The following is a 66762-nucleotide window of genomic DNA, read 5'->3' as shown; positions in this document are numbered from 1 at the left end:
AATTGTCAATTTGTCATCATTAGGAAAAGCTCTTCAGTTTCTTTGTTTTTGAATTTGACTCTGCTGCAATTAATCTCTCCCGTCTAGTGTGACAAAGTTGAGTGATCAGCTATGACAACTCAAATCCCAACTAGATTTTTATAGAGAGAGGGAAATCGAACCTAGTACCTCAAATATTGGGGTAAATGCTCATAAATCACTTGAGCTATAAGTCCACCAAATTCCAACAGATTACTAAGGGCCTATTTGGTATCCTACTTGGATCCAATTTTATAAACTCAAAAACAGATTTGTCCCAAAAACCTGTTTAGTATGCCCATTTTTAAAAACCCAAACCCAAAAAAAATTCAAAAACACCCCTATTATTATTATTATTTTTATAAAAAAAAAGTGAGGTTTTACATCTCTCTCTCCACCAAAATTGATAGGGTTTATGCCTCATATCTTTTTCCTTTTCTTTTGTTAATTTCAATTTGGGGATTAGGATTTTTGATTTTCTGATTTTAGTTTCAATTTTTTTTAGATCTTAAAAATAGTTTAGAGTTCAATACCAAACAAGTTTTTAGATCTTAAAATTACTATTTGAAAACTCATGTTTTTAAAAAGAATCATAGTTTTTTTAGTTTACTTTTTTTATTAGGATACCAAACATGGCCTAAAGGGTTATATAGGATTTTACCTTGCTAATTAAGCTAATTTACTCTACTTTCCATTGTTTTCATGCACAATTAGAGTTGGGTTGTTAAGAAAACAAATGACAAACTACTATATGGTGATTTTAATATGTTACTATCTGTCTGCATGCCCTTTGTGGTATGTAATTCATCAGTCCAAACTATTTTTCTTTTTATTCTTCTTCTAGCTTGGAAATTTCTAGCACTACCAAATATGGTTGGTTACCCTAAATTTGTTGTGCTTCTATCTGTAAATTAAATTAGAGTTACTTATCAAGCGTTACTTCCTTTTAATCTTATTTGGGTTGTGCTTTCCATATCTGTATTTTGCCATCTTTATTTGAACATACATCAATTTTCTACAAATTTGAACCTTTGGAAATGTATACACACAGCCCATATCGATCATATTTAGAACCTTATGAAGTATATATCAACTAACTCTTACTTTAGGGTTTTTTCTCCTCGTAAAATTAAAAGATGTTTCAAGCTCGAAGCTTCTCTCCTCGCTCGCTGATTGTTGAAAGAAAAAGTTTAGGGAATATATGCACATTTTGGTGCAAATTTCAAAAATATTTCTCATTTATTTCAAGCATGTGTGCCTACCTGGCCCAAGAAAACATGAAGAGATACTTGATAGCCTTATATGGTGAATGGGCCCAATTGATGAAACGCACCGTATTGGGGCGACGGCGTCTAAACTCGTAATCCAACAAAGACATATCTCATCGTCATCAAGAAATCACAAACACCGTCTTCAATTCAGCGATTGCGTAGTCGAAACGCTGCGTTTCATCTTTCCCAATTAGAGAGAGAGGGAGAGAGAGAGAGAGAGCGCGAAAGAGAAAGAGAGGGACTTGAGGTTGAGCTCTGATGGCGGAAAAACCCCAACCGGTTCGCGTACTGTATTGTGCGGTGTGCAGTTACTATTCTGTAGGAGAGGCAAGAGGTTACTAATGAAGTAATAAATAGAGTAAAAAAATTGGAGAAACATAGTATAGCCGAGCGGCTATACTATTTCGCTGAAAAAAATTGGGGGACAAAAAAATTGGGGGAACCTTGTATAGCCGACCGGCTATACTATTTCTTGAAAAAAATTTGGGAAACCGGGTATAGCCTATTTCTCTAAACAAAATTGGACACAGCCGCACGGCTATACTATATCTTTTTAAAAAATTGGGGACAACCGGGTATAGCCGATCGGCTATACTCTATAAATAGAATATTTTACATAAGGTATGCAAATGATTGGCTATTCCTGGGTCTCTATTCTCATTTTTGGTAATCATACTTTTTCTCTTACTACTTTAGCTTGATCTCAAATTCACACATTTGTTTTTGTAATGTGTAAGAGTTATGACTCGAATAGGTTTGGATACTCACGTAACTCCACCTAGGGTTTTACGATTAGGGTTTCAATCCCAATATATGGTTAGTACGACATAATTGGACCTAACCCTATACTTGAGTGTGCCTTGAGGTAGATTTTAACAAGTGGTCATATAGTTGCGCGGCTATATTCTATAAATAAAATATTTTAAACGTATAGCCGCGCGGCTAGACGCTTTAAATAGCATAATCTAGATTTCTCTTTTTTAATTACTTTAATTAGTTCTTATGTTTTAATTATTATTTACTTAGTGAAGAATTAGTATATAATTATTTTATTAAAGAATAAATATTATATTAATTACTATTTATCAAGTAATATAATTTATGAAGTTAATTAAAATATTTAATACTCATTATTCACTAAATAAATAATAATTAAAATATAATTACTAATGAAAGTAATTAAATAAGGCTAAAATATTATTTAAATACTAAAAATAAAATTTATTGACTTAAAGATACTAGGTTTAAATTTATTTTTTTAAAAAACTCTCCTGACGAAATTCAGTGGGCACAAATCTATCATGGGAAAACTTGGCCGGATTAGACCTTCAAGTAATTGGTGAAGTCCTAAGTTCAATTTATTGACTATAATAATCTATGTTTATATCTGCAAGAGAGGGAAATTGAACTTAGGACTTCAAGTATATATTATAAATGCTCTTAATCACTTTAGCTACAAACCCCTTGCACTACAACAATTTTTTAGATAAACAATATACGTCCTTAATTTCTTTTTTTCTTTTTTACAAACCATAGAATATTTACAAGGATATTTTAACAACGAATTAATGCACAAACAACAAAGTTGTGCTTGCCATGATTAGATATGGATATGTTATCCTTGCACTCATGTGATTCGAATTTAAGATCTCTTCAATAAAGCGAAAACAATAATCACTTGACCAAACGCTAATCTGTTTTTTTTTTTTTGGTTTGTTTGTTCCTTCCTTTCACTAGAAGGGAACTTTTTGATTTTGCAAGTTTGAGAGACTAGATGAAAGTAAATCAATAATATTTGTAACCTTAGTCTCCATTTGGATGGAGGGATTCCACATCCATATGACCCCATTTGGTTCATGGAATGGATTTGAGAAGAAATCACTTCCCATGTCATTTCCCAAAGGATGAGAAATAGAAGATTCATTTTCCACATTCGGTAATGTCATGAGAGTAATAAGGAGATTTCACTTTATTTCATTTCCCATGTTTGTTTTGAGTAGGAATGGAAAACAAAATTTGTATAATTTTCCAATTATACCCATATTAAATCAAATAAAAAAAAGAATGTATTTAATGATATATTGTAATTCTAAATTGTTTTGAGAAATAGAATTCATTCATAGAACCAAAGAAGTACAAAGAACGACATGATATAGTGGTCTCGTTAAAACCTTCCTAGGACAACCTCATGGGACAAACCTTAGGGGAGAAAAGAGTACCACACATGTCATGGACTAACAAGAGAATCTAATTCAAGTCACTTTGAACCATTACAATAAAAGAACAAATCAAAAATGAAAACTAACACATAGACCTCTAGCTGTCAAAAGAAGCCTTCTATGAGCAAAATCATAGTCCTTTAGCACCCACACAAATTGCAAGGCATACCATAGAAGAGACCAGGAGAGAACACGCAGGAGGAACACATAAACAACAGTAAAAGGACCCTTGAGAAGCACTCCACTTCAACTTAGAACCGAACAAAGAAAACCTCTTATGATCAAGCATAGTTCTTTGGTCGGTGTAGAGTAGAGAAGAACACCACATCCCAACAACTACCACCAACGTCGATGTTGCCACCGCCGTTGAAACAGAGATAAAACATTAGCCACCAAGTATCACAATTCTCCCAAGGAGAGACACAATCCAGCATCACCACATAAATAATGGTAAAAGGACCCCTGAGAAGCACTTCACTTCAACTCAGAACCAAACAAAGAAAACCTCTTAAAACCAAGCATAGTTCTTTGCTCGCCGCAAAGTAGAGAAGAGCACTACATCCCAACAACTACCACCAACGTCTCTGCTGCCATTGCTATTGAAACAGAGACAAAACATTAGCCACCAGGTATCACAACTCTCCCGAGAAGAGACATAATCCAATGTCACTACTATCACCATTGTCTAGACAAAGACAACACCATCTACCTAGAACACTGCAAAAACAATCAAACAAAACAAACAGACCTAGATCCAAACAGATCTAGACTATGTGGGTTGGGAAATGGGAGGAGAAGATGGGATAAGAGGAAGGGAAAATATGGGAGAAAAAGAATGAGAGATGAGGAGAGAAAAGGGAAGATGGGCTGAGGGGAGGAGGAGCAGTGGCCACCTCCTCCCTTAGCTTCCCTTCGGTTGGTTGTCGGCAAGGAGAAAGGGGACCAGAGTGCGGCTAGGGTTTCGTTTTTTAATAGGACTTTGTTTGTAATTCTAAATTGTTAATGAGAACAAAATGGTTATTAAAAATGTACCTTAATTTTGGTTCATTTTCCCAAACTTTCACATGATGAGGGAAAACAAAACCCAAGTTGGGAGGAAGGCTTCATTTTCCCCCTTACTTTCCTATGTGCCCGGCAACCATTTCTCATGCCTAGACTTATCAAACATGGAAAAGCAATTAATTTCTCATCCCCAAGCCTTATTTCTCATGAATCAAACGGGGCCTATATGGATTTAGATGACATTATAAGGTAAAATCGCTTATTTAGGCTATTACAATCCACCTATGCCAAGATGTGGACAAGGAAAAAATGAAGAAAAAATAAATGGATTTCAAATGATTCTTTGCATATAGTCATTTCAATAATCTAATATGGTTATTGTTTTTATAAGCAAACTTAATCTTGTTGTCAAATCCAAATCATTTATTTCAAATTCATCCATCCAAATAAAAACCTTAAGGTGTGTTCGAGTGAAATACTACATAATTGCATTTTCGAAATATTATATTTCTTCTTTTATCCAAACATAATTGCATTTCCAAATAATTCTATTTCTTCATTTATCCATATATATCATTGCATTTCTAGAGGTATTCTATTTCTTTTATCCTTGTAGTGATACATTTAAAGTTTCACATTTGGAATGACAGAAATCTTTCATATATAAACTCTTTTAAGATGACAGAAATCTTGTCACATCAAACATTCATACAAAGGTGTTTGATAGAAGCAAAATGGAGGCAAAGAGAGTTAGGGCTATAGTGATAGTTTCCTTGGTGCTTGGATTGCTCATGGGACAGTCCACAGCTTCTAAATTCAAAGACTGCTATGAAGTATGCTTTGCTACATGTTTCCCTGAGAAAAAAGACCCTATCTATTGTGGTGGCCATTGCTTGAGAAAATGCATTTGCCATCCTTCTTCTTTGGACACCCAAACATACCCCAAACACTTCTGCAAGCTTGGTTGTGCTACTTCTTAGTAAGTGAATATTTATATAGATTTGTGTATATGTGCAAGATTGTGCTTTCATGTTGGTTTATGTGCTAATTATTTTTTATTTTTTGTCAGATGGAGGAAAAGTAGAGACTTGTGTGGATTCTTGCTCAAGGACTTGCACTGCTACTTACAATGCAGGAAAGCATTAATGTGACTAAAGTGGTTTAAATTTTAGACATGTAATAAAATTTCAGACAAAAAATAAGAACTTGTTCATTATTGTCTCATAAATAATTAGATTTATGCCAAATAATTAGTTGTTTAATATATAAAAAAAAAGTTCCAAATATCAATGTGGTGGTTGATCTTGAACCCTTTCTACCATCCGTCAAATAAAAATGAAACTTACAGTATGTTTATTAACTTGCAATCGGAGTTATAATGAATCACCTCAAACATACCCATTGAAGTGTTTATTAACTATCTCAAAAAGTATGACTGACGGTATAACTTGAAAATTGAGAAAATGAATGCCAAATATCTCTTACCATAAGGCCATCTTCAGCAATGGACCATATCCCAAATATAGCCCTAAAATAATGCAAAACCCATCTCCAACCATGAGCTAAACAAAATTTTAGCTAAATTTGGAGGGCCACATTTGGCCCTTTAGTCCTCCAACCAGGCCACATTTAGACTTTGGCCTAGTCCTAGGCCAAATTTTTGTGGGCTCCGTGTATGTGCTTTACATTGATGATGTTAGCTGGATATATATATAAGCCTTTTTAAATGTTTTCAATTCGTAAAAAAATTATAAAAAATTATTAGTCATGACCGTTGGATGTCAAACCATTGAAACCCATCCTTAAAAAAAAAAAATGTAGTCACCTTTTCAAATATTTTCAAGTGTTGTTTTAAAAAAATTATAAAAAATTGTTGGTCATGGAATATTGTCTCTAAATAGTAGTGTAATTAAACTAAACAATACATTGTTGTGGAATGGATGTGTTGTACCATAGTTTTTCTCAAAATAATAAAATATGAAGGACTTTAAAATATAGCCCTGCATGGCTGAAGATGGAAAAATTTAACTCTATACTATTCTTTAAAAAATTAATATTTTGAAGGGCAAAATTTTTAGTCATGAACTATATTTAGCCCTATGATTGGAGATGACCTACGAGTCGAAAAAATACTATTATGTTTGTTAAGTATTCATATGTGGCCAATAAATACCAAAAAATGAAGCATATTCCAAAGGCCTTTTTAAGAATAATTACATGAATAAATTGATGATTAATAGTTTCAGGAAATAAATTACAAAAAGGTTGATCTTGGTGTCTATAATTATATTGCTTGAAAATGAGTGCTATTTTCGCCAAAATAGATTATTCGCATGCATTTTCCTAAAAGAATTAAAAAAAGTGGGGGCCCAGACGCAAATACTCCAAAGTATTGGGGTCGTAGCACAAAACCACAAAACACAGTACAGCAACAAATACAAAGCAGCTGAGGAAAATCCAAAGCAAAACCCCAATTTCTTAATGGACTTGGTTCGAACCATTCCAGTGCCCTCCAGGTGAAAGAGAAGCTAACAGTAAGTAATTTCAGTCTGTAATTACTTTCTTCCTGCTATTAGGGTTGACCTTTTTTTCCCCAAACGCAACGGTAAAACTCAAGAACGCCCATTTCGTTCATCAAGTTTTCTTTTCTTCTCCTATAATTCATCGGTGATGCAAGAATTTTCCTTTCTCTGTAATTATCTACATTCCGCTCTCTGTGTTGTGAATTGAAAATTTTAATTGATTTCATGCCGTCTCATACTACATGAACTGCCAAGCCTCAAGATTGTTTAACTTTCTTTGGCTTGTTTGATATGCTTAGAATTTGTAACAATTTGTGAGTAATTCAGTAATGTTATCGTTTGTAGGCATATGTCATGGTGGAGCTTGTGGAAACCGTGATGATTTTTACTGCTAGCCTATCTGGGTACCTGTCCATTGTGCATAGCTTTTGATTAGAATCTGGGGCATTTGAGTGGTCATGTCTCATTCGAAAACAAGCCAGGGTGATGGTTCCAATAATGCTGGGAAGCGAAACCTTCCTTCATGGATGAGTTCAAGAGACAATGAGAGTGAGTCTGTTGGAAAGAAACCAACTCGGGCTGGTGAATGTGAGGAGAGTAACGAGGGTGCAAAGCCCAGGCTAGCCAAAGGGCGTGGAGGTGCATCCAGTTCGGGAACCACACAATTTTCCAAACTTATGGTACTGGATAGTATGGAATAAGATTCACCAAGTTGCATTTTCAATATGTCACGTAACTTGACAATGTTAGGCTAATATCATAGTTGTTATCTGCCCAGGAAGGAGTAGTGTTTGTACTGTCTGGGTTTGTTAATCCTGAGCGCAGCATTCTGCGGTCACAGGCCTTGGAAATGGGAGCAGAATATCAGCCTGACTGGAACTCAGATTGCACTCTCTTGGTTTGTGCATTTCCAAACACCCCAAAGTTTCGACAAGTTGAGGCAGATTGTGGAACTATAGTTTCAAAGGTTCTTATTTTTGTTTCAAATATATACAATTGTCTTGTGTATGATATTTAATTTTGCTTCCATATAGAAACATTGTTTTTAGTCAACACTGATGGTTCATAACTTAAGGCAGGCTACAACCAATTAAGTGACAATTTCATGGCCTTTTGACTTTTTTATACAAGTACTTGTTGGTAACTTATGCCCCGTAAAGACAATTTTTAAGGAAAATTAGCTTGAAGCTAAAGTAAAACTTCTACGGTATATGCTTTGAACTGTGGCATGCACTCATTACATATTCTGTAGTATTATTATCTTGTCTCAAAAGATAATTTATCTTCAGATATTGACTTGTATTGTTAGTTGTTGCGGTAAGTTTCACTTAAGTTACTATGTTCTCAGTTCTGATATTATGGTTTGTTTAGCTTAACATATGCTGTCTTATACAAGTCCAATCTCATGAAAAAAGGGCAATTAGTTTTCTCTAATAAACGCAACACTGATGCTTCAGCAATTATTTTAGGAATGGTAATTTAATCTTTGTAATTATCTAATGGTATCTTGTTTGCTCATATTAGGATTGGATATCAGAGTGTTACACACAGAAGAAGCTTGTTGATATTGAAAGTTACCTTATGAATGCTGGAAAACCCTGGCGTAAAAGCAGTGTTTCCCATGACAACAGCCAAGGTAAAGGAATTGTGCTTGTGTGTTGGCATTTAACGTTTTTAGCAAGGGTATCTGTTATATGCGACAATTCTGTACAACAAAATGCATTCTTGTATTCATTTTTCATTTGTTTTAAATTATTTTCATTGTTTATGTTATTGAAGTTTTTAATGCCTCATGTTAAGTTTAACTCCTCAAATCTCATTTAGGATGTCTTGGTTGGTCACCATGTGGTCTTAATTTTTATTGTTGTTGTACGTACGGTTAATCCATGCTTAAGTGACTGTCTGCAGACAAAAAGGCATCCCAACCTAGAAAATCGAAGAAGCAAGATGGAGATTCACCATCAAAACCAACTGCATCATCAAATCCAAAGGTATTTTTTGACCAGGCTAGCGTTAAAATGTCCTATAAATATATAAACAAATAATGTCAAACTGTGTTTTCAGTTTTTCCTTTGTCAACTTTTTAGATTTATGGCAGCGGCATTTCTCTATATACCAATGCAGTTATGTTTCTTGTGCATATGTTTAGCAGATTAAAGCTTCTAATTCTGTTAAGGAGTGCTTTTCTCCTTCTAAAGTGAAGAAGTGGGCAGTTGACGATTTGAATAAGACAATTTCATGGCTGGAGAGTCAAGAAGAAAAGGTTGTTGGCATTCTACTTTTGTGCGTCTGTGTTTGTGCATTTCCTGAAAATATAATTTTGTTTTTGTATTGTAGACAGTGAGTCTGCTGGTTCTCTTTTTGTTTTGTTTTGTGGTCCACACAGTCTGCTGGAGTTGAAAACGATATTTTTTAGATGCTGAAGCTTGTGTAAACACACAATTATAACTTCTAGTTGTCTTCTTCTCAACCCATTGACACTAGTGGTTGAGAGGTGTAAAATTTTGTGTTTTTTAAATTTGCCTCTTTCAACTGTATACAAGACTTGCCGTATCTCCTTAATAAAGCTTATCTTTGTTGTGCTCTACTACCACTTACAGCCAGAGCCAGATGAGATAAACCAAATAGCAGCTGAAGGGATTTTAACTTGTTTACAAGATGCAATAGATTCTCTTGAACAAAAGCAGGTATTCCTACAGAAACACAGTTTGGTCTTTTTGAAGTAATTTTAAACTTAGTTCTTGCATACTTGGGTTCCACCTCCACCCACTCATGTGAAAAAAGAAAGGGAACAGGAACTTAATTTACAGTTGGAAACATTTATCAATTGTTTCCCTTCACCATTTGAAGGGCAGCGGCATTATTCCATCACATTCTTTGAGTGAATTAGTCAATGCGGTAAACAATTTTTTTTTTCTTTCTTTTTTTTGGTGTGTGCAGGATGTCCGGCAAATAACTGAGCAGTGGAATTTCATTCCTCGCGTAGTCGAAGAGTTGGCAAAGCTCGAGGGCACGAGAAATGAGTCTGCAGCAGTATCCAAGGAAGATCTTTGCAGACAGGTAATGGAGTGTAAACGAATTTATGAGGTGGAACTTAAGAATTTAGGCGATGACCTGTCAAAGAAGAAGAAGCCAAAGACTGAAAGACAAGAGAGGGACAGTGGGAGAACTGAAGCCATATCCAGTGGTACAGCAGGATACGACAGTGATGAAACAATTGAGATGACAGAAGAGGAAATAGACCTTGCATATAAGAATGTTGTTGCTTCTAAGATCCCCTAATGCTGAGTATTTTCTCTCTGTTGAAGATAAACCGACTGTAAATTTTTTGCATAAATTTTTTATTTTTTTAAAAGAAGAGATGGATAGTTTTGCGTAAGTAGTTGTGGTTAAAGCACGAGACTGTTAGTTACATAATCATGAAAATGGAAGCTTAGAAGATCATAACACCCAATATTGCTAATCTAAAAATTCAGATCTACACCCGCTGAACAAGTTAATATATGTTGCCTCCAATTGAAGAGGTCGACCAAATTGAATTGAGCAAAGATGGATGATTGCAAGGCGTGGTTTATAGGAGAACCCTTTAACGGTAGGAAACCAAGAAACTAATGCAAATCGTTGTCCAAGCTTTTATTAGTGTCCTTTGCAGTTAGAGTTCCAATGAACAAAAATGTTGAAGTATGTATTCATTGACTCGACAAAAAATGAATCAAACAACCAAAGAAAATCAATATTTTATATTTATAGGCAAATCTATATATAAAGGAAGAAAAATCAATGGGGTCTTGTCCAGTGGAAAAGGGCATTGACTTGCAGATCAAATGTCTCAGGTTCGAATGCCCATGGCATTAATTGTGTGCATGTATATGAGAAACCTCCCTCCCTCTAGTTTAGACTATCATTTGTACTAAAAATAAAGAAAGAAAAGTCTTAACCGTTGAAATTTCAAATTTAAAAAAATAGATTAACTAAATTAATAAAAGACCACAAATTTTATTTTTCATACAAGCAATAATCTACTTTAAACGAATCTAAATTACGGAGAGGAGGATTTGAACTCGGGTGCAAGGTGGAGAGCACATAATTTCATAAGAATAAAGTGGTAAAAGACTAAAAGTGTTGTAAACTCAAAAGTTATGGATGTCCACCATAAGTCCATTGTAATTCCTATCATTATAGGGTGGTAAACTATGCACTAAAGACTATATATATCATTTGTAATTATGCTTTGCAACCCACTACTTAAGGGTTGTAAATGGTGATGTATTTCCAATGCCTATAAATAGTAGGCACTAAATATGAATAAGAAACTTTTGAGCCTTGAGCTATTGAGAACTACTCTTACCCCTCCCATACTTTCTCTATTTACTTTTACAGCACGAATCCTCTCCCAAATATCAATTGAGTTATATAGAAGAGAATAAAGGGTTCAAAAAAAGACAATCCAAATAAACACGAACCACCATTTCATTGTCTATCTCTCATGAAATCACTACACAAGGCCATACTTATACCAAAGAGAGACTCCAGGGATGGAGACTGAAGCATTGGTGGAGTTGTGGTATGCTATAGAGGGAGATGCTGATGCTGACTCAGAGGGCTACGACACAAAACAAGAAAAACGAATTCTCGGTGACTATCTAAGAGATCTAATTTGCTTATTGAAAGATGAAATATCAAATTGTTTTTTCTATAAGTGTACACTTAATGTGTTTGAGAAGCGAGACTATCTTTGATCATCTCTTTCAGAAGCGAGACTACCCCTTATCACACCTCTCGTGATCACAAGGGACTATAGGGATACAACTAGATCATCAGGGGTTCTAGTTTATTTACTAGGACAATCCGAGTTTGAAGAATTTTGAGCAAAGTTTTCTTACCCTAAGCAATACTTGTGTTATTTCATACTTTTACTTCTATTAGTATTTTGGTATTTTGCTTCTAATAGGTGAAAGCTTTGTACCTCCTCTTCAGTGATGACAAAATGGGAAGATAAGACCATTCCGGAACAATGGCATGCAAGAAATCGTTCCATAAGAACGACATGTTTTATGTACAAAAGAGTGTTCTAGAAGAATGACTTGCATTATGTACAAAATATCGTTCCAGAAGAATGACTTGGATTATATACAAAAGACCATTCTAGGTGGCTTGAATTGTTTTTAAAATTCAAAAGAACTACAAGCACCGAGTAGGGGTGAAATTCTGTTTCATGGATATTGCAATTATGCAAGCCTTATCTGCAAGAACAATAAGCTTTTAATTTAATGCCATATTTAATTTAATTATTCTATTTCTTGTGTAATTTAATTGTTTAATTAAATTATTAGAATAATATTGATTGTTGTTCCTCCAAAGGCAAACATTCCCACAAAAAAAGAAGAAGAAAAAAATTGAATTCTCAGATTGATTTACTGTGAAATTTCTCTCTTCAATATCCGCTTTGAATATGTTGAAACTAACCAATTAATATCAATAAAGTATAAACAAATGCAACAAGGAGGGTATTTTTTCAATAAAGTATAGCCGGGCGGCTATACTACCTTTTTTTATATCGTATAGCCGCGCGGTTATCTGTATGTTGCCTTTTTGACCTGGTATTTTTGAAAATAGTACCGCCGGGCGGCTATACCCGGTATTTTTATTTTTTTTAATAAAACGTATAGCCGAACGGCTTTACTGTGATAATTTTTTTTAAAAAATAAGTGTAGCCGCTCGGCTATACGGTGGGTTGCCTTCTACCTCGTATTTGAAAATAGTATCGCCGGGCAGCTATACCCGTGTATTTTTTATTTTTTTAAAAACAGTATAACCGAACGGCTTTACTGTGGTAATTTTTTTAAAAACACTATAGCCGCACGGCTATACCATGGCGTCTTCTTGAAAATAGTATAGCCGGACGGCTATACCGGGGCATTTGTTTTTTTTTTTTAGTATAGCCGACCGGCTTTACCGTGGTATTTTTGTTTAAAAAATAGTATAGCCGAGCCGCTATACCCTTTATATATATCTTCTTTTTTTTTTATATAATTTTTTTCCTCTATTTTCCCTTTTAATTTTTTTTACTTTGCCAAAGTTATTATCCATATAAAGAATTTAGCATTTTCACGTTTAATACTCGTATTATACACACATGTATGTATTTTTCAATAATACATCTTATAGACTCGGTAAAATACAAGTTTTTTATGAAGCAAAAGTACAATACTTCTATTGTACAAGTACGTACATATTTTTCATGTTTAATACACAAGTTTTTTTACAAAATTTTCAAGAATACACACAAAATTCACATATTGCACACATAATTTTCACATATTATTGAATTAAAATAATATATATTTAAAAATATAAATAAATTATATTACAAAATGCTAATAATTTTCACCTAATTTTGGTGTATATATCAAAATCTTCCTCAAAATTCACTTCAAATTTCTCTTGAGTTTTTTGTTTTGTTTTTGGTTTCTCACATTAGGAGCCATCAAAAAAGTGTTTGGGTTTATGAGCTTTGAGCTTAGTCCTCGATTTGTTTACAAGTAGGTGTCCTTGAGTTTTAATGTGGGCCTGAGCCCCTGCTATATTATATTTTGTTGTAGTTGACTTGATACAAGTCATAATGTATAACTCTTGTATCGGAGAAAAGCAACAATAATTTATAGGGTAAACTGCAGTAAACTCCTCAACCTATAGGATCATTTACGAGTTCATACCCGATTTTGGGGATATTTACGAATACATACTCAACATCACAAAAAACCTACAGATTGCCCTCCGTTAGTCAAATTAGTCAGTTCTGTTAAATCTGACTTGCCAAAAATGAGACCCTTTTTTTTATGACTTGAACTTCCACGTAGACTAAAAATTAATTAAAAAATTATTTTACTATTTAAATTATTTTTTAAATTATTTTACATTATATATATGATATATATCTCTCTCTCTCTCTCTCTCTCAATTTGAATGTCTCCATTTCTCTCGTCTCTATGTGCGATTTGCGACACAACATGGAGCCAATAGATCTAGACCCCCTCGTTCCGATGATGAGATCGGAGATGTTGACGACGAATTAATCACCGAATCGCAAAGAAACAACTCAACGATATTCGAATTTCCGCGATAATCAAACTAGATCAAACTGAGGCTCACCTTGAAATGGTCTTTTCGTTCTTCTTGAGTCCGCCCTTGTGAGCCTTCGCTCGGATCTGGTGTAGTGCCGACATGCTTCCTTTTATATGACTGTATAGTTCCACCATACTCTCAGTATCATACATTCATCCACAAATCCATGAGCAAAAGAAAAAAAAACAAAAGATGAAGAAGAAATTATAGGAAAACAAACTTGGAGAGGTAGAAATCGAGATCAAGGTGGTCCAATTTGGCGAGCTGGGGCTCGGTCATGTGCTTCTTGTTACTCACTTTGGCGGTCGACATCGTTACTAGGCTTTGGAGGTCGAGGTTTTGGTTTAGAGGTTGAAGAAGCTTTTTGAGTTGCAGAGTGAGATTCGCCAGCGCTCAAATTGGCTTTAGAGGTTGAAGAAGCTTTTAAACTTGTAAGAGAAACAACTTGTAGCGTCCATTACTTTAAAAAATACAGAGGTGTTTATGAAAAAAAAGACTTAGCCAGTGAACCTATGAAGCTCTTTAAACAGATAAACAATGGTTTCTGAATCTTACCAGACTATTTGAGGAAGCACGTATAAACAATGGTTGAAGCTCTTTTTTTTTCTTATGGGTTTTTTGTTTTTGGTTTTTGGGTATTCATGGTGAAGGGAGGGAGGAGAAGGTGGCAGACATGGGTCTACAAATTTTCCCTCCAATTCATCTTCATCATCTGAATTGGCACTGGATTTTTTGGGCGGTGGCTGGGTTGGTGGGTTTTGGGAGATGGCTGGGTGGTTCTTTGGGCGGCGACGAGAGAGTGGTTGAGAGGTGGGGTTGAGTCGGGAGGGAGAGAAGGTTGGCTAGGTTGGAGAGAAGAGATGAGATTTTTTTTGTTTCTTTTTGTATTCATTTTTTAATGATTTAAAAATTATTTTTAACATGGACATAATTTTTTATATTAGCTTTTTGTCTACATGGAAGTCCACGTCATCAAAAAAAGGGGTCTCACTTTTGACACGTCAGCATTTACATGATTTCCTGACGGTCTCGCTAACGGATGGGGCAATTTGTAGGTTTTCCGTGACGTTGAGTATGTACTCGTAAATGTCCCCAAAATCGGATATGAACTCGTAAATGACCCTATAGGTTGGGGGGTTTATTGTAGTTTACCCTAATTTATAATTCAAATATAAATGGTCAATTTCTAATTGCATCGACATATTTTGAGTTTAAACTTCATACCTTAAGGTCCATTGGGCCTATGTGATTAAGGTGAGAACAACATCGGTGCAGGCGTAGTGGGTTGTAAGTGCCGTGACATAACACCAAAACATTATCCATCAAACTTCTACTAATTTCCCTCCAACAGAATGGGATGTGCTTTGATTTGTTTTCTTTCTTCTCTCAATATTGTTATTTCTTGTGTTTGTAATCTTAGATTAGGGAGGTTGGAAAAATATACACAGTAATCCCACTGTGTATATATAAATATATACACTGTTTTCCATTATCATACAAATTTGGTTGTACATGTATATCATGGGGACCCTTACTCATCGGTGTGAGTTTTAATTGGCGCAGCACAATTACAATCGCAGCAATAGCCTGGTGGGGGAGGTGCGCAGCATACACAATCAGGACATATAGGAGTTGTATCTGAAACAAAATATAAAATCAACAATTAATCCCCTAAATACCAAAAGCTTGCAGGGTTAAAAATGGAGCAGCTGGCTACTATAGTAAAATTGGTGGTGGAATTATTTACCTGGAAAAGTGAATCGAGCTGCCTCAGGGGTCAAAATAGGAGAGAGTACCATGGCAAAGATGAAGAGGGTCACCAGAGCAGACCTCATACACTCACCTGCCATTGATATAAGCTAGAGAAAAAGAAAATAACAAAAACTTGCTTTGCTGAGCTGTGTATATATATAGGTTTCAATGGTCTGAGATCGCGTTATTTGAATTGGAGGGTTGATTTTTCTACTACTTTGACTTTGGGTTGCAATTAGACGTTGCTGCAACTTGTATTTTGACATTCTACTTTAATTTTTTTCTTTCTTCCAGAAAGAATGCCACCATTTGCGAGGGAAGACTTGAACCTTGACTTTGTTCAATTTTTTTAGATATCATAATTGACTTGTCAACTCCTTAAAAAGATGAGAGAAATTCATGGAGGCAAAAGTTGACGAAGAGATATAGAGCTTCATTATTTATGTGCTAATTAAGCCACCCAAATTGACAAAGAGTCCTACAGGCCATCTTCCTATGTCCCATGCTTATAGAAATAACGTTTCACTTGTGTCAGCTACAAGTCTAGTACTTTGACTTTGCCACCCATGAAAATGTGACCAATTTTTGTGCAAATATCGGAATCTACCTTTATTTTTTATTTTTTGTCCTTCTCTAGAGAAGGGGAGGAGGAGTATAATATTAGGCTATCTCAATGCCTAGGTGCTAGGTGGGCCTTTTTTATGTATTTATAAATAGTATAGCCGTAGGCTATACTATATATATATATATAAGTAGGGCTCGTCAACTAGCCCCGCCCAAATTTTATGGGCTTGGGCCGGGCTTTAAAGAGAGAGAGAAAATATCGGGCTGGATTTTTTAGAAAATTCAAAGTCCAAGCCCGACACATGAGCCGGGCTTGAGAAAGCCCATCGGGCCGGGCCGAGTCGGGTTAAGCCCAGCGGGCTGGGCCGAAACAGGCCTACTTCATTTGCAAAAAATCATAAACTTAATTATAAGGGCATTTTAGTCCAAATTTGAGATTAAACTCACTTAATTCCAATATTTTCACATCAAACCAAATTCATAAAACACCCAATAAAGTCACACTTAATAAGACTTTCCACAAAAATAATAAAACCAAGTATTATTTTTGAGGTTATTACATAATTAGACTGTAATATGTTTTAAGAAATAATTTTAAAAAATAATAAGTATCAAAAAAATATTTTTTTTAAAGGATGGAATGAATAAATATGCAAATGTTTGGTGATGTGTTCAAGAAAAGCATTATTATATTTGGTGGTACGATTATGTTTCGTGATATGATTATATTTGGTGATATGATATGTTGTTCTTCTTATTTATATATATATAATTGTTGTATTAATAATTTACACAAATTAATGTGCTAATCATCCAATTATAAACTAAGAATGGGTAAATAAAAGTAAATGAAATGAAACAAATTATATATGTGATTTAAGTGATATAATCATAATCATAAACTCTTATTTATACATAATTATATATGTATACGGGCCTAACGGGCCTAACGGGCCGGGCTTTTGTGGGCGGGCGGGCCAGCTTTCTTGGGCTTAATTGGGCGGGCAGACACCCAAGCTCGGGCCATCTCAAAACCCATAACGGGCGGGCGGGCTTTTTCAATGAGCCGGAAGGGCCCCATCGCCCATGAGCCCGCAGGCCAAATGATGAGGCCTATATATAAGAATCCCTTTTTTTATATAATTTTTTCCCCGATTTTCTTTTATCAATAAGAGTAGTTTAGGCCATTACTCGAGCCTCTATTGTCCCCTTTGATTTGTTCACTTTGCCAAAGTTATTACCCATATAAAGAAGGCTTAATTGCTACAGTGCACCTTGAAACATTGGTCAATTCTCACTTTACCTCCTGGAAGTTAAAGTGACTCACTTTGCCCCCTTGACCAAGGTTTCATGTTCCACAGTGCCCCTACCGTCGATTCCATCCAAAAATCTGTTAAGTTTGATGACGTGGTAGGGTGTTTTAGTAATTTTGTGCACCTAAGTTTTTTATTCACAAATTTGAGTGGGTAATGTGGCAAAGTGGAGCCCACTTCGATCATGGATAAAAAAAAATTTCATTACTTTAAAAAATTGATCTTTCTTTAAAAAATTGATCTCTCTCTCTCTCTCTCTCTCCGTTGTTTTGTTGTTTTGTTTTTTGGGATGGGAGGCATGAAACTTGAAAGCTGATTAATGGGTATGGAGGTTGGGGTTCTGTGGGAGTGGGGTAGAAAAAACAGAAGGTTGTTGTTTTGATTTTTGGGATGGATGGGTTGTTTTGATTTTTGGGTTGTTGTTTTGATTTTTGCCGAGGGGTGGGTTTTTTTTTTTTTGGGTTGTTTTGATTTTTGCTAAGGTTCGCCCGGGAGAATGGGTTCTTGGGGAAGGGGGCGATGGGTTTTGAGTTATGCTTAGGAGGGTGGGTTGCAGTGGCGATTCCAGGATTCAAAAGCCGACCGGGCAAAACTTATATAACAAATTTGAAGAAACGAGTAAATTTCATTAATAAACATTAAAAAAAATTACATAGTGAGAGGAGACTAATAAGCCTTACCCTCAAATGCATTTATATCTACAAATACAAAAACTAAAATAAAAACCAAAAGAAATATTAAAAGAAAAAAATAGAAAAAAAATTTGTTTCACATTAAAAAGAGAAGATAATGTAAAGGACTACATTAATTTAAAAAAACCATATTTATTTCGAGAGAAATGGGAAGGAAGAAAATTAGCGGAACTAGGTTTTTTTTTTTAAATGAGTTGTGACCTCATTTCTCTCCTTGTTTCCTTTTATAAATGTTTATTATGACATCCACTTTTAGCTTTCCACCTCGAGCTCCATAGCCCTATCATTCATGTTTCGCAATTTCTAAAATAGTTATCTTTGTGGAAGACAAATTTTTTTAATAATCATAAGTAATGTAGGTAATATTTTTCTAACAAAAAGAGAGAAGAAAAAGGAAGAAATAAGAGAGAGAGAGAGAGAGAGAGAGAGAGAGAGAGAGAGAGAGAGAGAGAGAGAGAGAGAGAGAGAGAGAGAGAGAGAGAGAGAGAGAAGAGAAGAAAAAGAATGGAAAAAAAGAGAGGAGGGATGAGAGAAGGAGAAGAAAGGAAAAAAAAAAGGGAGAGAAGAGAGAAGGAAAACAATGGAAAAAAATAGAGATAGAGAGGAGAGAAGGAAAAAAGGAGAGAGGATAGAGGAGAGTGTGAGGAAAAGAATAAAAAAAAGAGTGGTGATTTCCCCACTACAATTTTATCAACTTACACTCCATTTTATAACTAAAAAGGAGTGTAAGTTGATAAATTGGAGTGGGAAATCATTACCCTAAAAAAAAGGAGAGGAGAGAGATGAGAGTGTATGTAATATTTTTTTTAACAAAAATTAGGGCCGGGCAAAAGAGAAGAGAGGAGGGAGAAAAGTGTGGGTAATATTTATTTAACATAAATTTGGGCCGGGCATGAACCCAGCCTACCACAGTGGAACCGCCCAGTTGCGAGGTTGGGGGAGAGGAACAGGTTAGGTTCTACGCAAAGAGGGATGGTTGGGTGGGGATGATGGCTTTCCAAGTTCTGCACATGGAGAGCGTGGGTTGTTGGGGGCTCTGGGTTTCGTGCATGGGGTGGGGGTTACAAGGGAGAGAAGGAAGGGCGTCCCTAATCTTCCCCACCCCAACAACATTGATGTTCCCCTTCCCTTAACTCTCTTCTCTACCCCTCTCTGCAAATCCACCAAAAAAAAAAAAAGGGGCATGCTTGGAACAAAATCTGATATATTTTCACTTGGGGTGCTCCTCCTGCAACTAATAACAGCTAGGCCACCAATGGGTTTGGCTCACGTTGTTAAGGAGGCCATTGAGAATGTGATTAGGGGAGAATGGATGGGTTAGTTTTTTTTTCCCTCTAAAATCTATTTTATTTTCAATTTTATGTTTATATTTTAATTTTTTTAAGTAATTAAAAAACCTAGGTGCACAAAATTACTAAAGTACCCCTGCCACGTCATCAAACTTAACGGACTTTTGGATGGAATTAACGGTAGGGGCAATGTGGAACATTAAACCTTGGTCAAGGGGGCAAAGTGGGTCACTTTAACTTTCAGGGGGTAAAGTGAGAATTGACCAATATTTCAAGGGGCATTGTAGCACTTAAGCCTACAAAGAATTTACATTTTCACGTTTAATACTTGTATTATACACGTAGGTATGTTTTTTTTTTCCAATAATACATTCGTTTTTTGTGCACATCTTGGGCTTTGTGATTTAAATTAAACCCAATTGGTTAATAATTAACTAATTATTTGAATTATTCTTATAATTCAAAAGAACTACAAGCACTAAGTATGGGGCGATGTTTGTACCATATTTGGAAAATTGACCAAATTTGGTTTATTTTTTAAATGAAGTTACATGAGGCCCAGACCAGTTTCTTTCTTTTGAAATTAACAAAAAAGGCTTTTCCGTATTTGGGCTGTAAAGTGGTGAAATCCCCTCAAAAGCCCATACCTCAAAAAGCCTTAGCCTTAACCCACATTAAAGTTAGGAAAGTAAGTAACCGTTACCCGTTGACTCACATGACTTTATGAAGACGGGTTTTTGCCATTAATAATGACTTGACCGCCATCTCTCAGAAAGAAAAAAGGCTAGCTAATTGACGCCAAAACCAAGAGGAACTGTCTTGACTGGTTTTTCAACTGTAAAAGGATGACAAATCAGAGGGATATCCCTTGAAACCGGTGTTTTTATATGAGATATCCTTTCTCCTGGCTATGGATCGACTCATGAGGACAAATTGGCAGTTGACTTTGGACTCAAGTGTTATCTTCCAGCCTTCACTGTCATTGTTAAAGAATTTCTGCCGATAAATATAGAGGCTCAACCGTAGAACTCGGGGACTCTCTCTCCAACATTAGACGCGACGTCTTGTAAACACTTGAACAAAACTTCAAGATTTTCAAATAGCCAACTTGCTGCCCGGATAACTAGTTGACAAATCCTGCGTTTATCTTTTATTGCTTTGCCACCTTCATGGTATGATTCTTGTTTAAATAGTCAGTCTAGTTTCCTTTTAAACATCTAAAACCTGTCTAGATTGGATAAGACAAATCTCCAATCTCTTCAATAACTTGTTCTTTAAAAATAGCTAAATAGAGAAATTTTTCATTCTAACTTGTTCATGCTGGAGCTGGATAGAGAAATCTCCAACTTCTAGAACTTTATTCTCTCCACAATTTACCTTAATCATACTTTGCATTCATGACATTTATCTTTTTCGTATCTTACTTTCCTACATTTTTTTATATTTGAATCTTTTGTTACAACTGTTCATTACTAGACAAGTCCAAAATGAGGGTTCTAGGTCATAATAGGGCTTCATTAGCCCCAAAACAAGGGTTTGTCAAGGCTCGAATCATACCATTGGCCTGAATTAATAAGTCCTTAACCAATTTGGGGTTATCTTGAACCCGAATTAGGTTTTTGACCCCAATCAAGGGAGCATTGACCCTAACATTGGTTTTTCTGTTTGGCTTGGTACTGTTCGCATTTGCCAAGCTATAAATGCACAATTGAAAGAATATTGAAGTCCTCTTAATAGAGGCATAGAAAAGAACTCATCTGAGTCAGTACCCCCTTTGGAACACAATGGCTTGATTAGAGGTCCAGAACAAGCGCAAATCCATCATACAAAACATTCTACATCACATATAACAGGTCTATTGGGCTGGTATCATCCCCAATAGTGGTATGCCTACGCAAACTACAATCGGGCCAAAAGAAGCAAGCCATCAGGGCCCAGCTCGTGCTCTCCCGCTTTTCTCAACTTGATCAAACTTTCAATTTTGTTTGAAATTGAACTAGTCCTCTTACGAGCCAGAGATCCAATTGGGGTATTGGTGTTGACCCAACCTCTTCCTCTCTCCAGCTCCATTCCCAAAAAGACTCGACCCAAAGGAACGAGGAAAAAAAGGACCAGCACTTGGAGAGGTCGAAATATGCCATATGACATTGGTTTCCACCATTTGTTCGACGAAATGCCTCAAAAAGGCTTTGCTACAGCAGCTGCGCATAGGACATAAAGATCCTTCGATATATCTCTCTAGAACTACTACTAGTGCCTGCATTTCCAGAAGAATGGGTAGACAAGATTCTTCTAAGGCTTGCCATTTTAATAGTCTAGGTTTTATGCTTTCCTTCTGTTCTCCTCCTAATTCAAGGTTGCTAGTCCCTGCCTAGGTCTCTTTAAAGCCTTACACCTTTCTAGCAGCGGCTAACGAGCCTATCCGACAGCTAGACAACTCGATGAATAGTGAGTAAAGGAAACTTGACAAAAAACTTCAAACTAACAACTTTTCTAGGGACTTTAGGCTCTGATACCAGGTATTGGCCTCTTAAGAGCAAATTTTTAATCGATTTTTTACTTTAATTTATGCGCAGAAGGTAGTGTAGAGATAGAGAATAAACAAGATAATTATCATAAATTCAAACATGCAAAGCCAAAACCAGGGATAAGAATATAATGAAACTAAAAACGATGTAAACGATAACATTGATATTTAGCAAGCTTACATAAAGGCAGAAGAGTAGTAGTGCTTAGCAGAAGCAGGACTTGGAAAAACACTCAGACACTTCAAGCACTCAAAACACTAAAAAGTACAAAGTTTATTTATGGAGGCGATGACTTTTTCGATGCTCTACAACTGAGGAGAGGTCCTCCTTTTAAAGCCTCGGGGCTGTTGTCGTGTCAAATAAAGACAAGAGAAATCTAGTAGAATCTTCACTTTGAGAATCTTCGCTGAATTTTCCCCAAACAGCCAATAAGGAAAAAGCACAGTTTTACAGAAGAGAAATCTGAGTTAAAGCAGGAGAATCTTGCTTTAACCGAACAAAACTACTGGAGAGCATAAAATTACAGTTTTTACAAGTTGTCTTTATATCATACAGAAATTACTGAGGCCCACCATAAAGCTTTGGATGGAAATTGTCCAGCATGTCTTCATTGGCAAAGGGGTCCACCTCATCTTCAGGTTGGGTGGCAGATGCTGAGGCTATAGATTCATCGTCCAAATCAAGAATCTCGAGGACTTTCTTTTTCAAGTCTTCTTTAGAGGATGATGATCTGGCTGATCTATCAACAGTTGTAACATTTGGGAAACACTTAAATTAAAAGAAGTGACCAAAGGTTGAGCAGCAGCATAATCGGAGATGGGATAAGAGCTAGGACGATCTTAGTGGGAGCCAGGTGATCCCTAGTGAATTTATCCCACCATCTGATTAAGATACTTCGGACTAGATTAGGAATATAAGCCCATTCTAACATACTTCGAAATAACATACTCCCATTTTAATATCCATGGTAGTTCATACATTATCATGAACCACATGAATAAGGTCCTTTGATCAGGATGGTTTTTATTCCATTTACAAAATTTCATTTGAATAGATTCCTTAATTTTAGGAGGAAGGTATTCCAAAGTAGGACCCCAAATCAGAAAAAAGCTCTTAAATCAATTAAGGAGTCCTTCAGAGCTCTAAACTTGAACTAGATAAACCAAGTATGGGAATAATTTTGATTTTGAAAACATAACACATATTCCCATGCCTTTTTATAATCCCAAAATTACAAGAATATGGCCTAATTTCAGGATGAATAAATCTTTTGGCCCTTTCAGGGCTAGAGCCCATTCTTCCAGGGAAATGACATTTAAAATTTGAATTTTAGAAAATGCTATGGTGTTAGCATTTTCACCCCTATGACGATGGACGATGTTAACCGACTTAGTTTCAAGTAGAAGAGTTTCATAGAAAATTCGAGACTTATTCAAGGGAGGAAGATTATCCCTTAAATATTTTTCAGCCAGAAAATTTGGGTGTTCATCTAAATCATTCATTTCAATGATTGCAACCGACATATTCATATACTCACGAAAAGGATTTTCAGCGATCTGCTTGTCCTTGCCCATATTGTATGGAGAAGAAGTCATCAGAGGCTTTGGATTATTAGGGGATGACTTGATAAGAGCTGAGGAGCTCTTACTTGGAGTCATCTGGCTTGAACTTTTGGTCCTCACCCTGCAAAAATTCTCGAGTTAAAAAGTCCGGGAGTGCATTAGTTTGACCTTTTATAAATTCAATATCAAAATCGAAAGCAGAAAGAATTCCTTGCCATCTTGCAAAAAGTTGTTTAGATGCTAGATTTTTAACATCCTTAAACAAAATGTCTTTGGCAGCCTTGTAATCCACTCTTATTAAAAATTTATTATTTAAAAGATCACTTTCAAATTTAGAGACAGCATGGATGATGGCAAGCATTTCTTTCTTAACAGTAGAATAGTTCTTTTGAGCTAGTTTCCAGACTCCAGAGGTGAAACTAACCAATTGTTCTGAGTTATCAACTTTATGTTTTAAGATTCCCCCATATCCTACTTCTCGGTTTCTACGATTTTAAAGGCTTCTGGGTTGGCTAAAGCTAAACAAGGAAGTTCTTTGACTTTTACTTTCGATCTCCTAACAGCTTTAGTGTGTTCATTAGACCAAGGAACTGGGTTCTTTTTCAACCTTTGATATAATAATTTTGAATCATGTGATAGGTCTTTATAAAAATCTTTTATGTAATTGAGACTTCATAAGAACCTTTGTAACTGTTGCTTGTCCCTAATTTCATCAAGGAACTTATCAGCAAAGGATATTGCTCGATCAATCGGAACTATTAGTCCCTTATTAATATTATGTCCCAAAAAGCGAACTTTTGAAGAAAATAGTTTCATTTTCTTTGCCAACACTACTAATCCTGCACGTTTCACAACTTTCAAGAAAATATTCAGATGTTTAAAGTGCTGTTCCAAAGAATTAGAATAGACTAAAACATCATCGATATAAACAATGGTGAAAGCAGTGTAAGGATTAAATATATCATTCATAATATTTTGAAATTTAGGAGGAGTATTTTTCAATCGAAAAGGTAGAATGTTCCATTCGTCATGTCCAAAGGGGACATTAAAAGCTGTTTTGTACCTGTCCTTTTCTGCGATCTGGATTTGCCAATATCCTTATTTCATGTCGAATTTTGAAAAAATGACTGCCTTATTTAGTCTATCCAAAAGATCCTTCTTATTAGGTATCGGATATCTAACCCATTTCAAGGCTTTATTTAGAGGTTTGTAATTTATCACCAATCTTGGTACTCCTATTTCTAATTCAGCTGCGTTTTAGCATAAAAATCAAAACAGCTCCAAGGAGATGAGCTTTTCCTTATTAACTTCTTATTTAATAAATCTTGTATTTCAGATTTACAAATTTCCATCAGCCTAGCATTCATTTGAATTGGCCTGGCTTTAGTTGGGATTTTCATTTCATCAAAATCAGGCTCATAGGGTAATTCAATTATGTGCCTTTTTCTATTCCAAAAGGCATTGGGTATTTCAGCACAAACTTGGCTTTTGAACATCTTTTGGATTTCATCAATTTTATCTTTTATCTTGCTATTTTGTTGCTATTCTCTTATGTCAAATGGTACAAATAGCTCTTCTACTTTCTGAGAAAACCTAAAGATTATAGGTTGCTACATTTCTTCTTTCAAATGTTTCAAAACAAATACCCTGTACAAATAGTTTTCTTTTAACGACTTTTTAGTTTTTTTCTTGTACCACTCCCTCATTTATACAGTTACGATCGGCTCCTACAATTTCATTAATATAGTACTTATGCTTTGGTGGTTGAGAAAACCTAAAGATTATAGGTTGACCTTCTAACCCCTTAAGTTCTAATTACCTTCTTCCGTCAAACAGAAAAAGGATACAAGCAATATTAATGAATAGTGTTCCTATTTTGTCAATTATCAGACATTCTTCTTTGGTTAAAACACATATTTTGAGATCATTAAATTGACAAGCGCACTCATTTTCACTATCTGAACTATTTTCAGTATCATATTCAAATAATTCTTCATTTTCTAGCAGAGCTAGTTCATTATCACTATCCTGCTCAGAATGAGAGGAATTAAGCATTATTTGACAAAGTTGCTGCTTAAGTGCTTCGCTAATGCTTAAGTTACTGATTTTATCCTTCATTTTACATTTGGATTTATAGTGTCCTGTTTTTCCACATTTGTAGCATGTGGGGACCGCACCTTTCTTTCCTTTACTAGCCTTCTTACTAGTTTCCCCTACGTATTTCTTTTTCTTAAAGGTTCTATACGGTTTCTTAGGCTCAGACTTAGACTCGTATTTTTCATATTTCTTAGTCCTACGCCCCCTAAATTTCTTTCCCTTTTTATGTGGTTTATGTGAATAAGATTTCACTGGTTCAAAACCAAATTGTTCACAGAAGTCTCCTAATTCTTTTCTTCCTAAGTTTTATGCTTATCAAGCCGTTTCTTTAATTTCATGTATATGCAAAGAGCTAATCCTTCTGCGTAGATCTCAGAGGATAATTCCCCATAGGTATATGACCCATAAGGATTGACACCACCATTTTTATCTTTAATTCTATTCCTAACCTTTTCAGCGAATAGAATTGGTAATCCAGAAAGAAATTTCTCTTTCCAAAAATCAGCATTACAGTCTTGTCTTGTAAACACCTTAGAGTAAAATACATCTTTATATCATCTAAAATGGGACAGGGTCGGACATTTAAGATTCATTAGGAGTTCTCTAGACCAATCATGCTGCAATTCTGTAGTTCCTACAAAATGTAGAGTGATTGTGTAAATCAGTGAATTTACCGCATCTTCCTAGTAAACATTTTCACTTTTAATGACTCCAGTTGATGGATCCTGTACACTCTGTTGGCCAATGGCCACTTGAGTGTTTAAGATCTGGGTCCTAGTCAAGTCGCTTAGGTGGAAATCCCCACCATCCTTTCAACTGACCGACAAAACCGACGATAATGGCTTCAGCCACCCTCCTATCTCCATTTCCTTTTATCTTAGAGGTTGTAGTGTACATCATCATATGTTTCATTGTATTAATGATCTGGTATTCTGTCAGACATCAATATTCCACTCCATTATGGAACTTCCGTCATATTGAGCGGAATTCCACATTCCATCTTCCTCAAACTGTAAATCAAGTAGTGTGGATCTAGGGTAGTAGTTTTTAGTCTTAGTAGTTTGAGTAAATCTCTTTTTAGTCATTAACCTATTAATTTCAAGTTGCTCTTCCTTATACATTGTTTCCAGGTTATCTATTTCTCCTTCAATGAGAACTGACACTTGAGGACCATTTCCTTTATCTGACAAATTTAACCCTGATAACTTTTTGGCCAAGACGTCAACAAAGTTTTCATATTTAGATAAGGTCCTTCCCATCTTAAAATTTTTATTATCTAAGGCAGGAGGTGGTTTAAAGAACGCTTGACTTACTTCTCTATTTCTTTTGGTGAGGGTCCTGGTTCTGATTTTTGTTCCCCCATTGAAACAGATGTTTCAATCCTAGTAACTTGCTTTCCTAAAGACTGCAGAAACAAGTTGGTGTAGTTATTCAGCTGAATGACAACACCTACATCTTCTTTACTAGCTATGCGAAAATTATTTGCACTATCTTCAAGGAAAGTGATTTCTTTGTAGGGAGTTGCAATTACATCCTTTTGTTTAATCACCATTTTGGGTGGATGTATTGACTGACTTCCCATCTTTGGAAGTATAAGTCGAGAAGGGGCTTCCTATCATTTCTATATTATTCCTATATTATTCCTATATTCAGGGATGTCATACTTTTTAGCACACCAATCTAACCACGCAATGAAAAAATAGTTGAATTTCTTTTCTTTTATGAAAGTGGTGTGGGCTTTCCAGAGATGGTCTTGCCTATCCTTCCTAAAAGTTCTTTCAAACCAAATTCTTTTATCAACATTTTCAATACTCAGATAATCTCTTTTAATCTTTTTGTGTTCTATTTCAAAAGATTTTATCATATTTATTTCAAATTCTACATCTGAAAATGTCGGTTTAGTTTGATGAGGATTTCTTTTGAAACCTAAGTCTTGAATGGTTTGTTCGAACCTATAGGCTGGCCTCTGTATTTGTTCTTGAGTTCTCCTAATTCCTGCTAGAACCATTCTTTCATGTTCTAGGTCATAAGCTCTATCGGAGGAGGTGCTCGATCTGTGTGGTTCTATGTTAGATCTAGAGGGTGCCAAATCAATCCTAGTTCTTCTAGCACTAGAAAATTGTATTTCTACCTATCCATTAGCAAATTGCGAGATCCGTGTAGGCTCTTGATTTTCAAGGGGCCTTTTTGGAGCTACTTCATCCAAGATCCATTTTTCTGGCAGAGTTATATCACTCCACTTTATCATTTTTGGGTCGGCCACATTTGACTTTTCATGATTGGTTTGGAACAAGGTAGTTTCACATTTACTGTCTAATTCTTTAGCTTTGGGACAGACAATGTTCATAACCTTAGATGAAACCTTGTAAATGATGGCTAGATTTTGGGATCCTGGGTCCATATCATAACCCTGAGTTTGAATATTCAACGTTAAGGCTTTTAAGACATTTATATCAGAAAGTGCAACATAAAAGTTGGGAAAACAGTTAAAATATAGGGCTTGTCCAATATAGGTCCCTACAATTTCTATTTCCTAGACATATACCCATCATTCTAGAAATCTATGTAAAACTCAATTTCAAACTTAAATGACTAATAGGATATAAGAGGTCGTAGTATTCCTATGTTTTTAATCCTTGCCATCAGACTTCATGTTTTATTTATAATTTATTCCAAACATTTCATTAATTTCCATAATTGTAATTAAAACTCCCTATTAATAGCATCTCAATCACCCCATTTCTTTTGGTTGCCATAACATATCTTAAAACTAAATAAAAAATGTAAATTACATATCCAATAATGTACATATGAAAAATATAAATATAAATATATGCGATAGGTATATTATTTACCAAAAAAAATTATAGGTCAATTACTTTGTAATTGTCATGAATTAAAAATAGGTAGAAAATTACCTGAATAATTGAAATTTATGCACTTTTTTATAAATTAAGAATAGGTACATTACTTAGAAGAAAAAAAAAATTCATTATACTAGGTAAATTTTTTTACTAGGTATACATTATTGAGAAAAAAAGGTACATTATTTAGAGTAAAAAAAAATTGGTTCACTATACCAGGTAAATTGTTTAGGAGAAAAAATTACATTATTTTGAGAGAAAAAATAGGCTCATTTAAAAAAAATTATTTTTAAAACAAACAATAAAAAGATTCAAATTATTTTTTATAAAACAAGTAATAAAGAAAAAAAAAGGGTACAATATTTGGAGAAAAAATAGGTTCATTAAAAAATATGTTTAAAAATAATAATAAATAGATTATCAAATTATTTTTCAACATAATTAAAATGTACACTATTATTCATAAAACTATAATAAAAATAATTGAATAATTCTAAAGAAAACAACATTAATTACTAAATTTAATATTGAATTTAAATTATTAATACTTTAAATAGATTACTAGTCGTAATTCATAGAATGAAAACACCATTAATTCAAAAATTGATTACTCATACATTTCAAATAAGTTTCTAAATTGTTCTTACATCCATTACAGTTATTTGGAGATATTTTCAAATTCAACGGGTGTCATTATTACACCTTAAGACATTAACTTATAAATATAGTTTTGGAATCCGAAAAATACAATAAATCTATAAAACTTGCAATTGGATAGTCAATTTTAAAAAATTGGGTATTTTATAGATATGCTACACTTACCACATTTTTATCACAATTCTATATTATGTGGCACACATATTATATGTCACATCAATTAAATCAATGAAGTATATTTTATTAGCAATTACAAAAACAAATACGGGAATAAACATAAAAGAAAAGAAAATATTAAATAATTTTAAAAATGCCACATATGGTATAAAAAAGTGGTTACAAATGTGGTAAGAGTACATTATTCTATTTTATATAGAAAACTAAAGAAAAGGGTTATAGGTGATTTAAAATGAATTTTATGGGTCTAAGCTCAATTTACTATAAAATAATTGGGCCTTCCCCTAAGGTTGAGGTCTGTGAAATCTATGTCTTCCATCTCTTACACATAGCAAGATAGGGCAATCATATTCTGGTAAGTGGTTTCTGACTTGCACCAAGCCTATGTGCAAATAGTTATTTTCTAAGTAAATTTATGTTTTAGCAATTAAAAAAATTTCACTTTTGGCTGCCACACGTTTTGTCTATTTTGTAAAATCTCCTATCACAGTCAATTTTCGTTGAGTAAAATCATTTTATCAAACTCAGTTTTTATTGATAATCATATCTAAATTTGAAAGATCCTTTTAGTAGATTTGAGAGAGAAGTTTATCCGCATGGTTATTTCTTGAGAGTTTTTTACCCTTAGGGTTCTATGGCTAGAACTGCTACTAGCGCTTGCATCTCCAGAAGAACGGGTAGACAAAATTCTTCTAAGGCTTGCCATTTTAATAGTCTAGGTTTTATGCTTTCCTTCTATTCTCCTCCTAATTCAGGGTTGCTAGTCCCTGCCTAGGTCACTTCAACACCTTACGCCTCTCTGGCAACGGCTAACAAGCCTATCCGACAGCTAGACAACTCGATGACTAGTGAGTAAAGGAAATTTGACAAAAAACCTTCAAACTAACAACTCTTCTAGGGACTTTAGGCTCTGATACCAGGTACGGGCCCGGCTATATATACATCATATATATATATATATATATATATATTGGTTAAGGACGGGATACGGTGGAGAGCCGAAGCAAATCTGATTCCCTCTCAGGCTTCTTTTGGCTGCCACACGTTTTGTGTAAAATCTCCATCACAGCAAATTTTCGTAAAATCTCAAACTCATTGATTTTCTTCCTTTTTTGAGAGAGAATTATGGATGAGTACGTAGACTATGGAGTTAACAATTTGGAATAATATTATTCAAAGACACCCTCTTCCCTAAGTGAAAAACAGATCCTCTCACGTGCACATGCAGCAGAACCAACCCAACATCAATCGTCTTGTTCCCTTATACCCACCACCACATACTTCATATTAACCATATGCAGTTTCTCTTTCTTAATTTCTGTTTTTTCTGTGTGGAATTTTGCTCAATGCGCATGGTAGAAAGAATTAACCCAACTTCATATCTTTATTAGCTTTGATTCTCTTGACTATGGGCATCGATCCTTTTGTACTGGTGATTCTTCATGAAGTTCAAGATGGGCTGAGGTTATTAGCAGAATTGCAGTTAGCGCATTGGATTTTTGGCTGATAAAAACAAAACCAGAACTTATTTAGCTGATGTGGTATATTATAAGTCATTGGATTTTTTAAACTCATAATCTGTTAAATCCATGTGGTTCTTTCAAATTTTATAAATTTAACATAAATATTTTAAAATACATAAATAAAAAATATTGATTATAAAAAATCGATAAATAAAATCCTGTAAATCATTAGATCAACTAGTTTCCAGAAATTTATATTTGGTAAATTTATTTATAAGTCTTTAACTTGTTGTATATGTATATATAATTAATTTTTATAATCGTTTTTATAATTGTTTTTATATAAAATGTATCACGTGTCCTCTGTTTATTGGGTAAAATGTACCGCGGGTCCTCCGTTTTTATATTTGTTTATGAGGTTGATTGAGACTTTGTTGCAGTGGTTTAGGGTTTTAGGCCTAATCGTTCATTCTCCAACAGCTCCACCAACGAAAAGCCTTCTTCTTTATCTTTTTCTGCAGTTTCTCAATTCAACATGGCAACCCCATCACAAGCTCAGGCCGTCAAGTCGCTCAACAAATCCCCAGGACGCCGCCGTTTTGTCGTAAGCTGATTCTGAAGCTTCTTGCTCTTTGTTCTTTTTACTTCAGTTTTCTTTTTAAAGAATTTCATGATTATTATTTGGTGGGTTTTTATGTGCAGTTCAAGAGCTTTTCTCAGAGACTAGAAGAAGTTGAAGTTGATGTATTCCGAAGCCTTGATAAAGTTAAATCAGAGCCGCAAGCGGGCTCTACGTTTTTCCGGGACTGCCTCGTAGAATGGAGGGTATGTGTCTATTTTTCATAAGATTTTTCTCCAATTTTAAAGCTTTTGTTGCTTTTTCTTTTCTTGTTTGTGATTGTTGGTGCTGATTTTTGTTGTAGGAATTGAACACGGCTGAGGATTTCATCGCTTTCTATGAGCAAATGACGCCATTGGTCCAAACATTGCCTTTGGTGTTGTTGCATAAGGAAACCATAATCTCAGAACTCCTTTCTAGATTACAGATGAAAGCAAGGTTGTCGCTTGAACCCATTCTCAGGTATGGTAACTTATTTGATGCCAACCCTTTTGAGATATCTGATTGTATCTTTGGAGTTTTTAATTTCTGAGAGTGGAGCTTTTGTTTTTCATTTTCAAATTATCTATGTTTGTGAGCAGGTTAATTGCAGTCCTGTGTAGAGATCTCCTAGAGGACTTTATCCCGTGAGTTTCCTCAGCCTTTAGAAAGAATTTAATTTATAGCTGCTGGTGGTTTGTTGTTTTTACTTCCTTAATTGGTCATGATGTCTGTTGGTTATTCGAGACAGCTCTTTCAGTCTCTTGAAGAATTACATCATGACCCTTTGCTCTAGTTGCACGTTATTATTATTATTTTTTCACTTGTTTCTGCCAGGTTCTTGCCAAGGATTGCTGACTCTCTTGTGTCTCTCCTAGAATGTGGTGCCGATAGAGAGCCAGAGGCCATTGAGCAGGTCCAATTTTATTTTTGTTTATTTCCTCATTATTCTTATTGGGGTTTACATGAACTCACAGTTTGCGGTGTTTTTGTGTGCAGATCTTCACATCTTGGTCATCTATTATGATGTACTTGCAAAAATATCTTGTACAAAAGCTTGTGCATGTTCTAAAGTAAGTACTTGGTATCATTTTTGTTCTTTTGATTTTCAATGTGTTAAAGCAAACTGGAGGCTTTTATTTTAGACAAAATAAGCCCTTTTTAACTTTCCTGGATTCTCTACTGTTAAGTGGATCCGAAGGTGCTCAGTCTAGTGAACTTATTGTTATCTGTTTAATTTGTATTTTATGTAGAATGCATCAATATGTTAAATGAAATATTAATGATTGATCTTATTGCAGTAAGTAATATTTTTGGGAGTTCTATTGATTTTGTTTGTCTCTTACTTTAGAACGTGCACAAGATTTTGTACAACATAAGCCCTTTTTAACTTTCAGAAAGATGATAAGAATATTCATGTGACAAATTTCTGGTTTATTAAAAAAAAAGCCAATCAGGCTTCAATAGTATGTTTCTTTTCTTCTTATTTTAATGATAACTTTTGGTATTGAGTTTTCTTTGGCTCAATTTATACGAATATCTAATGATTGTATTGCAATTTCCACCATAAGTTTGGAAATAAACTGTGAATACCGTTGCATTCAATTTGGTGGAATGTGAATGAACCGCTGCATGCTATAGTTTACATCCTCTGCATGCAATAGTTTAGTTCTGTCAGTCTCTGAAATTGATCTTACAGGTTGTATGACCATACCTATAATATGCACTGCATGTTACAAAGTGAAGGAGATGGGTGGTTTCTAAATGTCTATGTTTACATGCTACGACCATACTTACAATATTCACTGCATGTGGGAATCCATGTACTACTCTCTTTCTGTTCATATTCTCTTTTCTTATGATATATATATATCTTGTAGTGTTACTGTAAATTTGAGATATTATCCAAAAGATTACATCCAAGAATTTATGGCAGAGGGGATGTCATTCTTGCTGAGAAATGCACCTTTTGAGCAGCTTAAAAAAGGTATACCTTGCCATATTTTATTTTTTCAGTTTTCGCATTTTGAATTTGTTGACTAGGGGGGAACATATGATTTTTTCTATACTAGTCCCCTTGAAGCATGCCTTATTTTGAATGTGTTTAGAACTTTTTATTTCTACACGACAATTATCATCTAGATGCCTGTTTGTTTTTTCCCCCGTGTATTTTGTCAATGATGGATAATAATGTGTAGTTTCTAATTTGAGATGCACTACATCTGATGGAAGAGTGACCTTCTTTATGTCTTTTTTAAAATATTTTAATCCAGTCACTTGTAGCTGAAGATATAGTTTTAGTTTAGATAACTATAAATTGTTGGCCATATGACATATATACTAGTGTTATGTTCAATTAAGTTTCTTTCACAGCAATTGATAAATTTTCCTCTTCATTGAATTGGTGCAGGTGTCAAAAAGATCATGTTTGAAGTTGTGCAGAAATCAATACCTGTCAGAAAATATGGAGTCAGTGCTTTACTATATTTTGTCATGCGAGGGACCTCATCAAGGTTCCATTCTAAAGCTGAGCAAGTGTTGCATTTATTGATGGACGACTTGATACTTGGTATTGGTGAAAACTTCAGCCAGGGTAAGGTTATTCAGTTGTTGACTGCTTTTACATATAGTTGTATCGTATTAAAATGACTACTTGTACTAATTCATATTTCATCCGTGAAAATTGTATACCATCATTTAAGGTTCATCCGGTACTTATCCAAGAGCACTTGAATATGTTTGTGATTTTGGCTTGGCTTAAGTGTGAAGTGCAAATACAATTTAAAGGTTTTGAAAGAACGATTGGTTGGTTTAAGAGAAAATTGGTAGTATTTCTAAATTATATGTATGTTCGTGTTTACCTTTTCATTTGTTTATTTGTTGAATAATTGCAACCATGCATTTTAGGAGTCCACAAATTGTATTAGATTTTGTGGTGAGACGTATGATCCTCCTCTAGTAGTTGATCATTTTGGATTTTCCTGGATTCTCTACTGTTAAGTGGATTCAAAGGTGCTCAGTCTATTGACCTTATTGTTATCTCTTTAGTTTGTATTTTATGTAGAATGCATCGTTATGTTAAATGAAATATTAATGATTGATCTTATTGCAGTAAGTAATATTTTTGGGAGTTCTATTGATTTTGTTTGTCTCTGACTCTCTCTCTCTCTCTCTCTCTCTCTCTCTCTCTCTCTCAATGCTGCAGGTTCAGACACTGTTGTTGAAGTCTTAATTTCTGCATTACAAAGATTATGTGATGACTTGGACTCCAAGGAGTTGAACTTAATGTTCAATTGCTTATATCAGGAAATAACTGACTCTGTGATTAATGGAGGTGTTGAACGTTTAAGCTGCCTGTTGTCATTGCTTGTTTCTACTGTTCAAGTCAAGAATGGGCAAAGGGTTTCTGGTGAGTGAAACAGTGTTTTTGTTTGCTGACTCGTTTATTTTACTATCAAGCATTCATTTCTTTAGTAATGATGTGTTTGTCTTTTCCTTGTTCTACCAACTGTAACATTTGACAGATTACCAACAAATGCTTGAAATTGTGGGTTTGCTTGTGCGGACATTTATCATGTCTTCTGGCATTACAATGGCAGAGGAACATTCATCTGATGTTGTGGATAAGGTTTTGCAGTTAATGCTCTGTATTCTTAGTGGACTGCACAGTTACAATGATATGTCAACCATATCTAGTTGTTCATTGCAATGGGCTCCTGTATTTGATCTAAAGAACTCAAGGTGCTGCCTTGAACGAAATCTTTGTGCTTCTGATGTTTTTTGTTTCTGTCTTTCCATTTTTTTTTTCCTGGATTAGTTTGTTTGACATTGTTGAGTCCTGCTGTTACAGCTTGTTAGGTTTTATTCGACAACTTTTACAAAAGGACGTTTGCATACTAGATATCTTCGCAGTTAACATTTTAAGGTACAATCGATTTTTTTTCCCTAGAGTGTTTCTGTATTATTATCTATTATGAGGCTTTTAACTTTTTTCAATTGAATTTTCAGGGCCATGAATGATTTATTAGAAACTTCACAGGAAGATGTAATTTATTTGTTACTCACCTTCAATGAAAAACTACAAATGGAAACCCAAAGCTTGACATTCTTAGGTAGAACACGTGAAGGAGTTCCAAGGATTCAAGGTTTTATGCGTGGGTCTATCAGCAATTGGGTTGGGGTTTTAAAGGGTATTGTAAATGGGGATTCATCATCCACTTTAATTCATGAAGCTGACTTGGCCCTGCTGTGGGGAGTCATTAACTGCTTTCCACAAATAGCAGAATCCGAAGAAGATTTTTCGCTGTTGATGGATTTGATGGATGCAGATGATCAAATTCTGATGATTGAAGCAGGTACACTACCTCATCTTTTGTAATTTAACCTATGGTTTCTTTGCTTGATAATTTTTTGATGCCATGTTGCTTTATGTTTAGAAAAACTTGTAGACTTATATATATATATGCAACATTAACCTATGATTTCACCACATTTTAAAATCTGTAGCAGGATCTCTTTTCTGGCGGTTAATTAGAATGCTTGCATTGTTATATGTATCAGTGTTTTCTTATTTTCACCACTTTTTTTTTTTGTCTGAATGAATATGATATTTTGAATTGTTGGACTGGCTGAGTCAAATATGTTTTTGTAGTATTTATTGAAGGTTTTCAGATATGACTGGACCATTTTCTCAGGCTTGACATTTTTTTTCATATGGTACTCTTGCAGACAATATTGCAGGTTTTCCTAAACACACTTGGGAGAGCCTAATTGGTGCTTCCTTAAATTCCTATTACAAACTTACTCATGGTAAAAAATCTGAGCTTGATGAAACAAGCAGATTTTTGCATCTTGGAAATAGACACAAATCATGTCCACAAGTGTTGGTTGCTGTTGCTGATTTTTTGGATTCTGTGTATGGGTATGAATATTCGTATAATGTAGATTTTCCCCCTTTTTAGAGTTAATTGTGTATAAAAGCATGCATTCACATAACCTCCTGCTATTACAAATACTAGGCCTATTGTGGAAGGAGACACCAAGTCTAGAACTTATCATCCAGAACTACAGGCAGATAAAGCCATAGATGCTTTGGACATATTTGCTGATAATTTGTGCCACTCAGACAGAGGGATTCGTGCTTCAACTCTTAGAATATTGTGCCACTATGAAACTCTAAATTGCAATATTTGCACAGAGGATGAGCCAGTTGCGAAGAAAATGAGAACTGAAGTTTCTCCTACTTGTCATGTGGATAGCCAAGGCTTTAATGTATGCTTCTGTTTCTTCATGTTATGCTTGTTAGAATTTAATATTCTATATACGAAATTCCGTACTGATTTTGGTTCAAATATCAGGTTCTTCCACTCCTTCTCTCAATCGAGTCAACTCCGCTTTCAATTTCTACCAGTAGGAAAGTTACTCTATTGATTTCTAGAATACAGATGGGCATCTCCGCTGGAAGAATAGCTGAAGCTTATCTGCCCCTTGTTTTGAATGGGATGATTGGTATCTTCCATAACCGGTTTAGTTATCTTTGGAATCCTACATCAGAGTGCCTTGCAGTTCTGATTAGCCAAAATACTGGACTTGTATGGGAGAGATTAGTTCATTATTTTGAACAATGCCTATCGAGATTTCAAGCGTCTTTTGATCAAGTTGAGGAAGTAAATTCTAAGTTGACCAACAAGTCAAGTGGTATGTCACAACTTGATTCTTTCTGTTATGTTGTATTAATCCACAATGAATAATTATCCTATGGTCATTTTGTTAGGCTTCTTCTGGGGTTGGTTTTCACCTTTTCTTCAGGAAATTCTCTCTGTCTAGGATAAAAAACGGGAAGGTTTTTTTTTATACTAATAAGTGGGTTGTGTGATATTGATAAGAATCTACTTTTTTTTTTTTTTGGAGCAATATTGGACCTTTGAAGTTTTCTTTGTATTGGTTGGACATGATCCCTTTGGATAGCCAGCATAGTCCCACATTGCAGGGGTAGTTTTGGGCTTTCTGGTACATGAGCACCCTTTCTTTATAAACTGGTTTTCCTGGATCAGTTCTACCCATTGGTTAACGTGGTATGCACAGGAAAGTTGGGCTGTGTTGTCTCTCCCCTTGTTTGGAGGTGTATAGCTGACTAGCCTTGGCGCTTAGGGGGAGTGTTCGAATAGTCTCACATTGCCTAGGTATATTTAAGATGTTTATTGTGTAGTGTATAAACACATGGACATGCTTTTGTAATCGGTTTTCAAGGATGATTTCTGCCCATCAGTTTCTCGTATATATATATATATATATATATATATATATATATATTTGAAATGTGAATACACTTTCACTGAATGGCTACAAAGTTGTTCTCTTCGATGATCAGTCTTATCCTGTTTCTGTTTTGCAGATCTGGTTGAAGGCTTTAATTTGTGCATTACTTCCAAGTCTGATAGTACGCCTTCTGCAGCAGTATTATCTTCTTTGCTTCAATCTTTACAAAGAATTCCAACCATAATTGAATCCAAGTCTCGTCAGATTATACCTTTGTTTTTAAAGTTTCTGGGCTACAATTGCAAAGACTTTAAAAGGTGATTGTCAGTTGGCATTATACTTTTTACTGAATACTTGTTCTTGGGTATTTTGAATTTTGTATAGCCTTTAGTCAAAATATTTGTGTGGGCTCATTTGCCTTTATTTTGTGACTGCAGCATCGGGTCTTTCAATCCAAGTGTTTGTAAAGGCAAAGAGTGGAAAGGTGTCCTCAAAGAATGGTTAAACCTGCTGAAACTGATGCACAACCTCAAGTCCTTCTATCAGAATCAGTTTCTTAAAGAGGTCTTACAAAATAGGTTGGTGCAAATTTCATATATATAATTTCGAATTTTTGACCCTTTATTTGACCCATTAATTTTCTCCTGGGTGCCAGGCTTTTGGATGAAAATGATGCTGAAATACAGACAAAGGTTCTTGATTCCCTGTTAATCTGGAAAGATGATTTCCTGCTCCCATATAGTCAACAATTGAAAAACCTAGCCAGCTTCCATAATTTGAGAGAAGAATTAACAACATGGAGTTTATCCAAAGAGTCTAATCTAATTGAAGAAGAACACAGACCTGACCTTGTGCCTATGGTTATCCGTCTTCTGATGCCCAAAGTTCGCAAATTGAAGAAACATGCTTCTCAGAAGGTATGTTCAGTTTTAACTTGTGATATCGTTTATCTTAATCATTCTTGGACCTGTGGTTCTCAAAAATATGTTCTTTTATGTTTACATATATGTATATATTGGTATAATGTATCATATGTAGAAGGTCTTCTATAAAGAAGGCCTTCATCAGAATTAAATGATCAGTTCATACCTTGTGGGTCTCTCGAGGAGAATCTTGTGTATGATTAGGTAAATATTAGGATTGAACAAATTGATTTGTTAGTAAAACTTAGTCTTCTTAAACAACACTGAGCACCTAACTTCACAAAAATTTAGTTTATTCCTTTTGGCTTAGCCATGGTGTCCTCATACTCTTGCATAATTCCTTCGAGCTTAGGTGTAACGTAAAAGACTATGGCAGGTTTGATCTGAATGTGCAAAGGAAATGAATAAACATATAAGTATCATCAGTGATATACCTACAAGGCAACAAATCCTCTCAAACATCTAAATGTGAGACCACCATCAGTTCATTTCCATAGTTTCCCCTTGGAGGGATGTATGTGGTGTTTAGAATGCTAGGGAAGTTAGATGAGTTTGCAACTTGGGCTTCAATATTTCTAAAGCCTCTTGGTTGAGAACAGTTCAGAACCGGGGTAAAAGAACATATTGTGGGAAAGATAAACACGCCCTTGATAAACAAGATTGTTAGTATGAATTTTAAGAACTTATGGGCGGATAGTTTAAAAATATGTTATGAGGTTGTCATGTACCTATGGACTAAGGGTCCAATTTTCTCATGTTTGGCCTGAGATCAAACTGGACTAGATGAGTATTTTATGTAATTTCATAAACACACAAACACACATACCCACACTAGCACACGCATGCACACACACACAAAAGAAGTTTTTGCATATTCGTACTCAAATTTCATGCCCGTGTGTACATAAATTTCTCCCCTTGACGTGTCTTATTGTTGTTATAATTGTACTATTTTATGAATTATATGTTTAATTGGTGTGTTATGGGTTGATTTTCCATTCCCAAATGCTTCACTAGAATACGTGTTCATTTGTTTCGGTTTATTTTATTGATAATTCCATAAATTTTGAATGCCAATATTTCCAGCATTTTTCATCATTATTGCAGTTTAAATTACCACGGATGACACTTTTCATATCTTTCTCAGCTTTCAAGAGTAAATCATCGGAAGGCAGTTCTTAGTTTCATAGCTCAAGTTGAAGTTGAAAAGCTTCCTCTTTTCTTTGTGTTGTTAATAAAGCCCTTGCAAATTGTTTCAATGGGAAGTGACGGTGCTGCAAGCTGGTTTTTGACCTTGCCAAACGGTTCTTTGGCTGAATTTCAAGTATTGGATTTCTTAAAATATTTCACTTTGAGCAATATATCGGCCCTATCTTGGAAGAAAAGATCTGGTTTTCTTCATGTGATTGAAGATATCCTTGGAGTTTTTGATGCATCGCGTGTTGGTCCCTTTCTTGATTTTCTAATGGGGTGTGTCGTTCGAATATTAGGAAGCTGCAGTTTAAGTCTTGATGTAGCAAAAGGCAATGGATCTTCAGTTGAAAATTATCCAGATGTGGACCTTACTTTGCTTGGAAAAGACAGTGCAGTGGAAAATAATGTTTTGGTAATACTTCATTTGTCTATTTACTTTTAGAAGAAACAAACACTTTATTAAATAATAGTTAGTGAATTACACGGTGTGTCTGGTCATGGACAAGATGTCCACCATCTTGACAGTAAATTGAGTTACATGGGATATGAAACATAATTTCTTTTGGCTGTAAATTGAGTTAAAAATTAGTTAACAATTTCTTTGTAATTTACTGAGCGATTTATGGTCTATGTGCAGATCTCCACAACTTTGAGGCAGTTAAAGGATTTGAGGTCATTATGTCTGAAAATTGTATCCTTTGTTCTCAATAAGTATGAAGATCATGAATTTAGTTGCGAGTTCTGGGACTTATTCTTCATGTCATGCAAGCCTTTAATTGATGGTTTCAAGCAGGAGGGACCCAGCGGCCAGAAACCTAGTTCACTATTCTCTTGTTTTCTTGCTCTGTCTAGAAGCCAAAAACTTGTACCACTACTGTATAGGGAACAAAAACTTGTTCCTGATATACTCTCAATTCTAACAGTCACGTCAGCATCTGAAGCTATTGTATCTTGCGTTCTTAAGTTTGTTGAGAACCTTTTGAATCTTGATCACGAGTTGGATGATGAAGATAGTGCTGTAAAAAGAGTTATACTCCCGAACCTTGAAGCACTTATTGATAGCCTGCATAGTCTTTTTCACAGTAATAATGCTGCCAAGAGGTAATAATGGGGTCATTTTCTGTGTACGTGGACACACATGCACAACACTAAGCAGTGGTGCCACCTTCATGATGTGCATGCTATGAGACATTTTGCTTTATTTGAGTATATCTGCAGAGAATTCCTTTGAAGTATTTGCTTTTCTTGCATTGAACTCAACCTTCATGGTGTTTCTTTTCCCTTGTATGACACAATGGATGCTTTCGTGCAGCTTACAGGATTACATTTCCAAATCCACCCTAGTTTTGAGCATTTAGAAGTATCTATGCTAGTTATAGGCAGCTGACTTGCTTTTTTTCATTAATGCTTATAACATCTTAAGAGTGAAGACTCTTATTCGTTACATTAACTCTACAATGTGTGATTGTTGCATGTATGTGCTTCGATGTTCAGTTAAGCTGATGAAAAAAAAATTTAGTAAGGACATAGCAATTTGCAAACTTGATTAACATTGTTCTGTTGTTAAATGAATAGCCATGAAATAGATTGTAGGTTGAGTACAAATTATGGGTCCCATTATACAATGTGCTTGAAACTTTTTACATACGGTTCGATATGCGGAATCCCTTGCTATGCTTTCTTCTGATAACCAAAAGGACTATCTTTTCAAATAGTTTGTTTCATTTCGTTTACTGGATTTCTGTGATGCTGCCTGATTGATGCTAAGTTGGCTACCACCATGTGTTATCTGTTAGTTTCTTTATTAGTATTAAGATGAAGGTAGATTAAGAATAGTAGCATTCACCAGCGTTCATTTTGAATATTTATTGAATGTCCATGGGATAAACTTTGTTGATCATTTCTTATCATTAAGCATGATGATTGATGAATCTTCTTGTTTGACCTTGATGGGATTGACAACCTTAGCCTCCATTTTTCTGATTTCCGTATTAACCTTAAACCACATTTCTCCTCTATATTCTGCACTGATAATTTCCTGTTTTAAGTATTTTGTGGAAAAGAAAGGATGTCATCTCATATGCCATGTTTGTCACATGCTATTTTACTGCCAGGAAATTGTTTAAACATCCAGGAGACGCAGAAAAAAGAATTTTCAAATTTTTACCGAAGTATATAAAAAGTGCAGTGCCAGCCAGGAAATTTGTGGATATATTGCTTCCAGTTTTAGCAAATGGAACTCAAAATTCAGGTAATTATATCTTGAAAAATCACAGCTTTCGTACTTAATGAAGGATTTCCACCTCAGATACTTAAGTCTTCTGTTTACTTTGCAGATTTTTGTTTTGAACTGGTGCAAGTAATTCGTGATATTGTTCCAGTATTGGGGAGTGAGATTACAAATAAAATTCTTAATGCAGTATCTCCCCTACTTACTTCTACTGATCTAGATAAGCGTGTTTTTATCTGTGATCTTCTGGATGCTGTTGCTAGAGTAGACCCTTCTGTTCACTTTGTGGTACTGTGTGAACCCCTCTTTATCTCTCTTTTATTAGAATTTCATTGGCTTTGTAATTTTAAATTGTCATTATTTTCTCATAACTCTTCAAAGGAATGCAGGCAAAACTTGTCCAGGACTTGAATGCAACCTCTAATACAGAATTGGGTAGCCTGGATTATGACAATGTTGTCAATGCTTATGAAAAGATCAGTGTTGATATATTCTATACAATTCGAGAGGATCATGCATTGGTCATTTTGTCTCATTGTGTCTATGACATGTCATCTGAAGAATTAATCTTGAGGCACAGTGCTTACAAGTCATTGCGTTCATTTGTTGAATTTGCTGCCCTCATACTTGGCCAAGTAGTGAACAACCACTGTGAAATGCCTGATATGCCTGACAAGATGTTGGCCTCTGATAATTGTTATTGGACAAGAGCATGCATTCAGAGAATAACAAGCAAGTTTCTTTTGAACCATATGGGTAATGCTTTGAAGAGAGGAACTTCTATTAGAAAGGTAATAAGTTTGTTCTTACCTTCCTGCAGGACTGACGGTATATCAATGCCAATTAAACACGAAGTCAAATCTGCACTATCACACAACATCCTGTAAATACATTAACAGACCATGCACATGCATGTGTAACTAGAACTTTTCAAAGAGTCAGTGCCGATCTAATGTAGGACAAATGTTGAGCAGTGTGTTAAAAATTCATTGCGATAATAATGCCTAAGTTAATGGCCAAAAACAAAAAAAAAATGCCTAAATTACTGGCAAAAAAAATAATATCTGATTTGTTGCAACTCCAAGATACACTTCTTTCTATACTTCACCCTCTTTATGATTGACTGGTGGGGTTTCAGGAATGGGTTGATTTACTAAGAGAAATGGTGTTAAAACTCCCAGAAGTGGCAAATCTGGGTTCATTGAAGGCTCTTTGTGATGAAGATGCTGAAATTGATTTTTTCAACAATATCGTTCACTTACAGGTGAAGTTTTGCATCATGTTATATTCTTTTTAAAACATGTTAATTAAAACATGTTATATTCTTAATTAACACATCTGTGGTCATTTTTTTTTAATTAAAACATGTTATATTCTTTTTAAAAATCAACTGCTGATCAATTCAGAGGAAATGTTTGTCTTGAAAAGGAGTGATGAGTCTCCTCACATATTTACTTTTCTTTGTGCAGAAACATAGGAGAGCAAGGGCTTTGTCACGCTTTAGGAATGTTATCAACGCCAGCTATATGCCAGAGGTTATTTTTCTCTCTGTTTTTATTTCCTCAAAAAATAATTTGGTGATTTGTTTCACTTCTCAGAATTTTCAACCGAGTCACTAAAATCTACTTTGCTGATATCACATCCAGGGCATCACAAAGAAAGTGTTTGTACCCCTCTTTTTCAATATGTTGCTGGAGGAGCATGAAGGAAAAGGAGAACATGTAAAAAATGTCTGCATAGAGGCCCTTGCTTCAATTTCCAGTCACATGGAATGGAATTCATACTACACATTGTTGATGAGATGCTTTAATGAGATGATCAAGAATCCTAATAAACAAAAGCTCCTTCTGAGGCTCATCTGTTCTATCTTGGACCAGTTTCACTTTTCAGATGCCAACGACTCTTTGGATAATGTTTCCAACAGAGGGACCACTGATTCTGGCACGTCAATCTTGCGTAGATGTAGTAGTTCTGTTTCGGCAAATGAAATACAGACATGCCTTCAAAAAGTTGTGCTTCCTAAGATACATAAGTTACTGAGTGATTCTGAGAAGGTCAATGCTAACATCAATCTTGCTGCACTGAGAGTATTAAGGTTGCTACCGGGAGATGTAATGGACTCACAGCTTCCTAGCATTGTTCATCGAATTTCAAATTTTTTGAAGAATCGATTAGAAAGCATCCGTGAAGAAGCTAGGTCCGCTTTGGCTGCTTGTTTGAAAGAGCTGGGGCTGGAATACTTACATTTTATAGTCAAGGTTTTACGAAGTACATTGAAACGGGGATATGAGCTACATGTGTTGGGATACACACTGAACTTTATTTTGTCAAAGTTTCTTGTCACTCCAATTAGTGGGAAATTGGACTACTGTTTGGAAGATCTCCTTTATATTGTACAGAATGACATTCTTGGAGACGTTGCTGAGGAAAAAGACGTTGAAAAGATTGCTTCCAAGATGAAAGAAACTAAGAAGCAGAAGTCTTTTGAAACCCTGAGATTGCTTGCTCAAAGCATAACATTCAAAAGCCACGCCTTGAAACTTATATCCCCTGTTACTGCTCAATTCGAGAAACATTTGACACCAAAAACCAAGACAAAATTGGAAAGTATGTTAACTCACATAGCGGCTGGTATTGAATACAATCCAACTGTTGATCAGACTGACCTATTTATATTTGTATATGGTCTGATTGAAGATGGAATAAATGAAGAAAATGGCCAGGGTGAGAATTTGTTTATTACACAGGTAAATGGACGCCGTCAAAATGATTTGACTGGAAAAGCTGTTTCGTCAGGCTGTGTTGCAGGTGCTAAATCAGTATGTTCACATCTTATTTCAGTGTTTGCTCTTGGGATATTTCAGAAGCGCATAAAGAATTTGAAATTGGGAAATAACGATGCACAAATGTTGTCAATGTTAGATCCGTTCGTCTTACTGTTAGGGAAGTGCTTGAACTCCAAGTATGAAGATGTCGTATCTGCATCACTTAGATGCCTCACCCCACTTGTCAGGTTGCCTTTGCCTGCCATCGAATCTCAGGCAGATAATATTAAGGCCGCACTGTTTGGTATTGCTGAAAGTTCAGTTAATACTGGCAGCTCTCTAATGCAGTCATGTCTGAGGTTGTTGACTGTACTTTTGCGCGGCACCAAAATCACTCTGTCATCTGATCAGCTACATCTGTTGATTCAGCTTCCACTGTTTGTTGATCTTGAGAAGAATCCCTCCTTTGTTGCTCTTTCACTTCTAAAGGCAATTGTTAACCACAAGCTAGTTGTTCCCGAGATATATGATCTTGTAACTAGAGTTGCAGAATTGATGGTAACGAGCCAAGTAGAACCAATTCGTCACAAATGTAGCAAGATTTTATTGCAATTCTTACTTGATTATCGTCTCTCTGAAAAACGCTTGCAACAGCATTTAGATTTTCTGCTGTCAAATCTGAGGTGAGTGCCTAGTATTGCCTTAGAAAACTTTTTCTTTCCTTATTGTTTTGTTTAATGATGGCTTGACTCTTTTCACAGGTATGAGCATTCGAGTGGAAGAAAATCCGTGCTTGACATGCTCCACACAATTATTGTTAAATTTCCAAAAGGCGTTGTAGATGAGCAATCCCAGACTTTTTTTGTCCATTTGGTGGTTTGCTTGGCTAATGATCAAGATAATGAAGTTCGTTCATTGGCTGGTGCAGCTATAAAATGTCTCACCGGCTATATAAGCCTACATTCATTTCGTTCCATTCTTGAGTACAGCCTATCTTGGTATTTGGGTGCAAAGCAACAACTGTGGAGTGCTGGGGCACAGGTAAATTTTTTTCATTTTTTCTCAAGTTTAAAGTTATTTAGCGTTCTTATTTGAATGATGTGATTTCTTACTCTTCTTCCGTGTACTGTGTCATGATTATAGTTCTCCACCAATTGTAGAGAAGAATTAGCTTTCAAGAATATCACAATTTCGGTATATGTAAGGTTGTTATCTAGACAAAAAGTAATCCTGGAAGTTGACTGAATTTTATATGTATTTTTTAAAGAACTTTTTCAGTATGCTAATGTTATTAGCACTTTTAAATGAATGTGGTTGGTGTGCTGGGGGAGTCTAACTGATACAATATGCCCAATGCTCTATGTCATATATCCCAAAGCTCTCTCAAATTTTGCCATCTGGAGTTTGTTAAATAAGAAAAGAATGTGGAGACAAAGTCACTTTGCCTGAAGTTTCATATTTGGAGTGCATACTGTATGTCAGAAAGCATGTAATCTTAATGGGTGATGCATGTGTTTTCCTGAGTGATGTGGGATCTGATTAATGTCTACAAAAATTGGATCTGCATTGTTCTTTGTCTCTGTTTGTGCTGTCTCATGTTTTAGTGTCAAACGTTGTAATCCTAATTTTGAGGAGATTATCATAGTTGTTTTCCAAATCCTTTATCATTGCTTTATACTGACTCTGCTTGTGGTTCATTCACATTTCTCTTGGTTAATGTCTTATGTCTATTTGATAGGTTTTGGGATTACTGGTTGAAGTCATGGAGAAAGGATTTCACAAGCATATCAACAGAATATTGCCAGTTGAAGTCATGGAGAAAGAATTTCATAAGCATATCAACAGAATATTACCAGTGACTAAATGTATCTTACAGTCCACCATCAATGCAGTCACTGATAGGCAACTAGATTTTTCTAATGAAACTAACATTCCTTTATGGAAGGAGGCATATTATACGTTAGTGATGCTGGAGAAAATGCTGCATCAGTTCCATGGTCTATGCTTTGATAGGGATCTTGAGGTATGTCATTAGTTAACACATCATAAAACATTGTTATGACTAATGGTATTTCAAGAATCCCTCAAACGAATTGTAACTTTACAATATAGTAATTTAGAAATAGGTAGTCCAGAAAATATTAGAAAAGATGATCATAATAGATAAACTTATATTCATAATCTGGGCATTGAAGATGTTCTAATCCCTTTTTCTCTGTTGTAACTGTTCCATTCTTTTGAATTATAGGATATATGGGAAGCAATTTGTGAATTACTGCTGCATCCACACATGTGGTTACGTTGCATTTCCAGTCGCCTCATAGCTTTCTACTTTGCTGCTGTCACAGAGGCATGCTCTAAAAATCATGAAAAACCATTTGGGACTTACTATCTTATTAGACCAAGTAGACTTTTCATGATAGCTGTTTATCTCTGCTGCCAAATGAAGACACAGCTTGTTGATGATACTGCCAGTAATCTGATTACACAAAATCTTGTGTCCAGCTATTTGTGGGGTGCATTCGTTGGTGGGACAAACAGAGTGTGCAGATCCCACCCAGTTCTGGTCCACCCTTGAACAGCATGAGCAGGGCTGTTTTCTTAAAGCTTTTGAGTTGCTCGATGCTAGAAAAGGAAGGATCATGTTTTTATCTCTTACCTCTGGAATATGCAACAAAAATAATGAAAGCCCCTCTAAGAATATTCGGTACTTGCTTGTCTCCAGCCTGCTAAAAAAAATGGGAAAAATTGCCCTTCAAATGGAGGCTATGCAGGTTTGTCCCAGAGGATGATTTCTTAAACTTTCTATTTTTTTTTGTAGACATTTTGGAACATTTCTTGGCATAGGAGCTTTTTTTAAAAAAAATTGGTCTTATTCACTAAAATAGCTATTACTATTGGTGACATTGTAATTCTCTAGTATGTATTTTTTTTGGGGTAAAAATCATTGTGTAATTGTTCCATGCAGATGAAAATTGTCTTTGATAGTTTTGGAAAAATTTCATCCGAAATAAGTCAGGAAGACTGCCTGCTTCATGCCTCTGAAATCTTGCTGCCCTTGTATAAAGTTTGTGAAGGATTTTCTGGGAGAGTGATTCCTGGTGAGTTTTCTGTCTCACTATTTCCCCATGTTGCCATTTTAATTGCATACAGTAGAAGTATCTAGAAAGTTGGTCCTGCATATCCTAAAAGCTATAGGCTCTCGCTGCCTCAATAAATAGCTTGCATTCGGGCTCTTTGCATGCCATATCTGCATCCCTCTGCAACGATCCTAGTACAGCTAGAACACAACAAATTATTGGTATGGATCCTATTGTACGTGGCCTTTTTATGCAACATTGCATTGATGAGGGCTCAAGTGTTTGAACTATTAATTTTTCAGTCGAAGTGGAAGAGTATATATCCACTTTGGTTTCTGCTAAGGAAGGCCATTTTATAAATTTGCTTCAAAAATCAAAATTGAGTTACCTGTGAAACCTTTGTTTCAAACTTTATTTATATTTTTGTAGTTATTTTTGGTTGAATTCATGAGTGGTTTAATATCACGAAATGTCAAAACAATCTTTATCTACTATATTGAATAGAATAAGATAGCTCCCTATCTCATGTTCCTATTGTTTATCTATATTTTGAAGTGCCATCTGACAAGTTGCTATCTCATGGTCGTATCTTGTCTTCCAGAAAATATGAAGCAATTAGCACAAGAAATTTCTGAACGTGTACGAAATAAACTAGGCGTACAAAATTATGTACTGGTTTACAATGACATCCGGAAGAATCTCAAGGCAAAGAGGGATAAGAGGAAACATGAAGAAAAGCGCATGGCTGTTACTGATCCTATGCGAAATGCAAAGAGAAAATTGAGGATTGCGGAGAAGCATCGTGCCAACAAGAAAAGGAAGATGATGACAATGAAAATGGGGAGATGGACGCATTCCAAGTCAAAGTAGATGTTGCAAAAAGCCAATGCACTTCTTGGACCACTCTCACTCTGGTGAATTTTCTGCTTTGGTCATTAGGTGGCTACGATAGGACGCTACTTCGGTTGAGAGATTAATTTTTGTCGTGGCTCTAGTTCTGTTAATATAAGTTATCATTACAGTTTTGCTTAGGTAGAATCTATTTGTTTTTTTTTGTTTTTTGTAAGTCAGAACAGGATAGGGATATCATAGGATGTAAATACCATTTCAAGATGTGCAGACGTGATGCTGAAACTGGCAGCATATATAGTATTGTATATTTCTGTTGGTTATGACTGTTTCATAGCCTCAGTATCCTATTGTTACAGTATCAATTCTGGGACTCTCTCTCTCTCTCTCTACAAGCCATAGATTCTAAGCTATAGTAAGAATGATGAAACTTGATTGCGAAGGGAGAAGCCTATTTCCCATCCGCCTTTTAATAAAAATGTTAAAGACAAGTTTACCCGGGTATAAAACGACCTTTGAAGACCTACGAAAAAACATTTAAAAAGAATCCTCTCCCGGCAGCGTAAGCTATACACGCCTGAAACTTACTACGCTCGCCAAATCTTTGTCAGAACATTCAATGGAATCTTTATTTTTGATTATCTGTTCTTTTGGTAAATTGTAATTAAATATTTTTGTTATCTAATAAAGTATGAATGCTAGTTTTCTTGTTCTCCACACTTCATGCAGGGCTCAGGGCCGTCGCCCTTCCAGCCCTTCACCTCATAAATGGACAACAAAACCTTAAACCCTACGCACTCAAAACCCTCTATCCTCCTCTCTCCCTCTCTATATCCTGTTCTCTGTCTGCTTTGTTCGAAGCAGATAAATGACATCAAATCCGTTCTGTGAACCAAACGGGGCCTATGTGTAAAATCCAATTCCAAATTTAAATGACCAGTAAAATATAAGAGGTCATCGTATTCCTATGTTTTTACATCATTGCCACCAGACTTCATATTATATTTCTAATTTATTTCGAACATTTCATTAACTGCCATAATTGTAATTAATACTATCTATTAATAGCATATCAATCAGGCCATTTCTTTTGGTTGACATTCCCTCTAACATATCGCCCCTAAAATTGCAAATCAAAAAAAAAAATCTGTAAATTACATATCCAATAATGTACCTATGGAAATATATATATATATATATAAAAATATAGGTATATTATTTACCAAAAAAAATTACAGGAAAATAAGTACACAATAATCTATAGAAAATATAGATACACAATAATTTATAATAAAAAATAATAGGTAGATTATTATCCATGAAAAAACTAGGTACAATAAATGAAATCCAAGTTCTAAAATAGGTAGATTATTATCCGGGAAAGATGGAACAAAATTTCAAAAAGGCAATAAGGAAAACTGCCTTTTTCAGCCAACACATTGTTGACTATATTAATGAATTTTAATAATAAAAAGGATAATTAATTGCAGACAAATTTTTTTAGAGGGAATCACCACAATATATTGGGGAACCAAAAATTAGAACACCACTCCATTACATGTTGAAATACAAATAAGGGTATTTTTGCAATCAAAAAATTATAATAAATCAGATATTGAGCTTAATAAGGTAACTTGATGAGTTAGATCATAGTCATGAGTTTTTACTTATAAAAATTGGGTATTATTTATAGGAACAAAAAGTGAAGGGTTGCATGGTAAGGTAAGCTGAATTTGAAGGGTGTGAGCCAAATTTACTATATTCTTCTTTATAAGCTCCACACTCCACTCCTGTTTTTATAGTTTTTATTATTAATTTTCTCTTGTTCTGTTTGATCAAATAGAAAAATGGATAAAGTATGACAAATTTTTATAGTTTTTATTATTATTATATTCTCTGCTTGTTCTGGGAGTTTGCTTGTTTGATGCTTGTCAAAGTTCAAATCCAAATGGCATGCATTATAGAAACTTAATGGCTTATAAAAATACAAACACAATCCAAACATAAATAAAGTATAGAGAAGACAAATTTGGATGGATATCACTTTGTATTTTATATCTATATCTATCACTTACTGATATCTATTATTTTATTTATTTTTGGTTCTTTTCTCTGTTTGATATCTATGGGTGCTCCTCCTAAATTTGGTTGATTTTATTTACCTATATTTTTTCTGATTGTTACGTTTGTCTGATATTACTTACACTTAGGGCGTGGATTAGTTTTGTTTTGTTGTCAATTTCGATAAGTTTGTGTTAGGGGCATTATTGTTGCATAGCTTGACTGTCTTCGATTAAAAAAAAAATGGGTTTGGTCAAGGTGGGATTTTGATTTCATTGCATGGATGAGCTTTTAGTTATGAAGAAAGAGACATGGGATGGTATTTATTGTATTTTGTCTTTGCTGAAGCTCTTCTACTGGTTTGAAACTTTATATGATAGTTCAACATGAACCGAACAGTCTTACAAGGAAACTTAGCTGTTGGTTGGTTGTTTGTTCTTTTATAAGGCTAGGGAAAAAGAAAACCACGCTTTCTACGTGAAAAATTATACACTCTTTTAATCTTATTCTCATAGAGTTTTTCTCTGCTATTTTCTCCACGGGTTATTCTTTTCACTATTATCCAGGTATCCATCTCTCACTCTCTCTCATTCTCTTCACTCTTCTACAGGTTTATTATTATTACCCAAGTCAACGCTATTAAAAAGGAAAATAGTAATGGAACCATATTTCTTTGCTTTTATCCTATGTGGAAGTGGAACCATATTTCCAGGAAATCCTTATTCTTTATAATATAAAAAGTCTTTAACTTGTTGTATATGTATATATAATTAAATAATTAATTTTTATAACCGTTTTTGTAATTTTCCCAGCTCTCCCTTTTCATGAATAAAACTTCAACTTGAAAAAGAAATCAAATTGAATTTATTGGAGTAGCTGGTATAGTACACTCAACTGAATTATACTAAGATCGATCCCTCATTGGCTTACAAAAGACTTGGACACCAAGTATTTTTAACCGAGCCACCCAAATGTTTGTTGAATTGTCCCGAAAATTAAATTAGTTTTTGCTTTTCTAATATCACTATCAATAGTTTAAAATAAAATAAAAACAAGCAGCTCATTTTAGATACTATTTTTTTGTTGTAGAACATATATATATATATATAGAGAGAGAGAGAGAGAGAGAGAGAGAGAGAGAGAGAGAGAGAGAGAGAGAGAGAGAGAGAGAGAGAGAGAATTTCTATTTAAACCCCACACTTCTCTTAGTTCACCCCAATATTTAAATCATTAAACTGTAAGTTTTATTATTGTGTAAAAAGAAAAAAAAGGTCATCCAACTTAATACTTAGTCCTAGTACATTTATACACACACCCCACTACTCTTCATATTAAATTTTAAAAAATACAAACTCCTCTATATCGTATTGTCAGAGACGTAGAACATTGACGAGCATGACTCTTTAAAATCTGTGTGGGAGCTAATGGAAAGACTTATTGATTGTTTGGTTGTAATGATTTATTCTCTTCCCTTTGTTGATTGCTTGGATGTTGATTGCTTTTGTTTGTTTTTTTTATACCTGATGTTTTGGTAAAGCTATTTTCTTTCTCTAGAAAGTATTAAATTTCGGATTTGGGTTCCATTTGTTTGTGTTTTTTTCTGCTGGGAACAGTAATATTATTGTCACTTCTGGAATTCCAGTATGCATTTAAAATCATAATCCTGTTGTTGCTACTTTAATAGTTGGGTTATTTTTCTTGTTGCTCTTCCACTATAATAAAAGCTTCAATGTATTCTCCATTGATGGTCGATCAAATGGCCCACTCCTAGTGCAAAGTGTAGGAACCGCAATGTATTTATTTTATTTCTTATTTTTTCAGCTTGGGGTGTATTTAAGGGTAGTTTGGGAAGATGGTGGGGTTTTCTTAGAAATTGTGAAATTTGATTGCTTGGCTGTTGATTGCTTTTGTTTGTTTTTTTTTATACCTGATGTTTTGGTAAAGCTATTTTCTTTCTCTAGAAAGTATTAAATTTCGGATTTGGGGTTCCATTTGTTTGTGTTTTTTTCTGCTGGGAACAGTAATATTATTGTTACTTCTGGAATTCCAGTATGCATTTAAAATCATAATCCTGTTGTTGCTACTTCAATAGTTGGGTTATTTTTCTTGTTGCTCTTCCACTCTAATAAAAGCTTCAATGTATTCTCCATTGATGGTTGATCAGATGGCCCACTCCTAGTGCAAAGTGTAGGAACCGCAATGTATTTATTTTATTTCTTATTTTTTCAGCTTGGGATGTATTTAAGGGTAGTTTGGGAAGATAGTGGGGTTTTCTTAGAAATTATGAAATTTTAAATTAAAAGTTGGGGCGAACTTAGAACATGAGGTGAACTAAGAGAAGTGTGGGGTTTAAATAGAAAATCTCTCTATATATATATGCCTTAAATTGTCATGGTTACATATATAGACAAGAGTCGTCTGGTTGAGTTAGTTTTGTGTTCCTTTTCTTCAACAAATGGGTGGCTGTTCGAGCCTGCTTCTTGCATGTTAGGTCAGTTTTATTTTTCTCTATTTTTTCCTTTTTGTAGCAACAACGCAAAAAAGAAAAAGGTATAGGGTTTAAATGTTGTAAGTTGCCTAAAAGTATAGAATAATGTGTATTTTTACTTTATGTCTCACATTGAATCTTTTTTTCTTCTTCTTTTGTTAGAGAATTTCACGGAATAGTAACAAAAGTTGTACTCAAGTATGGCTGTCCAATCAAAACGTACTATCTAACAGATTTGTCCCTTTTTTTTGCTGCAAAAGATTTTTTAAAAACGAAATAAAATAACAAAAACATCTCAACTCACTTGAAAAGAGTAGAGAAACCCAAACTCAAGGCCCAACTATCTCAAAAGATGAAGAAGCGAAATTCTATAATGAGGATGTCACATATATACTTTTCATGTGGGCCTTCATATTAGCTATATGATCATTTCATTAAACTTAAATAAAGTTCCCATTCAGATGAATTATATGGCTAATATGAATGTCCACATCTATGACCCATATATTGCACCCTCACCATAGAACGACTCAAATGAAGAAAGCCTTCCAGATTAGGCCTGCTTACTAGATACGCACCACGTGGGGCACTCCGACAGTGCACTTGTCACTAGCCTCTTTTCTGTCTTTTTTTTTTTTTGGTTGATTTTTTTTTTTTTAAGGGTAAGTTACAAGTTACCCTAACCTTTTGTTTATGTTTATAGGTATGATGTTTCTTTTTGGAAAAGTGAATATATGCCCGTTTGTTTTACTTGAAGCAAAATAAAAGTAATTTTATTTATTTATTTCTCGCATTCTAGGATCCAAGCCCAAACATATCTTATAAATGAATCAATTTACAAGTGCAAGACCCTAAATCCTAACTGAATATATACTTGTGCTTCTTGGAGCTTTTTTTTTTGAAATCTCCTGGATCCTTTCTGTTCATCTAGTCAGAAAGAGAGAATTTTAACTCTGTTAATGGCAACGAAAAATTTCATGTTTGGATGGCTTGGAACGGCCTTATTTAAGGTTATATGTAACTATATATCTCTACATATAGAGAAATAGCTTTATTTAAGTTTATATGTTTCTCTATTTTCTCTACATATAGAGAAATAACTTCAGTAATCAGAGAGATTGATGAAAAGATGGAAGAGATATGAGACACGTGGAGGTGAGTAGTTTGATCTTTAATTAGTATTCTTTTTTTACCTTGATATTGGCTTTGATGCTTCAACTTTGCTGAATATATGTCAATATAGCTATCAAGAATTTGAAACACTTGTTGGTGAAGACATGGACATCTTCCTCGCAAACTATGTCGAGTGGAGGAACTATTTCAAGTACTTGTAGTGTCTCAAATACCGGCCCACTTATTTAGCTTCTTTCATAACTAGGGGTGGGCATATGAACCGGAAAACCAGAAAACTGAATCGGACCGGACAAAAAAAAAACCAGAAAAAATCGAGTTGACTAAAAAGTCAACAAAATCGGACTGGTTCAAATCGATTCAATTCGATTTTACAAAAGACGTCACCGGACCAAACCGAACCGGACCGGTCCAGTATTTAATATATTTTTTAAATATATTATATATAATATACAATATAAAAAATATTATTTTATTAGGCCAGTTCTATTTTGTTAGAATAGAACTGGCCATATCTGATTACAACGAAATAGGCCCCCTTAAGTTTGTGCAAGGCTTAATTATGTATATGCCCCATGTGCTATCAAACTTATCTCAGATTACCACTTGTGTTTGCAAACGTCTCAAAGTACCCCCCAACCTTTTAAAAACCATATCACGTTACCATTTTTTGGCGTTCATTAAGTTTTATTCTTGTTCGAGAACAGCACCCTCCTCTTTGTCACTGTTCATCCGAACAGTTTTTGGGCCGCCATCTCCTCCTCTGGCCACCCCAAGTGACGACATGGGTATCAAAAGAACCAGCACGTTGTCCTCTACTAGCCTCACATCTCATTTGCCAATGCTGGATCACTCAAACAAGTAAGAAATTGGCGATTTTACCCAAAATCTTCATCGCTCGTTCGGGCGATTACGAGCACCATTTGCTTCGATCCAGGTATGGTTTTTCAACCTCTTGAGTTGTTCTTGCTGCTAGTTGTGTTGGTTAGGAGAAATTTCTGAGTTTTAGAGGGTAAATAAGCGATTGAAAATCTACGGTTGGGGAGGGGCTCTTGTTCTCGAATTGGGGAAGGAGGAGAAAAAGAAGAAAGAATGAAGTGGGGCCCAACGTTCGTAACAGAATGCCAAAAAAATTGACGGACGGGTAACGTGAGACGGTTTTTTAAAAGTTAGGGAGTACTTTAAGACGTTTGCAAACACATGTGGTAATCTGAGATAAGTTTGAAAGCACAGGGACATGTACATAATTAAGCCTATATGCAAAGTAGGTTTTCCCTCAATCTCGTCCTCTCCTTCTCTCTCTCTATCCGCTTCTCTTCTCTCAGACGCAGCAGACCACGCCAACGCTCCTTGCCGCCGACAACGAAAATCACGCAGTGCACACCTCAAGTACTTCCGCTTCTCTCTCTGTTTGCTTGCTATTTTGGATGTGTTCGTAATTTTTTGTGATTTGGAAATCTTGTTGTCTGAGCACAAATTCGGGGGACTATTTTCCTGTGATTATGATTAGGAGTATTGATCTCCAGTGCCTTGTGCTTGGATTCTAGGGGTACGAACGATTCTTTGCTTTAAAACCCGAGTTTGCTCTTTCACATGCAACATACAGAATCTATGGCTCTTTTGTTAGCACTTTTAGATTTGCGTTATTGCTCCTTGCCTAGCTAATTACAAGCTTAATTGGTCATTAAATTATTTAATTAATCCACATTAAGTTCAATGAGCTTACAGATGTTTGCTTTGTTTTGTGCAGATTTCAAATTTCAATCAAAGATGCACAAGAATGTCGAGTCAGCTTTAGCAAAGTTTTGACCAGGGGGTAGTGATGATTAATTAATATTTGAATGTGGTGGATGATTAATTAATATTTGAATGGACCAATTGGGTGCTGATTTTTGTATTGATAAATAATTAGGTGCTGATTTTTAAATATTAAAAGAGGGATGGACCAAATTTGATGTGTTTATGTTTTTATTTGTAGATCTTACAAGTGTACCTGCACCTACCAACTCAAGTCCTTCTACGTTCCAATGATCATTTAATATGTGAAGCCTTCATTGTTGTTATGTTTTAATTTTTGGCTTATGTTTCGAACTTCTAATTTGGTTTGTAATTTAATTTTCAATTTTTACATTGGGTTGTATAATTCATAAGATTGTATGTTTGGATTGGATAACCATGTTTTGTATGTTTGGATTGGATGGCCACATTTTGTATTTGGAAGTTAAAATGCATATGCTTGGCATGTAGAAATTATTTAAGTTTAGGCCAAATTTTTACAGGAATGTGAAACAGGGCCTTATATGCTACTAAAGCCCAACACAAACAGAATTTAAAAATTTTAAAAAAAAAAAGAAAAAAAAAGAGTAAACTGGCCCAAACCTGAAAATCGGACCGGACCAGCTAGTTCGGCTTGGTCTGGTTTTTCCATTGTTTTTTTAAACTGAACCGGACCAGACTGGATGAACAGTGCCAATTCCGATTTTGGTTCGAGCTCTGAATCGGATTGAACCGAACCATGCCCAGCCCTATTCGTAACCAATGAACTATTTAAAGCCAAACGAAGCATTAATTTGATTTTAACGTATATTTGATTTGGTTCAAAAGAAGCAATTGTGGATTCGTATATTTGATTTGATTTGGTACTTATATCATTTGTTGTATAAATATAAATTTAACTTTAAAAAAAGTAAGAATACACCATCAAAATTCAAATCATATCTAAAACATGTAAGCTTTCAATTTTTTATTTATGGTGGGAAAGAAAAAAGGAAAGGTTGAGTTTTACAGCTTCCTAGATTCTACTAAGGTTGAGTTCTCTAGAAAACACTTATGCTCATAAGCGCTTCTAACAAAAGTACTTTTATTATAAAGATGTTGAAATTTTCATAAAAAATCAAAGTGCTTCTTAGAAATGCACTTGGGAGTGCTTCCTAGAAATTAATGCACTTTTGGGAGTGCTTCTTGAAGAAGCACATGACATGTGCTTCTCTAGAAAGCGCTTCTATAACTTATAAGCACTTCTAGACTTTTCTACCAAACACTGTCAGAAGCGCCTTCGATTGTCAGAAAGTGCTTTGAATCCTTTCATAAGCACTCTCAAACGAACCTCATTCCTTCAAGCTCTTTAGCTCTTTCGCATGTGCAACACCTTTTTCCAATTAAATTTTTTTCTATCAAACTAATAACATTTTTCATATATAAGTTTTGAATCTGATGATCCAAGCTTTTATGAAAAGGGAAATGCAAAAAATGCACCAGAGTAAATAGAGGTACATAAATAGTGTAGACATGTGCAGTGAGCTGTCTCCTCTTCATTCAACACTTTCCAAGGCGCTGCTCTCTCATACGACATCAGTTGCCCCATGCTGGAAAGACATATGCCACCTTAAGGGCAAGCATTCTCAGTTTAAGAATTAGTTGTCTGATGTGGCTTTGACTGTCCAAGCTAAGCTATGAGACCAACACGAAAACATCAACCTAAGAGAAGCATTCTCATAAATAAGAACCATCACGAAAATTTATTTATTTTCGTATCAAGAAAATCTTTCAATGATAGGTTTTGTTATTTTCTTGCAAGTCAAGTAAACAAAATAAAAAGAAAACACACTAGTTATAAATATATTTAAGCCTATAAGTATGACGCACTTAGTTCTTGTCTCTCTCCTATATTGAATGCACAATAGCTTTACCTTGTTTTGTAAACAAAATGGAATATCTAGCTATGGCAACCACTGGCGGATCCAGGATTCTGTGGCCAAGGGGTCATAGTGTAAAAGTTCCGAAAATTTTCTACAAAGAAAATAATACTAAAAAAAAATAGAAAGATAGTACTTCCATTCATAATTCATGGCAAAACCAATAATACAATTTACAATTGTCCATGATGAGTTTTCAGTTTTTAAAAACATTGCATTATAGTTTCGTTATCAATACAAGCAAAAACATATCTCTCAATGTAAACAATTAAGCTATCATTCAACCATTGATCTCCCACTCTGTTGTGAAGTGGATTTATTTATAATATTCATCCCTAAAAATTCCCTCTCCACTGAAGCGGTTGCAACTCATTCTGTTCTAACACAACACCCTTAACTTTTTCATTATGATCCGCAAGAAATTGCAAGAGCTCTAAATAATTCACCTTCTTACTTGAAGCGTAGCTTTCATCATGACCACGACCACGAAAAGGAAGACATTGTCACAACAAATACCTAGTGCACTTGAGTGATGCATTCAAGCAAGTGCGATAAACCATGCCAGCTTGGTTTGTTTTCTTGATCACAACTATTTCAATGTGTGTAGTTTGATGCATCAAATTGTAAGCAACTTCTCTTGCTTGGTTGTCAATCGGTCCAACATGAAGTTAAATCTTTCTTTTCCCTTCTTCCAATTATTAAAGCCTACCCCAGTGAATGTGTCACCACCCACTTGATCAAAATCAGGTTTAAAGAGATAACAATGAAGACAAAACATAGCATCTTTAGCTATATATACTATATTCCAACCAATCAAACTCATCAAACCATTGGGCAATGAAGTGTTTATTAATTCATGATCGATTAGTTTGTGGAATCTATGACTTATAGGTTAACAATATTTTTTGTAGATATGCTTTTGGATCTCATCTCGACTATTAGGACTATAATCCGTCATTCGAGTTCTAAGTCCAACGTCTGCCTGAAGATTAGCCAATATCTCATCTACTTCAATTGGTCTTGCACTTGAACTACCCAGATTAGATGGAGAATGACTATTCGTGGATAATTTTCTTTTAAAAAATCGTTCCATAAATCTACACATCAATTAGTTCAATCAATTATTAATTTTTATCCAAATAATCATATGAATATGAAAATGTCAATAACCCACTACAAATATTCAATATACCAAATTATCATATCAATCAATAGTCAATATTCAATACACCAAGTTATCATATAAATCAATATTCAATATACTCAATCAATCCAAAGTGTCAATCAATTATAAACTCAATCAATCCACATTATCATATCCATAAATTTCATTCCATAAAAAAATATCAATATCAACAATACATATTATCATTATAAATTTATAAAAATCAATTTTGCTCACTTGCAGTTGAAAAATAAGGTGGCAGGCGGATGGTGGCACAAGGTGGTGGTGGTTAGCATCGACGAAGAGGTGTGGTGGAGGTCCCAGGTTTGGAGCTTTTAAAGTTTGAGAGGGTGAGATATTGAATGCATGGGGATAACATAGGCTATTAAGGAAGCTATTTGGCTTCAAAGGTTGCTTGATGACTTAGGGGGTCCTACAGGACCATGTGGATGTTAATTGTGATAGTCAAAGTGCATTCATTTAGCAAAGAATCAAATTCATCATGCAAGGACAAAACACATTGACGTGAGGTTTCATTTTGTTCTTGAGATTGTGGATGAGGGAGATATTCTTCTTTAGAAGATTGGAATGGCTGATAATCCTGAGGATATGTTAACAAAGAAAGTTGGTTTGCTCAAGTTTAAGCATGGCTTAGACTTGATTGGCATTTGTAAAATTTGTTAATTGTCCATTAGGGGATTGGGAGGCGACTGTTGGGTGTTCTACTTTGGGAGCTCGATTCAATGCTTGAGCCAAGGTGGAGATTATTGACTTATTAGCTCAACATTAAAACCTTATTACAGTGGATTGCTCTGTCGCCTCCAAATTGGAAGTAGGCATATAAAGCCGAACCAGTATAAATCTTGGTGTTCTTATTATTGTTTGGTTTGCTATCTTTGTCTCTTGCTTATTGTTGTTTGTTCGCACTCACAGTTTTGTACGTATTTGTTGACGCTTCAGCACAACAAAAGGGTTGGGGTTTGATCCTGCTTCCAGCATATTATGTTAGCAGTTTTATTTTTCTCTTTTTTTCCTTTATGTAGCAACCAAAAAAAAAAAAGATGTTGATGCCTAAAATTTGTTCAACAGAAGATGACCTCTTCGAGATCGAGGTAGGACAATTCTTCCGGACTAGGTCAGCGTGACCAACCAATGTTGTCATCTAGAACTTGTAAAACAAGATTGCTTTAGTGGGTGACACCGGTGTGGTGCCGGTCAAGGACCCTCCGATGCTTAAGTCAATTGAGTGTTTAAGAGTAAAATTGCACAATAGTTTCTAGTGCTTAGAATTGCATACCTTTCAAGGAGGATGGCCTTAGCCTTTTATATCATCCCAGACGACCTAATCCTTCTCAAAGTGGGACTTTAGAGCAAATCATCTATCCTCGAACTAGGACTCCAGAACAACCTAACCCTCCTCGGACTAGGACTCCGTTTAGATTGGCGTCTTGGTGATCCTGCAACATCCCAACTTCTTTGGGATTAGAAGTCATTTGAGTGAACACCACATAAAGTTTCACTTTAAATCAACTCATATAACACATGAGGCATGAGCTCAAATGGGCCCACAAGGGGTGGACAAGTAACTATACATAGACAATATAGATAGTCAACCCAAAATCCATATTAACATATTCATCATACTCAAATATATATGTCTATACTCAAAATATATCCGCCGGACGGGGTCCCTCACACTAAGCCCTGAGCCATAACACATGGGTCACTGACCACTAACATCGTGGTCTAGCATAGCTCGACCACTAACACCATGGTGTAGCCTAGCTTGGCCTAGAGGTAATTTACCTCACAAACAGAAGTCCCAAGTCCCAGACAAAGAGTTTTGTGTGGGGAGTTGTATTTTAATAATTTGGCCGAGCTAGCTGTATTAAGTTATAAAATAATTTTTTAATATTACCCCATTTCACAGATCGGCACCAGGAGTCCCCCAAGTTTCCACAAAAAACGAGCTTGGCAAAATGACTTGGTTAGTGGCGGGGAGGGTAAGAATTTAGCATGAAAGAGAATAATAAAACCTGATGCTTGCCTTGTCTCACGTTAACTACCGTGTGGCTGCTCGTGTACAATTATTTTAGTTTTAATTGTACAGCTGATATTTGATTTCAAACTTGGCGTGTCTTTGAGAATAATAAAAGATGATGCTTGAAAATATCCAATGGTGGGGACGCCACATGGCAAGTAAGGATTGGTGGAGAACTAGAATTGAGCTTTCCAAGACAAAGCCCCATTTTTGAAATGACAACAACCCAAGAGCTGGGTCAGCCCATGAAAATACAAAGCAAAAAATGCAAACCCACCAGCCCCCAACCTAGTTGTTATTTGGAGAAGAAAGGAATGGGAGAGTGTCGGCGTAGTGGAAAGACAAGGCCTGAGATCCGATACAAGCCACGCCAATACATCTAGGGGTAAGATCTTATCATCGCCCCACCTTTTATTTTGTAAAAAGAGATCCATAATTTCCCTTTTTTTCATTTTTTTTTATTTGGATGCATGCTTGTCTTCTTGTTGTTTAGTCCTTTGTTGCTATTTTGGTATAGGCCATATATGAATTGACAATGTCTGAAACTTCATGCCTACTCCAGTGACATTTTGTAGGAAATCGATGTGTTCTTATATGTATATATAAAAGAACACAGTTCATATATATATATATATATATATATTTGATGAACTGTAACCACGCATGGATTGTGTGAACTTAATGAACTGTATGGCAACATCTCATATTTATATGGGCCAAGTTCGCAATACTTAACCATGGTGGACTGTATGAACACGACCTATATTTGAAAACTCACGGCCAATATGTTGATAGAAACCCATGGGTTTGGTATATTGGTGTGCAACCCATGTATGAGAACCAATACTCAAATAGGTAGGTGTGATGACTAAAACACAGGGAAGAAGCCCCCAGACATATGGGAACATGGAGAATTTTATGAATTGTTGACTGCCTTTCTTTGTTCTGAATATATCTGTTGAAGTGAACATAAACCAAATAGTTCACTACCTTGTGATACTAGGAGGCCACGTGTCTTGATATGCTGAAAAAAGTTTGGGGTTTTGTCCCTCTTTATGTGACTATGTCATGGAATTAGTCTTTGGGACAAGGCTTTGTTCCTCATTTTTCTTCCTTGGAACCCCTTGTACCTTAAATTGTTGACACAGCGCACCTGTGCTGTTGAGATCTTGGTATCTCTTGTTCCTCTCTCTCTCTTGTTTTTTTTTTTTTTTTTTTTTTTGGTGTGTGGGTATGACCCAAATATATGGATGTGAGTTGCTGGGCTGCTGCCATGTGCTTCATATGAACCCTCATTTGCCTTGCTGCAAAGGCCAAGTGAAAAAATAGAATTTCTAAATAGTCACAAAATCCAATATATGTTGCTGCATCGTTTGCCCCGTCCTCAGTTTTGTCATATTGGTGTGTCCATATCATTTTCGTCATGATTGAATGATAGGTTTATTAGTGCAGGTAGACACAAGCAAGGGGCATGAGAGCTCATCACGATCTATCGACGGGGTCAAAATATAAAAGAAAGGAACCTCGCCATCTGAGTTGGGTAAGTCCCCATTCTAGAACATGAGATGTGTCGCGTAGATGTCTGAATTTGGTAGTTCACGATTTGGGATGGAGAATTGGGAAATAGATTGGGATTCGAGAGACGAGAGAATGGGGCGATTGAGGAGATTCGTAGATATGGAAGAGAGCAGAGAGAGAGAAATGGCAATAAATAAAAGACTAAAAACACAAAAATAATTAAATAATTAAACAACCAAATACCTTTAGCGATTAATCTAAATTAAAAAAATATAAAAAAATTAATTTCAATTAATCTAATGAAATGCATATCAAATTATCAATTAAACAAATAAATCGGATGATCATCTATTCAATTGTATTAATCATACAAAATACAAAGAGAGCTAAATCAGTAATAATAATATATATATTTTGTGGTCATAAATTGTGATGACTTTAGTAGCAAGGTTCCAAACATTAAAATAGATGCCTATTGGGTGAATGAAAATGGTAGAGATTATATGGAATTAAATTATAAGGCAGAGTTTTGGGGATTTTACAAACCAAATGGTGGTGGATGGACTACAACACATGTTTCATTAAAAAACCCACGCAGTCAAAAGTTTCTTCTTCTTGGTGCCATTGAGGTAGATGGGCATGGAAGACAAGGTGGTAGCAGAGAGAATAGGTCAATATAGCGTTCATAAGGTAAAAAATGAGATGACTGAGGGTGAGCTTGAGAATTTGAGGTTGGAGTATGGGATCCTAGACACAATAGAGTTGAGGTTGCTCAAGAAGGATGACAAGGCAAGTCAGCCCCCAGATGGCTCGGTCTTGATACACCATGGTTCTTTAAGTGTGGGTTCAGGTTGCCCCTCTACCCGTATGTCCATAAATTCTTTAGAACCTTATGGTTGGCTCCCATGCAAATCAACCCAAATGTCTATATAGCCTAGTTGAGCATGCATGTGTTATGGAAGCAACTAGGGCTTGGTGAGCCTTCCTCTGCTCAGTTCGCAAACCAATATTGTTTGAAGAAGCATCCAGGTAGCACATGGTGATGGTATGTTTGTGCTTTCATGAATATATGAGGTGCCTTGTGTTTGGGCCTAAAAATTGACACACCCAGCCCAACGAAAATGAGGCCCAGAATAAGGCTGCAAAAAATCAAAGCAATTTGGTCTTCGAGAAACAGGAAGATGGAAGCCCAAAACCAGAAGAGCCCAGCCCAAGGCTTATCAAAGCAAACAAAACTAACATGGGCCTCACAACTAGGAATCTTCTGTTGACTTAGGTGGCAACAGGCATACAAATGCCCGAAGATTGTGTACAAAGAATTATCAGGATAGGAAAGAAAAGCCTACCATCTGTTCGACCAGGGGGATGGAAATAGATGTCAATTCTGCCACAATCACTGAAGATGATTGGAGAAATCCTATCATGACCTATTTACGATATCCAACTCTGCCCTCTGAAAAGAGAATCAGAATCATGGCTTTAAACTACCTTATGTGGAACGAAGATTTGGTCCGAAAAAGTAAGGATGAGGTGCTTTTAAGGTGCCTCGGAAAGAAAGAATACATGAAAGTCATGGGGGAAACCCATGAAGGAATCTGTGGAGCACATCAAGGTGGGAGAAAAATATGCTGGTTAATTAGAAGATATGGCTACTTCTGGCCAACCATGATGAAAGATTGCATTAACTATTCCAAGGGATGTGAATCTTGTCAAAGACACGGCCCATCCAGCAGACTCCATCATTCCGATGAATCCAGTGGTAAAGCCATGGCCCTTTAGAGGATGGGCAATGGACCTCATTGGCAAGATCTATCCAGCCAAAGAGCCAAAGAAGACGCTTATCATTGTTGCCACAGACTACTTCACTAAGTGGGTAGAAGCCAAGGCTGTTAAATCCACTACATCTCAAGAGATCATCATTTTCATTGAAGAACAAATTATACAAAGATTTGGCATCCCAGAATCAATCACAACTGATAGAGGATCTTCTTTCATATCTAGAGAAATGCTGGACATGGCAGAGGCATTCAAAATCAGACTGCTCCAGTCCACTCCTTATTATGCCCAAGCCAATGGACAGGCGGAGTCAAGCAACAAAGTGATCATCAACATTATCAGGAAAATGCTTGAGAAGAATCCAAAACAATGGCATGAAGAAGCTGTCAGAAACTCAGGCATATAAAACTTCAAAAAGAGAAGCAACGCATGACCCTCTATGCGTTAACCTACGGTCATGATGCAATTCTACTTATGGAGATAACTGTTCAGTCCCTCGAATTGCTCACCAACATAACTTAGTAGGAGAGAACTACTCCCGTGCCATGCCTGAATCTGGAAGGATTGGATGCAAGCAGAATTGACACTCTCAACAAACTCCTGGCAGGAAAACAAGCTGTATCAAGGGCTTACAACAAAAGAGTTAAGAACAAGAGTTTTGAAGAAGGAGAGATAGTCTGGAAGGCGGTTCTGCCCCTTGGAACACATATGGCTGGTTATGGAAAATGGTCACCTACATGGGAATGCCATTTCATAATCAATCAGATCCTTGGAATGGGGGCGTATAGGTTGCAGGATAGGGACGGAGAAATTCATACTGCCCCAATCAATGGCAAATGGTTAAAAAGTTTTATCCAACCATGTGAGATTCGCAGGATAGACACAAAATTACACTAAAAATCTTTTGACCTTTGTTCTAGGATTATTTTAAGTTTGTTCCTTTTTATACTTCTACTTCTGTTTCTTATAGAAATCGAAAACTAGAATTGCAACAAAAAAAACTTTATTTAAAATGAATAAGCCGTAGGGCCTTCCCCATGGCAAGTTGTTCATCAAAAGCAAAAATAACAAAATCAAAATCCTAATTTTCTGAGAGTCTCTTGCAGATTGGTCTTCTTGATAGAAAGTTCCTTTTGGAGCAAAGACACCCTGATGGATTGAAGCCTTTGCAATCTCCAGGGCTGGCCTAGAAGCTGAAACCATGTTCTGCACAAGGAAAGTGGCCTTGGTCTTGGAGCTCAATCCAGCCCGAGCCTGCCACCGCTTTGAAGCTCATTTTGAAGCCCCGAGCCTCGCCACCGCTTTTGAAGCTCCGCAATCTATTTCTCCAATTTGTCCGCGGTAGCTTTGGCTTCTTTATACCCCACAACCATCCGGTCCAGCTTCACCTTTGCAAAGTCAGCCAAGTTGGCTTCATGAGTGGCATTGCAGCTTAGAGGTTTTGAAGGTGGGCCTCAGATCTTCATAACGGTCATGAAGATTGAGCACATCCCTCGCCAAGCCAAGGCTCATCTCAAGTATAGGTTTTGGGGCCATGTTCTGTCTATGCAGCAGATCCAGATCCTTTATCAGGTGGTCAAAGGCCTCCCGCCTCATCCAGCTCGAGATGCGCCAGATCTTCGCCTTCCATTGCTTCTTCCACGCTCAACTTTATCTTGCCTGGGAGCCGAGCTTTTCCAACTTGTCTACTGGGCATCTAGGTCCATGGCTTCAAATTGCCACCCGGTCAAAAGAGGCCGTGGCAGATGAACTGCAAGGGAATGAATAGGCATCTGTAGAAGGAAGCATAAGTCAAAACAAGGCAGAAACAGAAAAGAAGAAGACAAAAAGTACAAAAACACTCACAAGCAACAATCGGAGGCTGCGAGGGGGTGG

At 35.5% G+C, this 66762-nt stretch overlaps 2 protein-coding genes and 1 long non-coding RNA gene across 7 annotated transcripts; 2 read left to right on the top strand and 1 right to left on the bottom strand.

Annotated features, from left to right (window-relative positions):
• The first annotated feature begins 6927 nt into the window (after positions 1-6927).
• ATXRCC1 (BRCT domain-containing DNA repair protein) lies at positions 6928-10411 on the top strand. Of its 5 annotated transcripts, none has more exons than XM_008230373.2 (8): positions 6928-7044; positions 7378-7712; positions 7811-7999; positions 8557-8668; positions 8941-9023; positions 9185-9295; positions 9633-9719; positions 9973-10411. In XM_008230373.2, exons 2-8 carry the CDS (start codon positions 7491-7493, stop codon positions 10312-10314), a joined length of 1146 nt encoding a protein of 381 aa, XP_008228595.2. In that variant the 5' UTR covers positions 6928-7044; positions 7378-7490; the 3' UTR covers positions 10315-10411. The 5 variants fall into 5 exon arrangements, with proteins under 5 accessions (XP_008228595.2, XP_008228593.2, XP_088907175.1 ...); XM_008230371.2 differs by having other exon boundaries at positions 9182-9295; XM_089051049.1 differs by lacking the exon at positions 6928-7044 and adding an exon at positions 7081-7202.
• A 3732-nt stretch (positions 10412-14143) lies between these two features.
• LOC148917888 (uncharacterized) lies at positions 14144-16043 on the bottom strand. Its single transcript, XR_016125827.1, has 3 exons — positions 15905-16043; positions 14378-15795; positions 14144-14274 (listed from the first exon to the last, which is right to left on the bottom strand). It is a non-coding gene; the product is annotated as an uncharacterized LOC148917888 (long non-coding RNA).
• A 15510-nt stretch (positions 16044-31553) lies between these two features.
• LOC103327984 (uncharacterized) lies at positions 31554-49377 on the top strand. Its single transcript, XM_008230374.2, is given in 32 exon segments — positions 31554-31719; positions 31818-31940; positions 32039-32196; positions 32316-32360; positions 32551-32629; positions 32713-32786; positions 33594-33700; positions 34124-34306; positions 34919-35122; positions 35238-35454; positions 35564-35638; positions 35722-36068; positions 36442-36634; positions 36732-36984; positions 37071-37410; positions 38108-38288; positions 38409-38549; positions 38627-38888; positions 40042-40500; positions 40726-41189; positions 42203-42339; positions 42425-42606; positions 42708-43109; positions 43457-43582; positions 43788-43853; positions 43965-45766; positions 45845-46124; positions 46822-47106; positions 47332-47589; positions 47591-47857; positions 48052-48184; positions 48765-49377. Coding segments are annotated over 32 exon segments (8181 nt in total). The 5' UTR covers positions 31554-31650; the 3' UTR covers positions 49034-49377.
• Positions 49378-66762: the final 17385 nt, after the last annotated feature.

The sequence above is a fragment of the Prunus mume genome, linkage group LG4 (genome assembly GCF_029339155.1).
Source record: "Prunus mume cultivar Tortuosa linkage group LG4, ASM2933915v1, whole genome shotgun sequence".
NCBI lineage: Eukaryota > Viridiplantae > Streptophyta > Magnoliopsida > Rosales > Rosaceae > Prunus > Prunus mume.
The sequence above is the reverse complement of the archived record's forward strand: the minus strand, read 5'-3'. Positions and strand labels throughout refer to the sequence as shown.

Coding starts and splice junctions, on each gene's coding strand:
- ATXRCC1 (XM_008230371.2), top strand. CDS start 7,491: ATGTCTCATTCGAAAACAAGCCAGGGTGATGGTTCCAATAATGCTGGG. Junction 9,024..9,181: donor CTGCATCATCAAATCCAAAG/GTATTTTTTGAC, acceptor GCATATGTTTAG/CAGATTAAAGCTTCTAATTC. Junction 9,720..9,972: donor ATTCTCTTGAACAAAAGCAG/GTATTCCTACAG, acceptor TGGTGTGTGCAG/GATGTCCGGCAAATAACTGA.